Source organism: Ammospiza nelsoni, chromosome 8, assembly GCF_027579445.1.
Source record: "Ammospiza nelsoni isolate bAmmNel1 chromosome 8, bAmmNel1.pri, whole genome shotgun sequence".
Lineage (NCBI taxonomy): Eukaryota > Metazoa > Chordata > Aves > Passeriformes > Passerellidae > Ammospiza > Ammospiza nelsoni.
In genome coordinates, this window is record NC_080640.1 from 16,483,388 (window position 1) to 16,544,776 (window position 61,389).

At 40.5% G+C, this 61,389-nt stretch overlaps 1 protein-coding gene and 1 long non-coding RNA gene across 2 annotated transcripts; one reads left to right on the forward strand and one right to left on the reverse strand.

Moving 5' to 3' along the window:
- Positions 1-2,769: 2,769 nt before the first annotated feature.
- LOC132076456 (uncharacterized) lies at positions 2,770-28,482 on the reverse strand. Its single transcript, XR_009418923.1, has 4 exons — positions 28,397-28,482; positions 15,511-15,583; positions 14,535-14,586; positions 2,770-3,616 (listed from the first exon to the last, which is right to left on the reverse strand). It is a non-coding gene; the product is annotated as an uncharacterized LOC132076456 (long non-coding RNA).
- PPP1R3C (protein phosphatase 1 regulatory subunit 3C) lies at positions 19,939-24,069 on the forward strand. Its single transcript, XM_059477206.1, has 2 exons — positions 19,939-20,031; positions 21,552-24,069. Exon 2 carries the CDS (start codon positions 21,553-21,555, stop codon positions 22,495-22,497), a length of 945 nt encoding a protein of 314 aa, XP_059333189.1. The 5' UTR covers positions 19,939-20,031; position 21,552; the 3' UTR covers positions 22,498-24,069.
- Positions 28,483-61,389: the final 32,907 nt, after the last annotated feature.

Here is a 61,389-nt window from a genome sequence, read left to right on the forward strand (position 1 = left end):
CGGCCTGCAGGCACCACAGACTGAAAACAAGACCTGCAATGCTGCCATTTGTATCTTTTATCATCACCATTAGCATAACTTTGAAAATGATACAAGCTTTTGAGTACACAAACCCTTCTCTGCAGAAGCAGAAAAGCAGCAAATGCATTAACTTGACTGCTTTCATTTCAAAATTAAAGAAGGGACTTTGTATCTAGAAATCTGTGGAAGTGCAAATACCTGTGTAAACACAAACACACCCTGCTCCTCAGTCTTTTGAGTAATTTAAAATCCAGAACAATATTTTACTGTTCTGCTGGAGCATGATTATAAAGAGCATAGCCTGAAATAAATTCTACATTTTCTCCACATCACTGTACCCAAAAGGTACTATTATTCTAAATTATCTGCAGCCTGATTTCCTTTTCCAGCATATCTTTGTGATAGCTTGACTGTGAAACTATCGCAGGTCTTTATGAATGGAAACAATTTAAAAATTACTCTGTAAGAGCAGGATTCAAATAGCCTTGAATTCAGGAGGCAAAGACTCTCAGCATATTTTGGTACTGGTGTGTTAATAGCCTTCTCAGTGACTTTTGAGATTCACCATACATACCGCCTCTTTTATGTTATTTATATGTTTATTTTATGAGAAAATAATCTGTAAAATTCAACATTTTTCTTCCCTCTTCTGTACAATAGCATGGTTAGAAAATCATAACTGAAATATATGCCAAATCCCACTCAATACAGGTGGCAGGGACTTTTCTAGATGCAGCAGGGGGTTTGTAACCGACCTGTTACTAACCCAGCCTAAGAGGCTCAGCCATGAACAGCTCAGAAACATTTCACTGTTATTCCTTTTAGTGTAATTTGGGATATAACAATGGCCTCTGCCTTTGAAGTATATTTATTCTGGTGGCATAACCTCACGAAACAGAAACATGAAGTATTTTGGAAGTGTGCTCAGTTTGTTTAGGAACATGCTTGGTTGGTCACTAGAGGGCAGGAAAGGAAAGGAGATGAAAAGGAAGGAAAAAATAGAAAAAATGACGGGGAAAAAAGAAAAAGAAAAATAAATAGAGAAATATACAGAAAAAGAAAGGAAAAGAGGGATTGTTGGGCATGGAAAGACTAGAGCAGCCTTGCAGCCTTAAGAAGAAATTATTTAAGGAGATTAAGGTTTACTTATGGGGAGAGACACTGTTCATGCCAATCTACTAGGCAGTCCATCAGGTTTAGGATTTTTGCCTGTCAGCCCTTCATGTTATGAGTATTTTCCAGTTTTTTCTAATTGGTCCCCACAGTTCTTTGCCTTGCTCTTGGAAGCAAAGTAAAATGCTGGAATAAATAGAACATTTCAAGAGTTCAGAAATTTAGCTTATTCCAAAAGCAGAATGATTTAAAATTTATTCCATTTGAAGTATTTCCAGATGAGACTTGGGAAAAAAGCCCAAACCAGGGATAATTAATGTGTACATCAGGAAATAATAAAACATTCCTGTAAAGAAAAGAGTTTATTTTGGAGAGAAACAGAAGTGATCTGTTGTTTATTACTATATTCTTATAAGTATAAATAGAAACTTTCTCAGTGCAAGCTTCTTTTTCTAAATTAAAATATAGTTTATGAAATATAGGCTCACTGCAAAATCAAAGCAGTACAGGCTGTACATCAGTGAGTATGTGTAATACTGGATCTTTACAGAAACTTTCTCCCTTCGCCTTCTTATTTCATCCATCAAGTACTTTGGGCGTGTCTGTTAAACAAGCAGGAATTGGTTCTTTTTTTCTGCCAGTTACCCATGTGTAGTTAGTGGTGTTTTATATGCAACACCTATATTTAACCAGTGGTTGGGGGTAAAGTGTAATAATCATAAAATGTTGTTGTGGAATAACAAAGGAATTAAAAAGAAAAAAAAAAAAAAGAGGAGACATGGAGATGGTGAAATGTTGAGAGACTGAGCTTTTCAGAGAGGAGCAAGCACAAAGCCAAGTGGTCCCTCTAGGATATGGGGAGATACTATCAGTTGCTAACAAGCTGTAATAGGAGGCCATTTAGTTATCAAAATACTCTATCTGTGTATGCAGCAACCCAGATAATTGTTCAGCAGCTGCATGACCAGCTGTGGGGACAGCAGTTAGAGAAGATCCTTTTTAGTGCTAGGGAGAAGCTTGTGTTCTATAAGAGTTCATGGAAACTAGATTGCACAGAAAAAAGAAACCTTTGGTCCAGGATGCCCGTGATTTGTTTAAAATTGTTCCAGTCAAAAACTGCTGGACAGAAACATGTCTAGAGGGCTTAAATGGAGCTCTTGTTTGTTTTTCTGTAGTGCCTGGAACATTCTGGGGTGACAGAGAGCTTTTTTAAAAGCGTAGGCTCCTTGCGTGCAAAGCAGAACTACACAGGGTGCCAGCATGAGAACATGGCAGAGGCCTGGGAAGTTGTGATTTTTTTATTGGGAAGAAACCACAAGCAGCAGAGGAGCACTAGGGCCAAAGATCAACATTGACTGGGGATGCCAGCAAAACAGATTCATCTATACCTCAAATAGGGATAATAACATGAACATGCTGAAAGCAATTGAAGGCAAACCAGAATATCTGTCCAGCCATGAAATTCATTTTTTCTGGAGCCAGTCAAAAGAAAAAAAAATAGTGGGCTAATTAGGTTAAAATCTGTGTAGAACTGACTGAGACAGTAATAGGGAAAGAGCAATTCTCTTGAAAAATCATCCGAAGGGAGAATATTTAGAAGGAGCAACCAACAAGTAACAAGAGACTCTCCATGCATTTAAATGGCAATTCAAGTGACATTTTATTAACAAATTTTGGTACTTGTTTTCTGTCCCAATTAAAAGCAAAAAAAAAAATATAAAAGGCTCTGTGGAGGTTCAGACATCTTCACAATCTGCCCCAGGCCTTTAACAGAAGTGCCCAGGTCCTCCAATAAATTAACAAAGCAGGCAGATTTCTCAGTGTTTTACTCTTAATTGCCCTCTGAAGCACTGTTCCTCTTTCCACTGATGGCATAAGAAGCCTATACTTTTAATTTGGATACCTGAATTGGTTGCCTATAGTATGTAAATACCATCCAGAGCAGGCGGTGTGAAGGAAAGCAAAGAAGAAACTAAATGTAATGTTTTTTTAAGGAAGTAGTAGTGTACCACTCCAAATAGTTGCACATAGATTGTCAAGTTGTTATTTCAGGCCAGATCTTTGAGAGGCAATTTCTCAACAATTCGAATGATGGCTTCTTGGAACAGCTAGTTCCACAGTCCAGGGAAAAAATAGGAGAATGAACAAGATATTCTTGACTTCAGCCTAAGGAAAAGTTACTTAGTTTAAGAAGTTTTTACAGTTTCACCATGAAGTAATAATTGTCAAATCCAGTGAACTTCAGTATTTATAATGGAAGGCTCCTGCTGAAAAGTAGTCCATGGCAGTGATTCAGAAGAGGAGTTTTGATGAAAAGAAGGAATGTCATTACAGTGATATTGAAATCAGACATTAAACCATTAAAATCCTAAGACTTACTGTGAACAATACACGCAGATTTTTAACTTCGTGACAGAAAGTAGGAAACGTTCAAATGGTTGTTGGTGTCACACTCTAATGGTCAGTAATCTTCAGTAAAAGCCTATAAAAATGAATACAATTTTTTATTTTTAAAAGGAGGATTTTGAGAAGTGAACACAGTTATGTATATGTCCTACTAAGCATAAATTATCACAGAGCTAAACCAGCAGTACAGCTAGAAACTTCTCCTTTGGGAAGATTTTTCCCACACCTTAAAATTCATCGTAACCAGTAATGTCTCAGAAATGGTAGAGTATATTTTGTGAGGGATATTCTTTGAGGAAAAAAGTGCTCCATTAAGACAATTCTTATGTTCCTGCAAGCAAGGTTTAAAATCTTCATCCAAAGATATTTTTGTCTTTAACAGAAAAATGTCATAATACTCAGATATTTACCAGATAAAGATATTTGCCTTCCTACCTGAATGCAGACTAGACAGCCACTCTACAAATAAGGGGCTAATCCTCACTTAAGGGATGTATATTTCATTTATTTGTTCCCTGAGTCAGTTGAAGACAGAATCCCTTTATCAGATCTCTGAGATCAAAAAAAGCAGCAAAACTGCTGGTTACACCTTAAATTTATTGAAGGCTTGAGTCTAACAAAAGTTAGAAAAAATTGAGTAATCAGAAAGTTCTAAAATAACTATATACTTGAACAGTGTTGAAAGCAAATTAAATTGCAAAAATAAGTTAAAAGCCTTTAGCAAGAGAGAGAAAGTTTTAAGCACTTTATTTAGGCAGTTTATTCTAGGATTATTTCTGTAATCTACTTTTTAAAATCTCTAATTATTATAAGCAACTGAGATTTTTTCTATATAGTTTATATGAAGCCTTATAGCAGTAACTTATGTCTTTGTTTATCCATGGAAGATAATTTTTCCATTAAGTTTAGAAAATTACTAATTTTCTTCTTTTATCAAACATGCCTTGATTGTTGAAATGTTGCCTTATAGTGACTCTCAGGATCATGGGTACACAGTGATGTAATCTGACTGCCTCAAAATAGTAAATGGTGCTAAATTTCACCCGGGAATGTGATTATTTAGCAGAGCACTGTGTACTTGGCCAATACAGCCAATGCCTAATACCTGATAAATTCCTCTTTAAATGGCAATAATTTTAGTGTATAGGGTAATGCTATGTAATGAAGATTTTAGCTATCTGGGAAGTACATTTTAAAGTTTTCCTTTTTATATTTTAGAGTTACTGAATACATTTCTTTATAATTAAAAAGTAGGTAATTTTTACTTTGCATGATTACACAAATGCTAACTATTGCTGCTAAAAGGTGAAGTTACACAATATTTCATTTCAACAGCAAGGTTACTTAATATATCTTATGTTCTATCTCTCTGGAACGGTTCCAGGAACATGAATGGTCATCCTTCTCTCTTTCCTTTTCAATTCTTTGCCTCATCTGGTCAGGCCCTTTGGTCTTCAAGATGAGAAATACTTAACTGAGTCTCCTACCTCACTTCCCCAGAAAATACCCAATGGAAGCCTATTTTACTTCCAGATCTGTCTCACAACTTGAACAACTTCAAGACTGGAAACAGAACAGCTGAATGGAAGGTTAGACTGGTGTGGAGATCTTAAAACCTTAAAGACATTGAAAGTGTTATCTCTGCACACAATATGTGTGCACACAAATCAAGGTCCCACAGACATCTAACAGTGAAATAGCATTTTTCACATTGGGTTACCAACTGGTTTTCTTCAGAAAGAATTTTGCTGATGATCCTTTCTCTGCTGTCTGGACAGTTCATGGAGCAGAGCTACTGCTATATTCCTCAATACTGTCCTTGCATGGAAACTATTCAGTGTGGGCCAGAATAGCCCTTGTAATCTAGATGACAGGACCCAGATGTTCTTGTGACCTTCTTAGCTTGTAAACAGAAGTTCTCTGCAACAGATAAACATTGGATACAAGTTGGCCTAATTTGTATTTGATCTAAGATAAATGGTATTCCTGGAAAAAATATATGGAATGCATGCTAGTTACTGGGGATCCTAAATAGTAGGCAAACAAATTATCATTTGAGTCAGTTTGACACAACCAGCAAAGTCTGCTGTGCATTCAGAAGGGAGCAGAACACTGTAGAACTGATAAGTGCACATGCACAAATGGCTCAGGGGTTTTCTTCTCCATTCAGGACCTTACACTGTAACAGTATTTGATAATGCTATTAAGAATATCAGTTTCCCTTTTTATGGCTACATGGAGAGATCCAAAAGCAGTCTGTGCTATAGCAAAAATCTGAGAAGCCACAGCGCAGATTTACCACAACTACTGATACATGCCTGTGTTAATTTTGTTCAAGACAGAAAAACTACAGTAAGGAAACATCAGGAGGTATTGGAAATCCTCCAATTTAGCCAAAAGAGCTTTTAGCAAAACAAACTCGGAATAAAATAAAATTGTACTTTTCTGAGCAATTCTCACTTGGCATTTACTCAGGTAACAGAGAGAGAGGGAAGTTCTGAGAAGTTGGATTTACCTTATAGGGAGTGTAAAGTAGAAACTGTTTTTTGCATCTAACAGCACAGTAACACCATATTCTGAGGGAGAACTGGTCTGCTTTTAGCAGAGGTCTCACAGAGTCCTGTAGGTGTAGCCCACCTTGGCTAAGAACTGAATTAGTTTTTTTTTTTTCCCACATGGCCTAGTTCTGTCTAGCAAAATATTGGAATATTTGGCAAGTAGTCATATTGACTTACATAGAGAGCTTTGATAATTAAGCTGGTCAACTGCCAGTCCCTTTGGGATAGGAAAAGAATCTGAAAGCTTTGCCTCTGCACTGGCAGAAGAGTGGGAGAGAAAGAAATAAATCTACCATAGATTCCCTTAGCTAACATTCCCCAGCACCGTGTTATTTATTTCTGGACAGATTTATAATGTACTTTGATGCTGAGCTCATAACATTCTTAAAAGGAATATTTAATAAATCCCTGAAGAGAAGAACCAGAAATCAGAACATTATGCTTCAGTATAATAAGAAATGAAACAAGTATTCATGCTACTTTACATTGTTCAAAAAAGCTATGGGAAACCATAGTGGTTATATCTAAATGATGCATTAATGGCCACCCTGAGACCACTCTCTAAAGCAACATCCTTGTCCAGCAGCTGCTGACTTGGAAGCTTGGGTTAAGACATGCTGTGAGCTGGCCCTTCCACTGCACAGGGCCACGAAGGCTGCAGGCTGCAAGGGGCTTGAGAGGCAGCAGGATGGGTGGAGGATGGGCAGGGAGTGCAACGCTGCTGTGTGGAGTGTGCACCACTTTGCCCTTCTTGCAAAGCAGCATTTGTACAGTTACCTTGTCTTTTTTATGGAGGTAACTACCCAGTTGGGATGGTAGAAGAGTTCACTGTAGGTGTGATAAGAGTTAATTTAAAAATGAAAAAGGGGTGAAGTAAAAGCAGATGTTCTGCAAAGTGATACTAAACCACCTAAATAGTTCTGTTGGCAGAATGAAGTAGTCATAGCCTTGCTATTATTATTAGTCTGATCAGGAGGGATGAAATTCAAGCTATGTTCCCACACAGGCCAAGCTCACAGAGTTGCTCAAGATTGATATCTGTATGTATGGATAGAAGTCAGCTTGGCACAGCACTGAAGCTCCTCCTTTAGGAAAGCAGCCTTAGGAATCAGATTTAACCTTTAGTTACTGACTTACTTTGGAAATATACTTTTTCTTGACAAGGAAACAAGGAATCCAAGATTGTGTGTTTGTATTTTGAAATTGCCTGGTTACTGATTCTTTTTAATTTCTAAGTTACACTTTGTCCAAATACTTTGGACAGAAGATTTATTGGCAGTTTGGTTTTTTTTTTTACAGGCACACTGCCAGTGTCCTAGTTTAAACCCCTGCTTCTGCTCTAGCTGTTCCCAGCACAAATGTGAAGGCTTAGGTGACATTATACTCTTTGGACAGGAGTTCCAAATTCAAACTGTGACAAGGCTTAATATAGGCCTCTGTGGGGTTATAATTGGGAGGAATTGTATAAAGCAGCTGGGCATGTGGTTACTGTGAGTAATGGCAAAGTCTGATGGTCTTTTTAATTCTGATGCCAAGCACCCTGATAAATCTTAGAACATGGTGCCATTTGGAAACCCTGCCTTCTGTCCATTGTTTAGGGAAAAATAAGTTAAATGAAGAGAAACCACCATAAACATAATGTGAATTATGTGTCAAAAAGTTTCAAACCAGAAATTTAAAATCAGTAAAAGACCTTGATTTTTTAGGCCAAAATGGTATTTCTGTTATGCTAAAAACTGAATTAGAAACATGGCTAACAAATTAAATTATAATTCTGCACACAGGATATTTTGTACCCTGTTCTTTTGCAAAACACCACAGCACTTAAAATTACTAAATGGAACTATTTACATAAATGTTAACCAAGAACCCCAAACAATAAAAAAATTTCCATATTAAAAAGTCTAAGAATTTTTTGATATTTGGGAGGTGAGAGGGAAATATTTTCACCAGTGACTGACAATTATCTGCTCTTTGTGGCTTCTTCATAGGAAAAATTTTATTCCTTCTCTTGTAGGAAAAAGTATGTTTACAAAAAAAGCCCCAAACAGTAACAGCCTTTCCAGGGACAAGTCCCAGAGAAGATCTTCCATAGTTCCTTGGTACCTTGATTGGTGTTCACTTCACATTCTGTCTTTCAACTCAGGGATCTCTAAACAACTTCTTAACTAGCAAATTTTCTGTCAGCTATTGGAAGGTTTTAAGTTATCAAGTATTTAAGAAGGAAAAATATGAAAGAGATAGTGGAATTTGTTTTTCTGTTTGAAGCTCAGCTTGGACCAGTTTTGTTGTGCTGTGTACAAAAACAACTTCACATGGGCATGGACCCTCCAGGCTAAATTTGGAAGGAACTCAAAGCAGGCCACAGTGACCTGCAGGGATTTATTTGAATGTTCTTTCCCTTTGCTGTGTACCTTTTATTATCTTATGTCAGTCCTCCAAGTTTATCTATGTGAAACTAACACTCTCCTATTTTTAAATTGCTTCTGCATAAGGTGCAGAGCCTTTCCTTTAAGATAAATGGGAATAGTTGTGCATTTGTGCTACCAAATTGGCACGTGTTGGCAGCAGACCCACTGACACACTAACCTTGTTTTTGCACCTGTTGTGTTAGCATATGGTTAGACAAATTCACTGGTTCTGTGAGGGATCACTTGGAGCTCACAGGCTGTGCACCTTGGAAGCTGCCTCAGCTGCAACTGAGAACAAGACTGCTCTTAGCCATTTTTCAGGACAAAGGAGTTCATCTCAAGCCCTGCTCTGTCTTCAGCAAACACCTGACATGACCCTAAATTTCTTAGAAAGATTCACTGAATCAATTATTGACTGTCAATTGACCGACAATCAATTGTTTTCTGTCAGCTACAAGTGGGAGGAGGCAAGGATGAATCTGATCCCTGCCCCTTGAGTCCTCTGGGCAAGAATGACACACTGAGTCCCTGTTACATTCCCTCCAGTAACTTGCTTTGCCCCAGTCCAGGGATGAATTTTCCACTGAGGAGAGTTTGTTGTGCAGATATGTGAGCCCAGCCCCAGGACTGGCACACAGAGCTGATAGACACTCGTGACTAGCACAGCTCCTCTAACTGCAGGGATGAAAAAAAAGAGGTAGGAGGAAAAACTGGGTGTCAGGAAAACGTGCTTCTTAAAAGGTCACGTGTCATTTTAGCTGTCACCTTTTCTTAATTTTGTACTGCATCAATTGAGGCACAAGGTGAAGGAAACAGAGCAAAGGGAGGGCAGTGGCCAGCATCTCCTCTGAATTGGAGACCTTGTGCTTAGCACTGCTGAAAGACACTAAAAGATTTTGGTTTTTTTTTTTTTTTTTAAGTAACATGCAAGACTGATTTTCTGTCAGAGTAATGATGTTCAGATAAACTCAAATTTGCCTACAAAACACTTACCTGCAGTGAATATACAGAATTTATGAAGGCTTAAAATTTCCCTTCATATTTAGACAATGTATCTAAATTATTTTTGCTTGGGTCTTTCTTAGCACATATTGCTTTTAAATGATGACATTTGTGATAGAAGAAAAGGACTGTCATGAACTGGCAGCACTCCCTTCTGGGTCCCCTTTGAAGATAATGCATGACCCCATAAAAATAGGCCTCTGTCATAGCATCTACTTAGAGACACAAGAAAGCCTCTAGATACAGAGCCTCTAGGCCAATTTTTTTCCTGACACCCATTTTTTTTTCCATCATGACTTTCTGCTGCTCTCTGCCGCCTACTCCAAGTTAAACCAAATTTAGTAGGCAATTCCAGATATTCCTATTCAAAAGTGTCCCCTGGCAGGAAATCAGTGCCCTGTTTTTCAGATTAAAAAAGAGCAAGCAAGCTAAGCATTTTCTCAGGATGTATGCTTTTATCTCTCTCACCCACTATAAATCCATGCACACGCTTTTTGCATCAGCCATCCTATCATCAGTCCTCTGAGCCTGGCTACCAACAGCAAATTTAAGGTGGTTGAGTAGTCAATTATCTGCAGGAGTGAAGTCTCAGTGGGAAATTGAACTCATCTACTCAAAAGACTTAGAAAGGAAGAACAGTGGAATTAGATTTGGAAGGAATTAGATTTGATACTATATGTCAACAGTGGAGCCACAATACACGTTGGTAGTAGTTAAAATATCGTGTGACATAGCAGTACCTCAGAGTTCTATGCTACTTTGGCTAAGGTTGTTGGAGTGTCTGGTTTGTCTGTAAGTCATGTTTCCTTCCTGCTATAAATTCTTGCTCTAATTCAAATCTTTGACTATCTAACTCTTTTGATAAGGCATGGGAACATCATCGTTCCAGTGTTAAACTTACACCAGTATGAATCTGCAGGGAAAGAAGGTGTGCTCATCTGGTCTGCTGAACCACTCTTTCTCCCATAAACAGACAATATAGACAGATGAAATAAATGTTAGGCAACACTTCATAAAACTGTAAGCTTTTCATGGCATTTCTTTTCAGCATTGCAGCAGACTTGAGTTGGTTTTTGCCATTTGATCTGTTTATAGCATACTGAAGTACAGAAACCCACAGATTCAAAGGAACCCCATGCTCGTGTTAAATTTCTGCAAACTACTGTGGCTGTGGGAATGATGCACAGTGAAAGTGTAATTGTCCCCGAGCTTGGAACACACCCCACTGAATGTGTTTCTAAGCACCATATTGCCCCATCAAGAAAAGCCTGGCAGGAGTTTCAGGTGGGGGTTCCCACCCTTGTTATTAGCTGCATTGTAAGGGTTACACACTGTGTGCGGTAACATTGCTCAGGGAAAGATCTTCAGGAGTATAATTACTCTTTCAAATTCATATGGATAAAGAATAGAAATGATCCTGAGAACAGAGGACCTCAAAGACCCACGAAAGCAAGAGATTGTATCTCTATTGACTTCGCTGAGAAGGTATCATTAGCCAGAGAATCAGGGCAGGGACTTTTTATATTGACATGGTAGATGTTATTCATACTTCACACCAGTCTGATGTGCTTACACTGGAGTAGGTCTCATGCAGTTTCATTAGGAACAGCTGTTTTTTATCAACTTTGCATCCAACTTTCATAGTTTATACAGTTAAAATGAAATAGAGATGAATGTCTTCTTTTGATAAAAATGGTAGAAAGAACATTTTGCTAGCTTCAGCAAACTGATGTAAAAGTTAAAACCATAAATGTCAGAGCCCAGGAAGCTCCCTGTCTTGAACAGAATTACTTTTTCCTGCCAGAAGGATTAATTTGCCTTTATTTTTGTATATGGTTATCATATAAAACAGAGCACAAACATAAGCCTGGAATAAAAAGCTGTAGTGTACTATCAACTATATTACATGTTTTTAAAGTTCCATATGCTGTTTGAAAACATAGAGGACAAAACAAGTACTATATCACTTGCAAAACTTATAACAAGGGATGGTAGAAGTAGGATATACCAAAAGAGACATTAAATGTGACTGACTCTAAGGCTGATCTAAACCTTTTGATTTAGAACAAGATCAGTGACAGAAAGCATAGCCCATCTCCTTTGCACAGTATCTAGAAAGGTGATTTGACAATAGTCAAGAATACGTTTAGACTTGTGGAGCTTTAGGATGTAGTATGTGAATCAGCATTCTTGGTTTTTGGATGAACAGATAATGAATCATCACTTCTCTTGCTCTATCTGTATTTACACTGTGTTACATAAAAGGGCCGGGTATTCTGTTTTATTTTCTGGTATTATACCTGCAGGGCATGCCTAACCTGATTTTGAAACTAGCAGCCCTGATAATAGGGTTTAATTTCTAAAACAGAGACATTCCAATGACCAACACCCCATCCTGCTTTCAACATTGTTGTGCTATGACTAGCAGAGAAGTTTCTCCTTAATTCCTTCTTTGTGGGATATTCAAACGCAGACTGTATAAATTATGAATATGGTTATTTTCTTGAGAAGCCAAATGTGTAATATATGACAGCAGTAATAAAATCGATGCATAATTTCTGTGCTACCTGTTTATACAGAACTACAGTTTGTTTTCTTTCATGCTCACTGTCTTTATTACTGCCCTGAGAAAAAAAGGTACCAAGGGAGCAACTTCTTTTTCTTTTGGGGTAGAGAGAAATGAAAAAAGTTAGTAATTTAAATGGGATGGAAAAAGAGTTATTGTGTAAATATTTTACTTCCCTCCATTCCCCCACTTGCTCCCAAAGGACAGAACCACAACTTCCTCTCCCATAATAGCCAGTTGATATGGCCAGGCCCTGGCTTGGTGACAGCCAGCTCCTGTCCTATGAATAGGCTGAAAACTGCTTTGGCTGGACTCCATCTCTCTGAGCTTCTCCTGTTAGAGCTATGCATCTTTGCATGCATAAATATACTGCAGAGAAATATATGGGTGTATAAAAAAGGATCAAGTACTTCAGGATAGGTTGTCCTAACCTAGGAGAAGGACATGAATGCCATGCCACCAATGCCATGTGTTATTTTGTGTCCCATCTCCTTCTCCACGGAGGGATCCTTGATAGAAATCTTTGCCAAAGGCAAAGAGAAAGGTTGTCTTTGTTGAGCTTTGTTTTTTAAATGTTATGTTTCCAAGAAGCACTCTGGATATTTATTTGGATATTTATTTCTTTAAACATCAGAACTTCATTAAAAAGAAAAATTTCTAACTACCTCTGGGTTAAGACAAGCTTTTTGTTTTCACCTAGTCTGGGAATAAAACCAGAATTCCTTTTCCCCCAAGACACTCAGTGATTTCTCTTCAGATGGAAGCCCTCAATCCTCATACCCTTAAAGGGTACATTATGGCTAGGAAGTGCATGTCAGTGCCACCAAGGGGAGATCCATGCCTTTGCAGCAGAGTGAAGGGTAGATGAACTTAGGGCATGAGCTGTGTTTTGCTCAATGAACTAAGTCCATCCCAGTGCCAACGTGAATAAAAGAGCTAGCCAGGAAGGATGTAGGGGGGGTAAGTTTGTATTTGAGCATTAGGCTTGGACTAAGAGCAGTGGAAGGTCACCAGCATGGTTAGTGGCCTGGAATGTGCTGCAGAGGCTGAGAGTGAGGGAGCTGACTTTGCTTAGCTTGCAAAAGAAGAGCTAAGTTAGAGTGGGTCAGACTGCAGCCTCCCAGAACTGAGAGGAAATCAAGAGAAGATGGAGCCAGACTTTCCCTTGAGAAGCACAGCAAAAGGAAAAGAGGGAGCAGTCACATGTTGCAGAAAAGGAATTCCAGACAGATAAACAGAAAAAAATAATTGAGTTGTTAGCACTGGCATAGGTTGTCTAGAGAGGCTGCATCCTTGAAGTCATTAAAAGCTCAGCTGGAGGAGCAATCTGAGCAGACAGATCTAACTTTGAAGCTATTCCTGCTTTGAGGAGGAGACTGGATTATGTGACCTCAAAAGGCCTCGTGCAACCTCCACTATTCTTGTGATTGCAATTCTCCAGAGAAGCATGCAAGATTATTCTCACTGATTAAAGCCATTTTAAATCTTGCAAAACTTACTGTAAGCATTATTGCATATATGGAGTAGCACATTTTGACAGTAAACCATCTGTGTTCTGGGAAGCAGCATCTAAGAATAACCCAAAGAAACCAATTTATTGCAAATATGTTATTTAGGCCACAATCTTTCTATGCTCAGGACCATAACTAGTTCCCCTTCCACTGCAGGATGAAAGAGGACTGATGATGTTACAGCACTTGGATTGAAGAGCTTCATTCTTTCCAGCAAATCTAAAAATGAAGTGAATGTCTGCATGAAATTTGACCCCCATGAAACTGGGGAAATATACATTCATATACATATGTATGCTGCGCCCTAAGAGGCATAACTAGGTCAGATCCTGGGAAACTCAAATTTTTAGTCGGAAGTGGTTAGAAATTAAACTAAATCTAGAAGAGAAAAGATTCATTCATTCATCTCTTAGTATGCCATAGGGGAGTTTTTTCCCCGTGCAGAAAATCCAAGAAAAACTTGGCACAGAATTTCACTGTACTGATTTCCAAGCCCCATTCTTCCCTTGTGATACACAAGACAAGAAGGACCTTGTAAGAAAACTGTAAGAAAACCTAAAATAGAGAAATGTATCATGTCTCTTGGGTGGCAGAATGAGAGAAGGAGTGTTACTCAGACCCTTCAAGGGCTTCTAAACACTCTGTGTGAACATCTTGCAGCTCTCAGTTGGGCTGCTGTCAGATATAGCAATGATTATTCAGGATGAAGGTTTTAGTCAACATAAATTTTATGGGAATGGTAATCATATTGAATAATGACATGGCTCCTGCAAGTCTGCAGGGAATTGTACACATGTGCATAAAAAAAATCACATTTTTCCTTGAGAGATTGCAAAGAACCAGAACACTGCCCACATAGCTGATGGAAGCGTCTGCTGAACCAACATTTGCTTCTTCACACAACATTAAGCATAAACCAAATTGCACAAAGCAGCATTTCACTTACTGTTTTCTTTGGAAAAGACTATTCATCAGCAGAGGTAATTCTTTATTTGAGCCTAGGAGAAAAAAAGAGAGAATAGACACTGATTATCTATACACAGCAACATGATTTATATTTATAAAATGTTTGGCCACAGGTTATCAAGGTTCACCATCTTAGGTGTGTGGTTAAAAAAAAAAACATAAAAAATGGAGAAAAAGAATGTTGTGGTATTGAAATCCTGCATTTATTTTAGACATCTAGGACAGCTTGTGCATTCTCAAAAGTGAATCTGGTCTGCACTTATAAGCCAGATTTATACTCATGTATAAAATATACGTACATGTTTTGTTTTCTGCACTCTTGTAAGACGCTTCATGGAAAGTTCAGGTTATTCCATGAATGAATACCTACATTTATGCTCTTCCTTCTTTTGGTTTTCTTTCCTTTTTCACTCTACATCACAGCAATTAATAAATAATGTGGCATTGGCTTTATTTCATCTTATGACATACTAGCAAAGACTTCTAAAAGACTGCATTTTGCATAAAATCCGTTTAAGGAATTTTGCTGAAAATATCCTGAATTTTATATAATCACATGACATTAAACATTTGAGCAGCCTGAGACATGTTTTCTTGTTTTCATATGTCACTTTTTTTCAGAAAGCAATGCACTTCTCTGCCACTATACATTTTCAAAGTGATGACTCATCTACAATTGATTAATTTATCATTAATCAGCTTTAACAAGATTAGACATTTAAAATCAATTTCTAGTTTTTAATTCAGTCCAAAGTTTTCAGTTACAAGGAATTTAAATGTCTTTGAATTTAACCTTAGAGATTTCCAGGAGTGGCAAGAACTTGCACTATTGACTGATATAAAATGAGAGCTAGAACCCCTGTGAATGCCCAAAGAATTAGACCCATGTCCTGTTGCTGTAAGAAAACAAAAACCCCATCCATTTTTGCATGAACATTTGTCTGCACGTTGCTTACCCTGCTCTCTAGGGGATGTGGCAGTATTGCAGTGAGGCAGTGCAATATTTTTCCCAGACTTTCTCTGATTTGCCTATTAGGAAGTGATTACAAGGTAATTACTTACACTTTCTTACTTAAATTACAATTTACAGGTATTTCAGTGAGTGCTTCCCAACAGCTGTAGCATGTTGGATCTAATTGACACCATGCCCTCCCACCAATCATGAGAAATGGGCTAATAAAAATTCTAAAAATATAAAAAATTTGTTTCTTCCTTGTATGGACTGTACCAGTGCTGAAGAAATTCCTACAACAATAACAGAGTTTCCCAGGATTAGTTTCCTTGGTATATATTTGCAACCATTAGTAATTTTCAAAGTTCACCAAAGGATTCTGAGAAGCAAGTAAAGAATATAGCCTTCTATTAAGATTTAATAAAACTTCTGCCTACTGTATTTCATCAGATAAACCATTAAAAGTAATTTTAAATTTTCAAAGTCTTACAGGCTCAAGTAACTTGCTATGTATCTGAAAAATCACTATTTGCCTCATAGTCATATTCATAGAAAACTGAAACCCAACTTCATAGATAATACACTTTACAAAGATTGGTCTTAGTAGCAGAGAACAAATATTGAACAGAAGAGCTCAAAACAAGGGAAAAAAATGCTGCTGTTAAGCTTGTGTGACAGAATTGTCCCTATTACCACAGGTGTTCTTTAAAGTCATTAAAGCTCTGTCCCTTTCACAGGTGTTGTGTGATGCTGCAGGAACGTGCCAGCCAATAAGGTGGACATACTCTGTTTTCTAATGACACCAGTGTAGTGCCACTGGCCTAGCAATTTGTTTTAGCTTCAAGCCCAAAACCAAATCAAAACCTCCCCTGCTCAATTGCATACTGTAACTGCATTAAGCTAGCATTGCTCTCCCTTGCAAACAGCAGGGATTTCTCAAGAGGTACTATGCAAGTGAAATGGACTTATGTTTTTCTCTCTGGACTTTTTTACCTATAAATGCCGTCATGACTTTACTTCGCTCTGAGGAAATATTTGCCTATCTTTGCTTCAAAAGCCTTTAATTAAATGCTAATAGCTCCTCTACTCTTTCTATATCCTCCACTGCAATGTATTTCCTTTCTTCCCTCCCGAAGTTGTGGGGGAGGATAGCAAAGAAGCAGAGCGACCTGAAAGTAATAAAATCAGAGTAAACACAAAATCCTTGCTTAATTACTCAGTCTCAGAACAGAGGCTGAAAAAAAGCAATTCTTTCATTCTCATAAAATGACAAGAGCCAGCAAAGAGATTACCAGAGCAGCCCATTGCAGTGTGATAGCTGACAGGAAGGCACAATCACTCATTATCTGTTCCTAGAACTGCTGATTGAAAGGTCGTGGGTAGTTCAGGTGAGTTGAAGAATGGCAAGACCCGGAGGACCATCTGCATATAAAAGCATTCACTATGGAGCTAATACTATATATTTGTCTTTGAACAGAACAGCGTGAACCCAATTGCCATTTTGTCACTGAGCAACCTCAATGAACTCCTTGAAAGCGAGCCTGTGCCTTCCATTGCATCTGGACCATCTAGGCTGCAAAGTGTTTTTAAAAACATACATTTAATGTTTAGTGAAACTGTGGTAGCTATGATAAAATTGTGTTTTCGATAGCTAATATGTTGCAATTAACTTTTTAGATCTGATGTGCCACTTTTTCAGGAAAAGACAGAGAACTAGTCTGGGTGATCGATTTGGGTTTCCTTCTTACCGAAGTGGTTGAAGGTACAGCCCCCTGTGATGGGGCTTGATTTTATAATCAGCTGTGCTTTTTCCAGTTACATATTTCTGCCATTGTGCTCCTACAAATGTCAGAAAAGCTGATATGCCACAGAGTGCTGTCAAATGCACAGTAAGACAGTAGGTTTTTTCCTCCGGTGCTCCCATTTTAGCAGCACTATTTGAAATTGGTAAGACAGACAGATCTACATTTTAAAATGCCAAACCAAAGTATCTGGAAACCTGAGTCCTCTATAAAAAGCACAGCTAGGGAACCATCACTGACAGGACAAACTGGTGTGCTAACTCAGATAACCCTGTCAGTTTGCCTCAATGCAGGGACACCTCCCTGGGTGAGGAAAGAGTTACCCTGGCTCTGCACAATGCTCTCTGCTTGTATTGGCGACCAGGAACTGGGACACAAGTCCACGGCCATGAATGTGCTCCAGATTACCAATTAGGCACAAAGTTACCGTATCCAGTCTGTATTTACTGACTTGGGCAATGATCTGTCTGTGAAAGGCTCTGGATCTCACTACTGGCTTTTTGCTAAACATTATCACTTTAAACAATCTTTCAAGATGTTTTCCAAGTTGGGTAAAACAGGTATTTTACACAGCAAGAGCAAAATATTTTATAGCACCAACAGGGCAGTGAGCTACTACATAGCAACAGAAATATGTGTGGGAAAGCCTTGAGGCAACTCCTTTTTTACAGGAATCAAGCAGCTCTTATTTAGTGTCTGCAGATAGTGGGACAGAGCGGCCCCAGCTGCTGCACGTGATCCCTGATAACACAGCAGCCCAGCTAAGCTGTGTGTGGGGGAAGATCCATGGACAAAGATTCAAGTAGTACAGGCAAACAAACTCCAGGGTTATTTACTCATTTTTTATAATGGTAAATAGAAGAGATTTGGTAAGTGCCAGCCATGTGTCCAGTCCTCCCTTATACCCTTATGGGTATGTTTGGCCTGGCTTACTGCAGGTGGGGGGCTGGGGCTGAAAGTCTTTGTAGTTCCTCCAAAAGAAAAATACATTTGCTACTAGTAAGGCTACTAGCAAGGCTTCCAAAACACAGATGCTGTTTTCTATCACTTTCTGTAGACAAACAACGAGAAAATATCATCTGCCTTTGATAGGGAGCCAGCAGTCACCAAAAGATAAGAGAAGGGAAAGGAGAGGAAGAGCAATGTGAGCAGCAGAGATGCAAGTTGAGAAGTGGAGGACCAGGGAAGGTTGTCCTGAGTAAGTGGCTCCAGGGAACGGAGCAGGACCTTGCAAAGCCTTGTCTGCATTGCCAGTTACTGCTTCAGGCTTCGTCTGGGCAATGCTCAATGTCATGTACTGTCACGAAAGGCAGGAACTTCAGTCACCAAGGGGCAAAACTAAGAAACTGAAGTGTTACTGTCTTATGAATACTCTCATTATTTGTGCAGAGGCAGATACTGATCCATGTGCTATGCATCTGTCAGCAGAAGCCTCCAGCCTTTCCTGTTTCCTCCCTCTGCTTATATGTAGCTTGAATCCAAGGTGAAAGTGTCCTTATCATCATCTGGTATGCTCACACCCTATCTTCTAATAACTCCTCACACATAAGCAGTAGAGCTTTTAATTTCTTTTGCTCACAAATCAAGAACAGAAAAATCCTTTACTGTTTGTTCATCACTGTAAGCCCCCTTTGCTTCACGTAGAACATAGGACTTCCTGCTGCTTATACAGATGTATGTGTCTCATCTGCTGGTAAAAGCTGTGAACTCAGAAAAATCTCAGTTCACAGACTCCCTATCACATCTTGTAGGTTGACTGCAAGTCATCTACCACCCTTGGGAAAGGGCAGCTGGGCAGCAAAAAGGTGGCAGTGGAACTGTGGATCCACAGAAGACTCAGGGAGAAAGCAACCAGGACATGGTCTTTGAAGAGTAGTAACTCAGTGATGAACCTTCTTTAGTAGGATTACTCAGCCTGCAGAAGGTTGGCTGTCCACAGCCTCTGCATGGGCTTGTTTGCCACGGAGCCTCTGGGAGGCAGGACACCAGCAGCGCCACAGTATTGCTATGGCTAATGCTGCGGGGGCTGCCTTCCAGCGGTTTTTGTCTCTTTCCTTTGGAAAAAGGCAGTAGATAAAATGTGGGGCATGTCGCAAGGCCTGTCATCCTCAGATAGCACACAGATCACCAGGTGTGGGTGGTGAAAAGCTATCGGTGCCATTCACACTAAAAGTTCAAAAGTGCTTTTTCACTGACGACAAAGGCAGTTAAGATTCCAGGATGATGGATTTCTGGCCCTGGGAACATTACCTTACACCTCAGAGTCTCAGCTCCTTTCCAACGGAGCAGAGAAGTCTATAACTTAACTAAACTTAACACGGGTTTGGTTCCACGGGGCAAGGTCCTTGAGCAGCGCCCCGAGCAGCGCCGCCGGGCACGTGTTCGCCCCGCCGCAGGGTACAGAGGGTCCCGTCCGCTCCCCGTCCCCTGCACAGCCGCGTGCTGCACCAGCCCTGCCCGCCCTGCGTGCCCGCAGCTGCTGCCGCCCTTCCCGGAGCACGAGGGAGCGGGGGCAGCTGCGGGCACGGGCAGGGCACCGGGGGCGCGTCCGCCCGGCAGTTCCCGGGCACGCGGCAGCCCCGGCCGGCAGCGGCGGCCGCGCCCCCCTCACGGCCCGGCCGGGGCCGCCCCTTGGCCGCGGGCCGCGCCCGGCCCCATAAAGGCGACGGAGCGGCGGGCGCGGCCCCGAGCGGCGGTGGCGGCCCCAGCACTCAGCGCACCAGGTAAGCGCCGCCCGGCCCCGCTGCCCGCCCGGCTGTGCCGGCGGTGCCCGGGTCCCGCTGCGCTCCGCGGCTCCCGCCGGGCGCTGCCCCCGCTGCTGCCCGAGCGCCCGGCAGCGCCCGCTGCCCCTCCAGCACCCGGCAGCTGCTCCGGCGGCGGCGTGGGGTTTGCATGCTTGGCGCTTGTTTGCTATTTCCGTGGGCTTTTTTCCTTTTCTGTTCCCCCCCCCCCTTTTTTTTTTTTCTTTTTTTTTTTTCTTTTCCCTGACGCTGCAAAAGCTCGGGTCACCAAAGTTGCAGAGAGAGTATTTCTGAAGCCTTAGTTCTATTCCTAATAAAGCAAAGCAAAAGTTGATTAATTTGATTCGAGTACTTTCCTCCTACTGCTTATTATGGTAAATACTCCACAATTAAAAAAAGCAAGAAGAGACCAGTGCAGCTTCTGCTTTAGTTTTGGCAGGGCTCTGAAATACCAGTGAGAACCTTGGGAAGCAGAAAGCCATTTATTTAAGTGACAAAGCAAATGCCTTTCTGTGACTGAACAAAACTCTGCATTTCCTGCAAGGACTGCATCCATCTCAGCAGGGATGTTCTATTGTTGAAGCCCCTTTTTAGAAATATTCAAGCTATCTGGTATTGTATGGGCCATGGCCTTGCACAGTAATTTTGCTATCCATCATCTGTAACTCTTTACAAAAAAACCTGTAGTATTCTTATTGAATCCTTGCAGTAGACTTTCAGCATAGTCTTTAGGGATTATCAATAGTTGTTTTAAAGTAAATTCTTGAAGCCTAATGAGGTGAAAAAATAGTATGTCCTTCTCTTCTCCCACTTTTTCACCCTGCTTCACTCAGCAGTTGACATTAACAGTGCAAAGAGCTCTATTACTTAGACCTGGGTTCACAGCTCAAAAATATTTCTAAAGGTGCTTTAGTATTTTTAACAAGTTCCTAAAAAGATCAACTGACAGTTGTTCAGAGCCACAGAATGATGGTTCTGCATAAAGATATATAGAATCCCATCTGATGCTCTGATGGGATAGGCAACTTGCTTAATATAGTGCTGTCTGTGCTCAGAGATGAAGCAGCTGATCCGGCTTGTTGGAATTTTAGGACCTCACTTGAGGCCTCTAAGAGGGAAGTTCAAGTGGATGAGCTCTTCTACTCTAACTGGATCTGTTTTACTCGCTACTAGAAGGTTCTTTTCTGTATTTTCAAGAAAACATGTTCAATTAGCTTTCACTAAAATCTGTTTTTTCAGAGGTTTGGATAAAGAAAGGACAGTAGATTTGAATTGAAGAAGTTTAGAATGGCAAGAAATGACTGACTAGTTTCACCCTGGTTCTGTAGGTAGGACTGTCAATTTTGATTTAAAATTGTTTAAATTTTGTTTAAACAATTGTTTAAAACTGTGCAGAGATGAGGCCATGAATAATTAAGAGAATGATGAAGTAAACACCATTCTTGAGAAGCTTCTTATCTGATGTAATAAATGATGACATCCTGTGTTTCTTCTCCATTCAGAATGATACAGATCTTGGACCCGAGACCCTTGCCCAGCTCCAGCATGCCTGTGGATATGGCCGTGCGAATTTGCATAGCCCATTCTCCACCACTGAAGAGCTTTCTCAGCCCCCTTGACGACTGCCAAAGAAACAGCTTTGTGAACAGAATCAAACCTCTCAGGCCGTGCCTTCATGTGAAGTGTGACTCAGAAGCTCAGAAGAGCGACTGGAGCCCCTCGGCAGCCCGAGCCAAGAAGCGCGTTGTGTTTGCCGACTCCAAGGGGCTGTCCCTGACAGTGATCCACACCTTCTCCGAGTTCCAGGAGCCCCCCGTGTGGGATCTGCCGTTTGACCTCTTAGGCATTGAGGACATAACATCTGACCTAAAACTCCACGAGGAGAAAAACTTGATTCTGGGTTTCCCTCAGCCCTCAGCTGACTACCTGGACTTCAGGAACCGTCTGCAGACGAACCTGGTCTGCCTGGAGACCTGCACCCTGCAAGAGAAGGTCCTGTCAGGCACTGTGAAAGTAAAAAATGTCAGCTTTGAAAAAAAGGTTCAGGTTCGTATTACTTTCGACACGTGGAAGACCTACAAAGATGTTGAGTGTGTGTACATGAACAATGTTTACAGTGATTCTGAAAATGATACCTTCTCATTTGCCATTGATTTTCCTTCTGCCATTTCCCCTGAAGAGAAGATAGAGTTTTGCATTTCTTACCAAAGTGGAGAACATACCTTCTGGGACAATAACGAGGGGCAGAATTACAAAATTGTACACACAGAGTGGAAGCCTAATGGTGTTCAGATACCATCTGCCAAAGAAGGCTATGTAGATCTTCAGACTTCAAGGAGAGGACAAGAGAGAGAAGCTGATCAGCTGGGCAGTCCAAGGTTGTCCAGTGGCCTGTTTCCCCAGTGGCAGAGCTTGGGTCAGATTGAAAATTCATCACCATATTGGTGATCCAGACTGCTGGGGAAGAATCCTTCCATTTGGCAACAGAACAGTGCTAGATTTCTGGTTCACATGCTGCATGGTGAAGCCATGTGGCAGGTTTTGTTTGCTGTCCGAAAAAATCCAAGTTCATTAGACTGTGGGACTTGTTAAACCATATTATGCTCCTGAAGTTCTTAGCCAAACTTTATCCTTGGAAGAAAAGAAAACCAAGGTGCAACTCATGTGTATGTTGCATACCATAGGAGTAGCTTGCCTGTATCTCAAGTATATGCTGCTTTCTTCCTGCTGTCAGCTCTCCTGGGTCACTAGGGGAGAGACTTGCAAAGTGTATGGAAGGCAAGGGTGTCTCAGCAAGCTGTGGTAACTGTGTGAGTGTATGTGTGTGCACAGGGGTGGAAACAGAATGTCACAACTCCTTCTGCACCTATCAGGAGTGCAGTAGCTGCTGTCAGGAGGCTTGCTGTGACCCTCTATGTGCTTGCAGCAAAGGCAGGTAGGGGTGCATGGCAAAGATTTGTGGCTTCAATACATGTTAAGAAACTTGGAGAGGATAATGGACAAGTGGGAAAAGGGGAAGAGGTAGTATGTGCTACATAACTTGGAGATGTGCAATGTTCTGATTACTTCTTTCCAAAGCTGTTTTTCTAAATCTCAGAGAAAGATCTATGGGATAGAAAGAAGACTAAAGAAAATGATGCAAAGTGAATAGTAGAAGTGACCACTGCTTTAAGAAGTCTTCTCTGTCCTTACTGTCTTTGTGAAGCCTTGCATTTGATAACAAATGTAACCTTGACTTCACCATCTTACTTATTTAGCAGGCAAATGGTTGCCTTTCAATGTTAAAAAAAAAATGTGCCTTTGAAAAAATTTTAAAGCCACCCTAATATGATAAAAATAGGGTTAAGCAACAAAAGAAAGTGATTTTGAATTTCCTACTCTGTAGTATCATTAGGTGATTCCACTTATCACCAGATCTAATCTTACAGCATCTGATGGTTGAGTATCTTGCTCCTAATTGCAACTTCAGCCATGACTTTTCACAAGTAACATAGGCAAGGTCCTTCATATTGAAGACAGTGAATTAGCTGCACTTTATGAGAGCTAATGTCTTTAAAAGAGCAGGGTTGTTACTAGTTTTTTCTAGACTGAATATAGGCTTGCACATAGAAAACTGTTCTGGTTTACCTCATTTTTATAAGCTTGTTTTTAGAGTTTAGTAAACTAATATATATTTTGTATCTGTATGCTTATAATTTAGCTTTCTGAGCTGTCAGACTTTAAATGTTATCTGGGTTTCATGCAAGACTTGTGTGAGAAATTGTCCAGTACATGCTCAGCAGGTGTGAATGCTGGCACACTTTTTAGCTATACTGAAATGGTGTTAACATCAAAAAATAAATCACATTTTTGTCCACGGCTAAGAAGTATAATAGCCTGAGTGTGAAGCTACTTACAGTGCAGTGAGATGTTAAGTACTAAGGTGAAATAAGCCTCCTCCACTAATTGCACTTTTCCTTATGTAACCTTTGCTGTTATGTGTAAACTAGCCATTTTAAGAATAAATTTTATTTTGATACATCTGGTTCTCACTGTGTCAGCTCAATCTGTCTATTTTCTCAGTTTCTGTAAAACAAACTTAGCTGTGATACAAAGTACAACCAGTTTGTTCTGTGCCATGGGATCTGCTAAAGCTGGCTAGTATGGCATCTCAGATCAGAGACTGGCACTACCCTGAAAATGAAATCCAACCCCTTCACTACATGACAGTATTCACCTTGCAAGTTGTATCATTTTAAGAAACACTGTATCTCACTAAATTTGCCTGGAATATTTTGGTTTGACAGATTTAGTCAAGGATCTTGCTGTGCTGTGGGCAAGTCTGGCAGGAGCATGTCTTAATCTGAGGGCCAGACTTACCTGCTGAGCTAGACCATATGTGATGTGTGGATGGGTGAATCTACACAGCAGCACTTAATGTTTTCTGGCTTGGTTTCACCTGAACTTGGCTGGTTGTGCTGCCTCCTGCAGCTGTGCTGCTGTCTGGGGCAGTGGGGGTTATACCCAGGAATCCAGGGAGCTGCCATCAGTCCCAAAGGACTTGCTGTGAAATAAAGGGTCTGCTGTGGGCCAGCCATGCACTGCTGAGGCTGCAGCCTGGCCTCATGGGCACTGAGAATGCAGAAAAGGGTGGGGGTGGTTTCCAAGGCTCCTCATCCTCTGGGGTGTGGGCAGAGGGCACCCCTACTCCCCTCCATGGCCAGCTGCACAGAGGATTTCTTAGTATATCAGCTCACTGACAAGATGCAGTTTAGTTCTGTCTGCTGCACACAGTGTCAAGGGTTTCCAGCAGGAAATCTAGCTTTAATTGTGAAAAAGCAATTCCCAAAAGGCAGAAGACATGAAGCTAACAGCAAGTTGCTGACCTGAGGAATTAATTTAGTGCTTCTCCATGGCTGGACACAGAGCCCACCTACCAATCCCAAACTCAATTACTAAGTACACTGGGTCTTAGTGGGCAGGAGCTCTTACATACTGGACCACCAGGTCCCTGCTCTAGAAAAAAAAAAGTGAAGTAAAGAAATTAGTGGCTTGAAGGCTGCTCTGCCTCAATGTGAAATTTGGCTTCAACTACCACAAAGCTGCTGGTAAAGCAGAAGCCCTCTAGCATGAGGAAAAGAAGCATTTCTTACCCTCCAGCCAGGCTTTGAGACCAGCCAGCCCAACTGCCCTGCTCCTGACTGAGACATAAATCACTTAAAAATACCAGAAGACAGATTCCTTTGACCAAGCCTTGGCTTTAAGCCAGCTGCTTTGCAAAGATGCCTTGCAAGGCCCTAAGTGCCCAGCAGAGAGTCAATGTGGTGCTGCAGTGTTGCTCAGCAGCTTCAAAGCCCTCCCTCAGCTGAAAGGGCAAACGATTTCTCCTTTCTCCACTCCCTACCAAAGCAGCACAGTTTCACTCTTTCCTCTTTCAAAAAGGGCAAAGGATTTCTCCTTTCTCCACTCCCTACCAAAGCAACACAGTTTCACTCTTTCCTCTTTTAAAACAGCTCACGTTCAACACTAAAGCTCACATCCATCAGAAAGGTAACAGGCTCCTGGAGAAAAGTGTTAGCAACACTCAGGTATATTAACTGAGAAAAATACTAGTCTACAAATCTTTTTATCAAACACTCAAAAAAACATCACCATTGGAAAATTGTCTTAGCATCTTAGATGCTGCCCTTTCAGACATATCTGTTCCAAAACCTGAAGGTATAAAGCAGATGTTGTCCTTGGAAAAAAAAGCTTGTAACCTGTGGCATTGTCTCATTATCTTAGGAAGTCACTTTTTCAGCTGCACTGTAGGTCTGTATTTCCACCACTAATGTGACAGTAGTGAGTAACTGGATTCACTCCTATACCTTTGCAGTGTCTGACTTTCAGTTATAGTCTATGGATGGCACATTGCTTACAGACTTTATTTTTCAAACATGAGTGTTTTAAGTTGGATTCCTAATAGCTGTGCTCACTTTTGAGAAGCTAGATCTAATTTTGCCATGCAAAATTAAATTAAAATTTGCTGGCGTTTCATATTAACAAAGATCTATCACCCTGGAAGATCAGTGTCTGAACATTTCCTGAGAACATAATTAGAATTTTCATGGGCAATTACTGAATGTCTTTTTCTGTAGTTAAATATAGCTAAGCAAATCACCACAATGTATATGGTAAATCTGGTATATTAATGGTAATGTGGTAGATTTTACAGTGTTAAATATGCATAAAGCAATAACTCCCATCTCTCTCAGACACTTCTGAGATTTAAAATGAAATGTAATTAAGAATAAAATATTTCCATGAGGCTAAAATAAAGGAAAGCAAGAATGTGCTAAATCCTCTTGAGAGGTCTCTGCTCCTGTTTCAAGAACCACCTGTACTTCAGCCTGTTCTGGCTGGCATTCCCTTCACCTATTCTTACAGCCCTTCAGTGGTTGTGGCTTCCAATTATTCTTTCCTCATTTTAAGAGTCTCTTCAGGTCCGAGCCTGATTAAAATGAAGCTCTTAGCTTCTTGTTTCATTCTGCCTAGGCAAGAAGAAACACCTATTTCTTTCTTTTTACAATAGCCTGTAATGGCTTGAGAGCAAAGAACAGCTCTCTCCCCTCTCACCACGTCTCTAGGCTATGTAAAACTTCATTTCATTAAAATCAACATATAGACTTCCTATCCTTGTTTGGGAAGAACCTCTTACAGCTCTGAATTTTCCTTAAAGCAGAAATATCACTCTTGACCAGTCTGGCAAAAGCCTCATGGTGTGGTCCTCAACATCACCAGTACAAACTTAGCACAGCTCAGCACCCATTTTTCATTGCTCAACTGGCTTCATGCATGTCATTCAGAAAGGCCTGGGGAATGTACAGCACATTTCAGTGCTCCAGAGCTGTCTGTGAAGATCATGACAGCTGGGCAGATTGAGTCACTGATGCACCTCGCTGACCATTCATCCTAACAATGGCATTTCCTCCATTAAAACCATTAGTGTTTTTCCTGGTCCTCCTTCCTATATGGCAAGGGTCCCAGACAAAGAAATTGGTCTACAATTTACTATACTATAAAAAGAAATAAATGGGGAAAAATCAAATAAAATTATTTGCCTCAAATATATTATTGGGTAAAAACATCTGCTATCTCTTCATATTTCAGGTCATTGTGATATTTTATATGCTTCAATCCTTACTTTCAGGAACAACATTAAAGTGGCCATTGCTACAGACTTGGTGGCAATTAGAGTGTAAGGGCAATTCCCCTTGCTTGCAAAAATGGGAAAACAAAACAAAAACCTTCACACAGCACAACTCCTGACCTAAGCAGTCTCCTCATCCCTGAATCACACACAACAGTAGTTAACCATGAAGTCAAATCTGTGAAATTGTTATACCAAAAGCAACCATCTCAATATTTTTTTTCAAAAAATGTTCCTTACTGATAGCCCTTTGAGACAACAACATTTTAACAGATGAATTCAGAATATGCAGCAAGCATCATTACCTGAAATCAGCAGAAGGTCAGGGTGAGGGGTTTTTTGTTTGTGTTCTTTTGGTTTTGTTTGTTTGTATTTTTAAGTGCTTTTCTTCACAAAGCTTTGTGGTTTTCTCCTGCCTTCCCACTCACAATTCCCCTCCCCTTTTACTTGCCTGGAGCTAAATCAATATTGAACCAGGAGACACATGAATTCTCAAAACATCCAGCCTTACTCTGGCCTAAAAGTGAATGGAATTTATAGAGATATACAACAGAATTTCACATACAACAGAGTTTCACGAGATATAAGAACCCTCAAATACAAACCCATACCAACAAAGCAAAACCCCAAATCCTCAGTTCTTGTTCTTAGTTTAAAGCTAATTGCACACTACAGGTCTATCAGCTGAGGCACCAAGAATGTTATGGTACAGCACAGACATCTTTGACTTGGCTCAAAGCACCACAGCAAATTTACTGACCCCAGGAAAACAGACCTGTCCATAAACTCAGAGCTCAGCCACAACCATTAGCAGCCACCTCTCTTCTGCCCATCAGAAACTCAGGTCACACACTGATACAGCACAGAAACCCTCAGGGCCTGCAGACTTAAAGGTGATTTTTGTTCAGGTGACACAGTCATACGTCAAATATTGATATCCTTCCAACTCTTCACCTAACAAAGGCAAGTAATGGAAGACCTCCTAATATTTTCTGCTCCACTTTTTTGTTTTCTTGGAACAGTCACATTCTTCCACAGCCCAAACCAGCCCATGGTCTCTGTGTCTGTAACTATCACCTCAGCAGCTGCACCACCAGAAGCATTTCCCCTTGCTCTGCATTGGGAAATCAGGAAAAGTTAACTTCCAAACCACACTCCCCAGCCCTCGAGTTTCTTTACCTTGTTATCAGGCTGTAAAATCCTCCTTTTTCTTACTGCTGTAATCTTCTGAAAGACCATGGTTGTCTAAATTTCTGGAAAATACCACTTTCAGAGGTCTGTCATCATCTTTGTTCAAGAGGGCCACCAGGCAGGATTTAATCCCAGTGCAAAGGAACTGTCTGCTGGTGCAAAGGCAACCCCAGCAACTGAGATAGGTTGAGTTAGAATCAGTCATAGGTCCAAAGGACAGGAACTGAACCACTTCCAGTGGCAGGAGCTGGAAATGATGCTTTAGGGATAGCTGCTATTGCTGAAGGCAATTTCCTGCAAGCTTGATGTCATCCTGGGGGTGGTGGGTGAGTGATGCATTGGCAGCACCTGGGGAAATGGGCATAACAGGTGCTGCTTGTATGGCACACATGGTGGCTAATTTTCTAAATAACAGAATTACATTCCTCCTCCTCCAAATCAAACCTTTCTAATGCTCAAGAAAACAAAAAAGGGTGTTTCACAGGCCCCTGTCTCTGTCTCTCTCCTAAGCGTACTGGGACCAGCTGCCCAACTTTGTGCATTGAATCACGGTGAAGTCAAGTCACCAACAGAGAAGCAGCTGGGGCTGTGCTGAATGCAGTGCAGACCCTGCTGCAGTAACAGCTGTGGTACAGAGCATCTCTACTCAGCTGCAAGAGAGCAACCAGGCACTACATTACATGGTAAGACTCTGCTTCTCTATGGCAAAATCTATGAGCAGCTGAATACTGAAGAACTCAACTCTGATATTTATTTTAGCTAGTAATTAGAAAAAAATAGTAATTTTTATTTTGGTGAATGGCAAATGTCAATTATTGTATTATTATTCTCAAGATCAGTTACATAAATAACATTGCATTTTATTCTATACAGTGAAAAATATACTACCTCAAATATAAAACGTCATACAAATGCTACAGGTGTACATCCTGGGCATGTGCAAGTTAAGGTGCCATGTAGCTACTCATGCATTGTACTATGTACTCTTTATTTTGTTTTCACCCAGGAAAAGCAAATGCTACAGCCTCAAGCAGCTGATTGACATGGCAGAGAAGGTTGTGCTGGATTTCTCCCATCACGCTTCAGTCATTATTCAGAAAAAGGGAAAAAAAAGAGGGATGAAAAGTGTTTCTGAGATCACATCCTGCTAGCTGTTTATTAGAACTCCCATCTTTACTCCTACCTACATCCAGGAGAATGCCCAGGGCAGGGTCATGGTGGCTGTGAAGTCATTCACCCTGCAGTCTTTCTTCTCTCTTGTGGTAGTGTGGGAAGAGTTACTTTCTGTCCGCATGGCAGTGAGGAAGGATCACAGAATCAAAGAGAGGTGATTCTGTCACAGAATCAAAAAGAGAAGTCTGTGAAGTCATTTTATATAGTCAGTCACCTTTCCTGGACTAAAAGCTCCTTAGAGAAAGAAAATTTTACCCCTTAGGACCTACAGTTCAGGGGTGTGTACTAACGCCTTCTTCAGCCACTGGTGCACATATTGCTATGCCTTTACAAGGAATAATTAGGCAGAGACATATATTTGGAGTTAATTATCTTGTTAGGGCAGCAAGAGCAGAGTGAATTCCAAATGCAAAATAAATGGCCCCCCTTCCTTTCCATATGGATTATATTAGCCCCTCTGGTGTTTGCTTATTCCTCTTGGGAGCCTTTTCAAAGTCTTCTCAGCTCTGAGATTTAATGCCTGGCATTGCTGACGTGCAGAATTAAAAATGTAAAGTGCACTTGCTGCCTTCTGTTTTTAGATTAGCAATAGAGAAAATGGAACCTGACCTGCACATAAAGCCAGAAGGGCCCAAGGGACACAGCTGCAGTGTGAGCAGAGTAGGAGAACAAAACCCATTGCAGACAGCCTGGAGGGGCAGAAGTCCCTCTGGAGCTACAGGAGCAACTGGAGGAGAGGGAAGTTGTGGAGAAAAGCCCTATCAAATGTTCATTGCTGACATGGAGATCTGTTGAAGTGTTATTTCAGGAGACAAGAGAAGAGTGGTTTTGGCCAGGGAAAGGACTGCATCGCAGCTTTACTCATATCTGCAGTTAGTGATCAAGTGGTTTGAGGAAAGAGTAAAACCCCATGATTTTCACTGGATGTACAAAACTGAAAATCTTTAATTAAAAAAATAAAGAGAATAATAAAAGTGTTTTTTCTACTTTCAGTGGAACATTATTAACAGCTCTAGTGTTTGCTTTTTGAAGTGGCCTACAGATAGTTTCCAGACATCATTCTACCTATTTTCCAATTTGTCTTGTTTACGGAATATTTTTTAAACCCTGAAGGCATAACTATTAAATCAGTACTTACAAAATGTTTCTCATGACATTTTTGAAGGATTTTCTCAGAAAACAGGGTTACCACACCACCCTTGCATGACTAGAAACTAGAATAAATTCCTAGTATTTTAACTCTATTTTTATACTGTACTTTTGGTAAATAGAGCAGTGTCATTCACAGGTACATAACCTGAGACTTAGGTGCCACAAGGCTTATTTGCCACAGGTTTAAACTAATCTTGGGACAGTGGTGGGTTTTTTTAATCTATGGTTTCAATTTTTGTCAGAGCAATTTTCTGCCTTTCCTGGTCTGAGTCACAAGTTTGTGAGAACAGAAAGCAGCTCCTGAGGTAAATTTACATAAGGGTTTATTTGTGCGCCTTTCTAGAGACAAATCTGCACAGTGCTTTGGGATGTATTCTTTCTCAGCTGAAGTTCTGGCCCCCTGCAAATAACCTTTCATGTTACTATGAATTTGCTGGGTTTGTGACTACCCTGGTGAGGGAGAAGTGTCAGTAGGGCAGTTCCTCTGAAACTCATGCCAGTCCTGCTGGAAGTGACTTTGGCTGCTTATGTTCAAGCACCTTTTGTTCTCCAAAGGGCATTCCTTTTCAACATCATGAGCCCACATGATTTCTTGGACAGTTTGGATTTTCCTTCACATAATGGTGCAAATTAAGTGCCTCTGGCCTTCAGTAGAATTGGGATATGTGTGACTGCCTCTCAAAGAGGCAAGAAGCACAAAAGTGAAGAAGGACAGCTCGAGGACTTAAGTCCCTGGATGTTTTCCACCATCCGGCCGTAGCTCCTCGCTTCCCACGCCGGCTGCCAAGCTGAGCCCAGGCAGCTCCAGACACAGGGGGAAGGGGAAGGCTCAGCAGCTGAGGGCTGGGTTGCAGCTCAGTGCTTCTAGAGGAAAATATTCCTCTGCTCTAAGAAGATGCTGAAATAGTTGTACTGCCAGCATCTGCTTCCTCTTAGACACCTATTCTACTCCTACATTTGACAGATGGACCAGTGAAGGGGAGATGAGTGCTGAGAGCCTCCTGTTAATTTCACTGATTTGGAAACAAAACTGAGAAATACATGTATTTTTATCTCTCACTTCTTTCAAAGGCCTTCTACTCCTTCATTCAGCAAGGCTAGAGCTACAAATCAAACATGGATTTTGTTTAACAAGGAGTGGAGTAGAAGATGGAGGTGTGGCTGATCTAAACCATTTCACCTGTTTTCATGTTTCTGAAGGCCTGAATATTTAAAATACAATTAAAAAATATATTCTTGGTGCAAAGACTCCTTCTGAAGTAGAAGGAGCTATTTTTCAATATCCAGCTGAATTTCCAACTCTATTCTGAACATGCAGTAAACAGTTAAGATTTTTCTTGGATAGCTCTCAGTTCTGTAGGTCAGGTGACACAATAATTCTATTGTGCTTGCCCCTGTTCTTGGGCTTCCTGCAGTTTTTCCTGTCATACACCCTCTATTCCCAAACTTGCTGTGGATCTATTCTCACCTCCTGCCCTGCCTGAAATTCACTGTATGTGCTAGAGTGAGTCAGCAGTAATTACACTTCATCTGTAGGAAAGACAGTGGAAAAGGAGTTGGAGGTGATTCAGCAGAACACTTTATTGGCAATATCACTCCGGAAATCACCACACCTGAGTCCTCAGGTTGAGGGCTTCTCAGTCATAGATCATTGTGTAACAGACAGCCATCCTAAAGGCTTTCTGCAGCAGTCTGAAATTTGCTATCCCATTATACTTAGGCTGCCAATCGAAGCACCATGGTAGGGCAGGGACAGTGCCTAAGTGCTGTGAGCAATTTCCCATTTGTTCTCTGTGTCAAACATTCTCTCAAGTCTTACAAAACACAGCCCTGGAGCTGGAAGTCATTTGAGTCTGATGAGTCAGAGCTCACAGTATTATTCTGGCACAATGGAGGCACTAGCAATTAAACCTTATTCTCCAGTTGTTCTGCCCTTTTAATCACTGCCAGTTTCTGGCTTATTGGCTGCTTTGAAGGAGATGGAGGCAGACAGCTGATCAGGTATCACAGAGATGTGCCATACTGATGTCAGTCTAACTGCAGAGTTAAAATCTACCGTCTGATCAAAAATGACTGGATTTATATAATGAACCCACCATGGGATTATGTTACCACATTCATTAAAACAAGAGCAAAACAGCACTGCACACCAATATTATAAAGGGAACCAGCAGTTAATTGTGTGATTGGCTTAGTTAATTTTTATTATAAATACAGTAATTAGCTGTGTAAACCAAAGTAATTTCTTCCAAAATGTAACTATTTCTATTTTTTTTAACACTTTATGGCTGGGAATAGCTCGTTATGAGGCTGAGGGTGAACCCTCACTGGACTGGGCTGCACAGAGCAGGCTGTTCTGTGGGACGTGTAAGTTTGCATGTTCCTCTCCAGCCCTGCCAGCACTCTAACCCTGGGTGTGGTTCTTCCTTTCTGGTCTCCCCTTCCAACCAGAGCCTAGGAATTACATGATAATTTGTACAAGACAAATCAATAAAGAGTCAACACAAGAACAAGAAACTCCTAGTTTGTGGCTTAAGAAATGCAGTGCTTAGCATATTTTTCTTATAAGTATTTTGCAGCAATGACATGCTGTCCTTGCAGTGCTTTATAAGGCCAAGGCAAGATTATTTTTCCTTATCTCCTAAATATGTGTAATACCCTGAACAGCATTTGCAGATGCTAATAAAGACAGTGTATTTTATGGATGTTCTAATTTTACAAAACCATGTTTCATTATTTGTTTATTTAATATATTCTCCAAATATTCTCCTTAAGACTGGCAGTATTTTGAACACATATCAGAAGTGAAGCACTGGGTGTTTAATGTCAACAAAAGAGACTGTGTGAAGGCCAAGTAGGGAAAGATGTGAGTGGAATGAGAGTGCTGGGCCATGCAGGGGGGGTCACATTCAAGAGCAGATGTGAAAGCTGCTAAGCCTATTACTGAATCTTAAACGTGCAACAATTTTTCCTTAAATTCAGAACTAAGACTTCTCTTCCTAAGGGGAATAAAGGCATTTCAGGAATAATTCTGTAAAAGCCACAAGGTTATGGAAACTATTGAAGTTAGCCAATATGAAAGTCTTGCTCTTCTCAATAACTTACTTCACATTTTACTGAACTGTACTTCAAATATTTTCTCAATTCACTGCTGCCAAATGCTTTGATGCTTTTGGTTTTCCTCTTTTTCCTAAAAGCCTGAATTAAAACCTACCCATCTCCTTTCAAGATTCCCATTTCTGTCAAATAAAAGAAACAGAAAGATAGCAGAGAGAGACTAAGATTAATAAATAATCTTAGGGATGGGATAGCTCCATCATGATAGCTCCATCATTTCCTCCCTCTTTACAGGCACTGAACCACAAACGAGTCCTTCTGCAAGCACAGGGCTACCGAGTTTCTGCTCAGCACTTTTCCTTCCTGCAGGACTCTGACAGCTCTGCAGGCACCCAGTGCTGTAAGGAGCATCCACAGGCAGAGAGCCAGTCAATGCCCTCATCCCAGCTCAGTGCTGGCCCTTCACTGAGATCACACGGAATTCAGATGGCAATAATAATTCAGATGGCAAACCTGCCTCGTGGAGCACAGGCTCAGGGAGCTCCTGCATCCACTGGTGTCTAACACCCTCATTTTTAGACTGTCATCAGCTACCTCAACACCAGCACAGGACATCCAGTTTGATTCCATTTCAAATCTGAGAAAACTAATAAATATTTTCTAGAAGCATCTCCTGCTCATAAGTTAATGTTCCCTTTGGATCTAAGTGAAAATACTTGCAAACAGCATTTTCAGGGTATTGCAATATGTGTTACAGTAAAAAACCTTTCTTGCATGCAATAAAAAAAAGAATATATCTTAACTAACTTATTTTAGTCTACTGTTTAAAGTATTAGCCTGGCTTGCCCTGCCCTGTGAATACTTAAGTATTTTTAAATTGCCATTGGATAAAATGCACAAGCAATTCCTGAAGCTGTCCAGGGGAAATGTATTCCTTCCCTTATCCACAACAGGAGAAAAATGGTAGAATTACTTTCTCAAATTCATACAGTATTTGCCTTTTCCAGAAAAAAAAACAGGCCAAATTTCTTTACATGGTTTTGCAGAGTTCCTATACTGTTCTTAGCTGTGAAAAGTTACATTTTTTCCAAGTATATATAGATTGAGCATTTAACAATGGCTAGAAACAGTCAACACTGAAGAATGCATCTGAACTCTTGATAAATACCTTGTTTAAATGTAGTCAAGATACAAAATATTTTCCCTAATAGGAAATAAAACATAGCCATCAGTTCTAATTTCAGTGATGCTCAATTTCATCAATTCACTTTATCAGAGTACCATAAGGACATGACTACCACATTTCCAAGGAGATCCCACAACAGATCACATTTAAACAATGTTTCAGCTTCATTTTCAATGAACAGGATTTTCTTTTTAACTGAAAAATGAGACATGATCTGAAACATACATACCCTTACTCAAAGCTGTGGATTATTGAGGCCCTGTCTCCAGCTGATGCCTCTGTTATGGACCTCATATGAGAAAGTGTTTTATGCTCACCTCAAGCACAGCTTTGCCTACTTGTGGTTAAAGCTCTTCTTTTTAGAGAGCTGATGGCAAAGGTGAGCACACTCAGTATGTTCTTGTAGCTTAATTTACATATTTTTTATATCACGATTCTCTATCTAGGTTATCCCACCTCATCCTTTTTCTGAATAATTGAGCAGTGAGTACACAGCAGAATTGGGTAATGAAGAAGAAATATCTCAGGAAGAGACTGTACCCCCAGCAGCTTCCCAGGGACCTCCAGGGAGGCTGCAGGGAGCTCCAAGCGCACTAAGGCAGCTTTGCACCTTCTGCTTCTGGCCACAGGGTAAGAAGAGCTCAGCTCAGTGAGGAGCTGCTCTCACTCATCCTGGCTTTGAGCAGCAGGGTGGAATGCCCTAAGTTACAAGCTCTTGGTCCACAGAGCACTTTGGCCTGGTTACATTCCTGACTCTCCATCCTGTCCTCCAGACCTTTCCTGAGGTCAGTCTGACTCAGGGACTTAGATGTGGCCCTACAGGGGCGATGCAGACCGGCAGGCTCTTGGGCACCACAGCCACATAAGTCTTCACAAACAGAGGAGGAAAAGGAGGTGTGCATCTTCTGCCAGGCCATTTTATTGCACAGACTACTAAATCCCAAAAATATGCAGGGTCAGGTTGTGGGTTTAAAAGCATAGATATGAAAAGTATGAGAAGGAGCCACAATTTTAACTTACTGCAGAGTCAGAAGACAGATGTATTTATAGCCTTAAATCTCTGAAAAATGAAGAGTATGAGGCCTCTTGTCTGCTCTCTGGACTCCATGTGCTTTTGGGATCCAGCAGTCATATAATACCTCTCAGAACCTGGAACTAAGTGAACTTTAAAAAAAAATACAAGAGCAATTTAAGAGGTGAGGAGAAATGCCACAAGTGTCAGTGGAAGGCATCCTATCCTACCCCCAGCCCACCAGCCATGCTCAGTGGGAGGTTTTCCTTGCTGGAGCTGCCTTAAAAACACTTTGTCCTGGATGTGATTTCTGTGAGAAGTATTCCACATGTCCATGCCAGAGCTTGGCCCCAAGATGACATTCCTACTGTCAGAAGTACTCTTATGCTCAACACAATTTGATTTCAACCTGCAAACCACAGACAGTTTTAAACTAAAACAGGGTAGATTTAGACTAAATATAAGGAAGAAGTTTTTATGATGAGAGGGGTGAAACACTGGATCAGGTTCCATAGAGGGGGTGGTTGTCACTGTCCCCAGAAGTATTAAAGTGTAGACATGTTGTTAAAGGACATGGTTTAGTGGATGACTAGACAGTGTCATGGTTATGGTTGGACTCAATGACCTTAATGGCAATTTCCAACCTAAATTATTCTGATGACGACTCCTGAAATCCATTGTGGACAGTGAGTCCTGATTGCTCCTTATGCTTCCTTCCCCTTCTAAAAAATTCCCTTGCATATACCTCAGCTCAGTGCACACAAGTCCAAACTCTTCCTCCACTCCTCTGGATGCTACAAAACAAACAAACAAAAAAAGAATTTCAAAAACAGTGTTTCTTTTAATAAGGGAAAGAGTTCATATGAAGGCAATATGCTATGCTGCAATAAACTGATTCTCTCTACAGAAAATGAAGAAAGGACTAGTGAGACAGCAACATTCAATAAGTGCTTTTTTACAACCTTCTGCTAGCCTCATTGCTTCCTGAGAAACATCTTTCTGGGTAGTTCTCTGAAGAATTCATTATTCCACCCAGTGACTTCAATTTATTCCATATAAAGCAGTTTTATTTGGAAAAGTTGCAGTCAAAACCATATGATGCCATCACTGATTTATGTGCACAGCAGCAACAATGAGTAATAAAGTTAAAAAGCAATAAGAGAGGTCTAGCACATGGGCAAAACATAAAAATAAATGTTCTGCTAAAAATGCAGATTCAGCAAACCACCAAACCCAGCAGATTCTTGGGAGTTTGGTTTTATTTGGGTTAACTAAGTAAATTTGCTCAGAATGTTGTTACACTATCATAATATTAAGGCACAGAGCATAGCCAAGGACAAAGGAACATAATCTGATATCAGAGGATGAGGATATCAGAGAGAAAAGGCAGATCATACTGTAGCTCAGTTGCACTTTGCCCCCATCACATAAACTTATAAATCCTTCTAGAAGAGCTGCCCTTTCCCACAATCCATGCTACTAAAACTAGATGGAGCAGTGGTATTTGTGTACACAAAGCCCTCAGCCACTGTTCCCCACATCAAGCCTTCCCATTTTGTATGAAATTGCTTTTATTTCAGGAAACTAGGCTCAAACTCAGGGAAAAATGTACAATAATGCAAGTGTATAAAATACTGAACCATCTTAATGGGACAGGTACATTTGGCAAATAAATTCTCATTAACAAGATTTTGGATCAACTGGGTCCTGTTTCCTGCACCAGGATAGGAAATATTAGTTTAATAATATTTTTGTATTGGGGAATGTGGCTTCATTATCACTGGGGAATCCAGTGCCATTGCCAATAGTGGCTTGGGAGAAGATTCTGAAACTCAGCAACTCCCTTATTTCCCATATCCAAGAGCTTTGAACCTGCTCACAGATGGGTGACCCCTCCTTTTGATCAGAAAATGACAGTCACGGGCTTTACTCTGTGATAATGAAAGATGATTTTTAAGTGGTCAGCCCTGCTGCACAATCCATTGCAATCGGGAAATGAAATGGAAAGATTATGAGCAGCATGGTTTTCTTCTATACACAGCTTCTGTACAGAACTAACATTTAATTATAACTTTTTATGCTAAAAAGATCTGAAAGTAGCTTCCAACTGCAATTATAACCTGTGGATGGCAGAACATATTTCCAGAGATTATCATCTGTTCTGGGCAGATAATGAGATTTACACGGCCTGAGACCAAGATAGAAGTTTAGAAACACTTAGGAGAAATAATTTCTAGCATGATGATTTCTCAACAACTCTAACTCAATCCAGCTGTAAGGCGCATTTGCCCTGCCATCCTCCACTGCCTTTATGTTTCCTGCCTTCTGCTGGGCCTGTGGAATCAGACAGTGACAGGAGCAGAACACTGTGAAACACAGCTGCAAACCAGGCTCTTTCTCAGCTGCATTCAGCAGCCCAACAGTTCTAGTTACAGCAGTGCTTTTGAGCCATGTACAATCCCAGCAGTCCTTTGCATGCTGTAAATGAATAACCTGGTTTGTGCTGCAGCAGCAGCAGCTCAGGAGGGTGGGAGCTGCAGTGTGCTCACCCCAGCCTTGAGTGGTCCCTGGTGCCCAGAGCTTGCAGCCTGGAGCCCTGCACCCACCAAGGGACCCCCAGCCTCGGGCAGAAACCCTCTGCAGGACTGGGAGCAGGGCTGGAGGACCTGCCTGCTTGCTGCCAGCTATAAGCTCTGGGCCTGAGCAAACCTTCTAACGTGAAAACTCACAATGAATAGAGCGTCATAAAAAATATAGCATGAAACTCCTGTAAGTAGATTTAACCAGAAACAAAGGCTGAATACTGTATGAGGAAATTTTGGTCACAGGAGACTGTAGAGCACTTTTCTCAAATATGCATTTGTTGGCTATGGCTGTCTCAGTCTATCAGTTCAACATTTTCTAAATTAGGAGGGATTTATATAAACAGAGCATGGTCTCTAAGGTGCTGTTTATGGTCTGTCTGGTATAAATATTTATGATCATTCTAAAATTAGTGATTTTTCTAAAGTGTGCTTTTGTTTAATACAGCTCCTGACAGTCCCTCTGGTAATGATGCAGTTTCTTTTTTATAAGAAAAACAGAGGCAACAGAGAAACCCACTGAAAATATTGCTGCAAAGATACCTGATCAATGGGGGGTGTTCTCAGCTGTGAACTGCAGACTCTCTCCTGTCTGAGAAGAATTGCCTCCCACACACTTTTCCCCAGGGCATGCAATCGTTTTCCCACGTGCCATGCAAACCTACCCATGCCCCGCAGGAATATATATAGGAACAGGGGGCTGGGAGGAAGTGCTGGAGCTGCTGCCTCCTGCAATAGAACACGTGTGATCACACGGAGTGCATCTGCTTACTCAGATCTGGTGTCAGAATGATAATTCATGTCCTCTCTGCAGAAATAAAAATAAACTGGGTTCAGGCTGAGTTCAACAACCTAAGGTTGCATATTAGCAGTTACCAATCATCCTGGGAGGTGAGGCATTTTTCAAGTTCCCACTAAGAGGAAAGAAACCAGATAAAAGCCTGGTGCATGATGAGAGGCATGGTGCTCACAGTGACGTGACTCTTACTCATTGGTCGTGACTTCAGTGGGCTTTTGTGAGCCATGACTACAGCATCTTTTAGCAGGATTTCCTTGAGTCACTGGCCTGTCTATTACAGATCTATAGATCTGTGGAACCTGAGCAAGCTTATAGAATAGACTGTTCCTGTTCGTGTACTGCATTATGAATTGTAAAGTGCAACTGTGGGTAGGCTGTCAATTCATTTCTATCTTAATCTCTCTTTTGAATAACAAAGCTGTATTAAAAAATTGTAACTGTCTCATTGCCAGATCTTGCAAGTCTGCTCTTAGTATAGAATCACCAAATAAGAATAATAAATGACTGAAAATTATTGTGAACTTCCAAGCCCCTCACCAAATTCAGTCATCCAAACTTCTTTTTCTGCCTCTTTCCATTCTCACTATTCTCCCTTGTTACACAGCTAGGAACATGGATTTCAGAACAAGAGTTCAGCAAGTTTGCTATGGTCCTCCACTTGAGCCACTTCAGCAAATCTCAAATACAGAAAAAAAAAATGAATTAATTTATGACAATTTACCAGGAAGATGGAAAACTGGCAAACTGTAAAGAGGACAATCCACTGCTTTAATTCAATCTGCACAAGCTGACAAGATTTAATTGATGTACTTTTGCAAGGGCAATGAATTTGTCCAAACTCTGAGAAGCCAGGCAGTAGTCATTGAAAGGGAAAGAAATGGGTTTATAAAAGAATTTGAGGCCACAGGGAATAATTAACTGAACAGTGTATTATTGTTGATAAATACCTGATAGCTGTGGTGAGAAGGAAAGAAGAATGAGTCAGACTCTTCTCTTCAGCAACAGGACTGTGACAGGACCAGAGGCAATGAACAAAACCTGAAACATAGAAGAGAACACTTAAACATAAGAGAACACTTTTTCTCTGAGGTTTAGTGAAACACTGAAACAGGTTACCCAGAGAGATTATGGAGTATTCACCCTGGAAGATATTCAAAGCTGGCAGAGCCCTGAGCACCAGCCCTGGCTGGAGCTGCTCTGAGCAGAGGACTTGGACTTTACAGCTTCCAGAGGTCCCTGCCAACATCCACCTCTTGTGATTCCTCAGTACTTACACAGAGATCAGAAATATCAGAATAGAAAGACCAGAAACTTATCCATGGGACAAGATTCAAGAAATAGAAGCTGATATAAATGCCAGAAGTTAATTGCATAGCTTTGACCATTTGACTTGCTGGAGCAATTTGCTAAGGACTGTTGTGGACATTCCAACAATTCCAACTTTAAAATCAACTTAGATTTTATTCTAAATATAGTGATGGGACAAGGGGGAATGGCTTTAAACAGGAAGAGGGTCTTTTAGTTAATGGTTTATTCTATATAAAGTATATTCTTATACTTCATAAAACACATTCCTTAATGGGACCTATGTTCTAGTGAAATTAATTATCTTGGTGCATCTTTCAGGTCATGATTTTCATTACATTCTTTTGGCCTCAGAAAATGGAAAAAATGCAGAATATATTCTTTTGCATAGCATTGTCACCAGGTAGAAAAAACCTCCAGTGAGAAGACAAGTGGATATGCTTTTTGAACACCATAAATATACTTTTAAGGAAATAAAAACATACTTGAAAAAGAAAATATAGCAAAAGAAAGACCTATACAAGCAGTATTTCTTCCTGGGTTGCCCTGCAGGATTGGTCTTTGCAAGGAGAAAGTATTGGTGTATCTCTTAGGCTGAGGTTTTAAAAAGTTTTTAAGAAAAAATCTCCCAAAGTACAGCTGTAACCGTGATGCCCAACTTTGGTAATACTTGTAAATTTGTGGAAGATATGCCTACTTCCTTCTGACTAGAGAGGATGGTCAGGATGATGGGCACAGAACTGGAGCTCTTTGTATTCCAAGCTAGCTCAGAACATGGGAGCACGTGCACCTGAGCAGCACAATTTCTAGCTCACTGTGTCACTGGGACAGCTGCCAGTGCATGCAGTGTGTGGCACATGAACAGAGTGCCTGAAGAGCCTGCCTCAGTTCATTTATCTTTAGATAGCTCCCTGACTGGGTCTGTGCAGCCTCTTTGTCCAGCCATAGTGTGCTGCAAATGTTCAGGTTACAGCACCCATTTTGCTGCATGTTCAGCTTCTGTGAAAAGCAGAGAATCCTTCCCACCCTTCCCTTTGACTGTGGCAATTTTCAGAAGTGAAGGTGGTGCAGCTTGGCAGCATCTTCTGTGGGATGGCTGGGTAGTGACAGCCTGGGCTCCACACTGGCATGAGGCAGACCAAGAGAGAGCTGGGGGCTGTTTTTCACAGCCTTCTGTCAGGCAGCCAGACCAAATTCCTTCCGACACAAAGAGGGCATTTTTAAAATAACTAATGTTCAGACAGTGACAAGCTAGACAAAGTGAAGTGTTTCAGAAAATTGATGTTCAGGAAGGAAGATTGGGGATATCAGCGAAGGAGGATTCTCAGCTTTACATAGCCATATTAAATATGTGCTAAATCTTTTCAAAACAAAAAGAAGTAAAAGTAAGTTGGCTAAAACCACCAAGTATGTTTGACCTTTCTTTCCTATAAGCAAAACCTTAAGAGTTGAGCTGAGGCCTCCCTCATATAAAAAGAAGAGATTTTGCTCCCTCTAGTATGTTACTCCTTTCTAGATATGGGGAAGATGCCATTTGTAATCTATGTGATTCCAGCCTTTCACCCTAATCAAGAGACCTGCCCATGCTATGGGACTGCATGGCAGATCCACCTCCCCACAGAAAGCAAAGCTGTGCATTGCCAATGCCTTGGAGCACTGTGGGACAGACCTCTGAATCTGCAATAACCAGGGCTCAGAAATGCCCAAGGCATCTCACCAGCCTTCCCCTCTACCCTTCAAATCAATTTTGTTTAAAAGAAAACCCATGATATCACAGCCACACAAAGACAAGTACAAAGAATGTTTCTCACGGTTACAATTGCAGGGAGTCCCAGATCCCTCCCTCCCCAGCCCAGACTCCCCAGCCCCCAAGCAGAGTCCTTGGAGAGGCTGCAGCAGCCCTGGCGCAAGAGCGCAGAAAGGGCACAGCTCGTTCTCTCACGTGAGCAAATTTCTAAATACCCGCTGTGAGTAAATTAAATACCAATATTATTTGCTGGGACTGGTGCTTTGTTTAAGTGATTCATCCACAGAGTTCATTTTGTAAAAGAAGTGCAGATAAGCCCTGCCATTTCTTTTTTAATCTGAATCTGATGACGGGCAGAGTCTGTACCAGTTTCCTGGGCTGCTGAACAGTGGGTCACCTGCCCAGCTGAGAGTTAAAAAGTACCTCGCAACTTGTACAAAATGATTTTTGTTGGTTTTTGTTTTTAAAATTTTTCATTCCTTCAAGCAGAGAAGTGGAGATGAAAAATAATTGCTAACTTATAAGATTTACTGCTTTTTTTCAAAATGCACCAGCATCTTACAATCCAGTAAAGATGAAACCATTCAAATTTTGTACTAAAAAAGTTGCATTTAAGTCCTAGGGGAGATGAAATTTTTTGATCAGTCTTCATGTGTTTACTAATGTGCAGATGTCTAAAAATATGTATTTACCAATCATAGGTTACCCAAGTTTAACAGATCAGACAGAAACTGTAATGTCTGTTAAAATTTAACAGTCTTCTTCTAGCTTGTGTGTGGCTGCAGACTCTGAAGCCATGGCCAGAATCAAGTAGGAGTTCTCTGGGACTCACCTGATTTGAGCACAGTTAGAGAGTAACCTTTGAAGGACTGCCAATACAAATGATCCTTCCTGATAACATCTGCCTTGAGCATGATGAAATGGCTCTTGGATCAAATTTGCTAAAAAATTCTGTCCTCTGAGCACATTTCAAGTTAAAAAAACCCCACAAAAAAGATCAACAAAAATCCCATGGAATTTCAATGAAAAGTTTACTCTAATGATAGGTCTAGATTAGACCTAAAATGGGACTGCCAAAGCACTTTCCATGCTTTACTAAATAAAGATATTTACAATGATTCTAATAAATAAATGTCTGATGGGCTGATTTGGAGACTTCATGATGGGACAGAACAATCAACAGCAGAGTCTCTTCTCATTTAGTTTGCAGGTGCTGCTGAAATCAGACCTCTGCCTCGGCTTTCCTAGGATGAATTTAGAGCAAAGAAGGTTGTTTGCAAAAACAGTTAGTTTTGCATGCTGGAGCTTGGATGTAAAGGCACTGGTATTCTCATTCCCTTTTCTCCCTCCTTTCCCCAATACAGTAGTACCATTTCTTAGAATGCAGCTTATGCTCAAAGTGCCACAGAGCCCAGATCTGGACAACCACAGCTATGCAATAGAGAATTTTAGTTCACACAGCTTCCAAAGTCTCTTTTAGGTAGTACTTTGACAAATGAGAACTTGAATGTGCCCTGTACATACCTTGCTTTGCATCTGGGAAGGTGAAGGGAAACACTAGGTACACTTTTTGGTTCGTTATTCTTATTCTTTCTTCCAATATGCAGATTTAAGAAGCTTTTACTGAGCTTCTAGCATTTGTCTGGAAGCTCAGTAAAACCATTTATGTCCAATTGTGGCAGGATTCCCTAGACTTCTGAAGGCTGATCCCCCTGCTTCAGAAAAAGGAGCAAGGTCAGGCACTTGGCAGTTCTCCTGTGTGCCCTGCGTGCTTCCTCCCCATCCCCATCCTGACCTACTTTGGATAACCCTGCGGCACGTCACCATTGCCTTGGCCTTGTTTTTTCAAAAACACCACCTCAGACTGTCCTTCAAAAAATGACCCCCCCTGACAGTTTCTCTTTAATGCCAGTATTTTAAGAGGTTACTTTTTGCCACTGTGAATGTCAGTATTCACCCCATCTATACTTTGACACAGATCTATCCTGCTATCCTATTAGAAAAGTATTATCACATTTAAATCCAATTATCATTAATTCAAAAGACAGTCAGCAGTGAAAGCTCTTCTATGGTTTTAGAGGCTGGAAATAAGTGTCACTGGTTCAACTTTATGTTTATTTTTTTTTATAATTAGGTGCTGACTCAATTCCCAGGACTGAGAGCATGAACTCCTCTAGCTCAGACACAGGGTCCCTAGGCATCACCAAAATGTTACAGGGATCTCTGAAGCCCTGCAGCAAATTTCAGACTCTGGTAGAGATGCCATGGAGCAAACTTCCAGCAGAATGAAGAACCTCTGCATCCAGTAAAATTAACAGCTACCACCAAATTGTGTTAACACATACATAGTTCTTCAATTCCCCCTGCCTGGTTCAAAAGCACATGTAAACTTGGATTTTAGGATATGACACTCAAAAAGCTGATGTAGGCATGTAAGTAGGTGATAATAAAGCTATAAGCCTTTGTTGAGACCTCTGCAACAGAAAGCAGAGATGACTTGTCTGGTTATGAGAGAAATAAAACTCCTGACAAAATCCTGTGCCATGTATGAACTGCATTAAATAGTTCTGAAATGTGAAAACCTTCTTTTTCTTAATGCATTTTAGAACACATTCTCCCACTAATATCTTCCATAAACACACAGAACAACTCTGCTGCAGCACAATAAACCATTTCTTGGCTCTGTGCTTTTTGTATTTCAACACCCTTTCCTGGATTCTGCTCTCAGCTAAAAGAGATGGGTTTTTTCTGCATTTAGCAAACAAAGATGCAAGTACTCTGAAGTTTAATTAACTAAATTCATGCCACGAACTAGAGATCTTCTCCTCCTCTCCTGCCTCCCCAAGCAAGCTTTTCAACTGGCCTCTAAGCAAGTGTTAAAACTTCTTTAAAAGTAATACAGTAAAAAATTTAAATCAAAGTGGCTTTCACTCTCTCTTCATCCCTACTAGCTATTACATATGGAAATACCCTGGGACTAATTTTCTGACAGGCAGTCCTATTGTCATTTCAGTCCCTTAAGAAAATTTTAAGGTTTTTTTCAGTCTAAGGACAGTAAAGAAAACCCCAGAAACAGATTTTGTTTAGGAAAAATATTTGTATGCTGCTTAAAACATTCATAGCAAGTGTAGGAAAATATACAATCCTCCCAGCTGATATATTAAAATTATTTTGCTATGAGCCAGGAGGTAAGGTGCTAGAGTTTTCCAGAGACCTGATATGTGGAGCAGTAGATTCACTTTCTGGATAGAGAAAACACAAACTGCCCTGCAAACAGCTGGAGTGCTGCCTGGTGCTGCAGACAACCTCGCTCACGTGATGCAGCCCCACAGCTCTCCTCCACTGACACTGGAACCAAAACCAACGCTGGGTAGTTACACTAAATAAAACCACACTAAATAAAACTTTTCCATTATGTTTAAGCGATGACCATTTATATCCCAGAGCCACACAGCTGTGATATGAACTCAGACACAGAGAGGATCCACACCCCCACAAACACACACTTAGAGTGACACTGCTCTAGTTCTGGCACTACTAAACCCTCCTGGGAATTCTGTGACTACAGAGAGGGAATTTCATGGTGTCAGTGTTCCTAGGAGCTGAGCTGGGGTCACAAAAAGTGGTGTGCCAAAAAAGTGCAGACCTGACCACACCTCACCAGGTGAAGGGCTGCCGTGGTAAGGAAGTGGTGGCAGGCAAAAGGCAACTTGGTAAAAAGGAACAAGAACAGCACTCTATCACCCTGGCATATTGCTTGCAACAGAAGTTGAGGCTGGCTGCAAGTTTGTGGTATTATTATGCTGTCTCTCACAGACTCAGGACCCTATTTGCCCTCTGCATGAAGAAACAAAACAGTCCTGAGATTATGTTGGTTGTAGCAAAAACAACTATCATATATAGAGACATGAGCTGCAGTTTCTTACTCTGCCAATGCCATGCTAATAGTCCTGGAGACTATTGTCCTGGGGAAAACTTTCTTTGGAAATATGAACACCCTTCTGCTTAAATATGGTGAAGATTTTGGTAAATAATGATTCCATGCATAAATGGAGTCTGATGTTTTAAAAATACTTTTAAAGAAGATGAATATGGATCAGTCTTGGGGGAAGGTGATCAAGAACATATTTCTTGTGAGGGAAAGTGGGCTGCTCTAATACTTATCAGCATAATTCTTAATTGATGCTATCAGCCTTCAACAACTGACTAGAAGTCGTGGGTTCAGCACCCCTCAATCATAAAAGCATCAGTGCCACACTCTTTCAAGAAATTGCAAAGGATGCCCAGAAACACAAAGTTTGTTTCTTAGGTTGTGATGACGTTATTGGGAGTAGGCTGAACTAGATGCAGAGAAACATGAAACAACCATATAAAGGCAAGGAAAGTCTGTTGTAATCACTGGCTGAGTTAAATCTGTATTTGTAAGAATCATGTCAACTCAGCCAACAGAAGCTGGCAGCTACGTGTGTGCAGCTAGTTTTTCCAAAGGAAGGCCAAAGCAAAACTAGAGTGTTTGTTCTGGCACCAAGACAGTCTCACCCCAGCTGAAATCTCAGCTATGTTTGTTCTAAGTTAAGCATTATCTTAATTCTACTCTATTCCTTTCAGATACACAGACATTCTTGAAAAAAATAATAATCTCCATCCAGAAGTAACATTTTTGGGGAAGGTAAGTTCTGGTGAGGTCACCTGACCAGTCAGCAAGCAAAAAGGCAGCCACAGTCTGCTGTCCTTCAGTATCAGGAGCTTTTATAAGACACTGCACTGCTCTCACTTTTTTATATGGAAAAACCGAAGCATAGGGAGATCATCTGGTGTACTCTAGGGTAAATAACTACCAATATTGTTGCACCCTTATTTGAGAAAATTGACAACATACCATAATTCCCAGGTAAAGGCTATTGGTTTTCAAACCACAGCAGTAACAAAGCACGCCAATGTTTGCAAATAATCATGTCACACACAAACTATGCAGCTCAGGGAATGAGTTGGCTGTACTAAATCCAAAAAGCAAAATAATCACACTCACCTTATCAGAGAGAGGTCTGTGGCTTCCTCCAGTTATGCAGGCATTGTCTGGAGGAGTTGTCTGGGACCTGCAATGAGAAGGGAAGAGCATCACTGGAGCCTTGGAAAGAGCTGCGGAGAGTGAGTGGAACATTGCTGTGGTTGGGCTGAGCTCCTGGGAAAGGGACAGAGCTAAAGGGACCCCCGAGCTCCACTGAAGCTGGGTGGGTGCTGCTGTGTGCAGGCTGCAGGCGGTGGTGGAGGTGACACCTGGGACACCTGTGGCCCCAGGAGCTGTGGCTGTGCTCACCAGGCAAACAGGGGCTGGGCAGGCCTGTGGGACGCTGGTGACTCTGCCTAAACCCTGGTGAGCATCAGCTGGGGTCACACCAGGAACAGCCCCAGGCCTGACCATGACTGCTCCTGCAGAGATAGTGTGGAGCCAGCAAGCTCTGCCCAGAGCCAGGCTCCATGGCCAATGTGCCTTGTCTGCTCCCCATGCCCAGCTGCACCTGGGTGCCAGCTTCTGCCTGCCCTGGATCACACAAAAGCTCTGATACAGAGCCAGGTGCCCTGCACAGAAGCCCTTTCTAGATCTCTGGAGATTCAGGCCAGTTCCTTCATCACAAAACCCCCTTCATTTTCCATCAAATCACTTGCACTTACTCTCCAAGGTGTACGACTGTCTGTAAGAAGAAAAAAAGAATAGCAAAAATATCAAAAGAAACCTAAAAATTGTAATTATGTCATGGAAAAATCTCACAGAATATAAAAATGAAGTCTGAATTTTATAGAAAGAGTCCCACAGAAATTATAATGGGAAGTCTAAAGAATTTTATCAAAAATTATTACTTGTTCTTTTCATCTAAACCTGTATTCAGACTAGAGATTTCTGCAGCAAGCCTCAAAAGTCCACTTATAAAGCAATACATTATAATTTGGACCTTACATAATGATTTCCAGAGGAATCATTCCTTCTGCAAATCAGCAATTTCATATTTGAATGAGAGCTCACCTTGAACATTGATTATTGTTGCTCTAACTGAACAGTTTTACAAAACATTCTTTTGGTACCTTGCAAATGCACTTCAGTGAAGTGCAAGATAGGAAAGATAATCAACTTTGGATCTTTATATGGCTGCCCATTAAAGACACCTGCAATGGGAATGAACATTATCATCTAAGTTCCCACAAACATATTTATGCCTCATAGCAGGAAATGAGTTACATTCAGAGCTAGATTTGTATCTTTATTCATAAAATGCCAGCTGTGATGAAAGTATTAGGGACATTAGTAACCAACTGCCAGTCCCAATATACCAGTGGATGTAACAGCCTACTATTCCTGGGTGGAAATTTAATGGCCTGCTAAGTTGACATAACCATGTAGAGTGTCTAGCTGCTGGAAAGAAGGACTTTGGTACCTCAGTGGTTCACAAGAGACTCATCTCCCAGAGAAGGCAGACACCCAAAATGTATCAGAGCCTGAATTTAAAATATTATATAATTTTGTAAATTGTATTATCCCGTTTTATCATGCATGTATCAGCTTTGAATTTAATCTCGGCATTAGCTGACTATTCCCCAAAGATACACCTTGCCAAGAAGATGTACTTTCATTACCTTCCTATTTGATTTTTATAATACTAATCCTGAGGCAAGCTTGAAAAAGCAGAACAGTGATTAAATCCCCATCTGGTTTTGCAGAAAATTTGTGGAGGTTGGAAAAGGGCTTAGGAAAGGATAATTTACAACAGATACATAGCTTTCAGATCAGATTTAGCAACACGACCAGCCTTAGGGAAACGGGACAGGCCTTGCTACTGAAATCCTTGCAGATTTATTGCTGTATTCATGACCTTACAACTGGCATGAGATACTGCCTCTTGCCATCAGCTGCTCAAGATGCTGATGCTCTGCCTCAGCAGCAAACTGGCACCAGAGGGGTGAGCAGGCTCCTATGACATGCTGTGGCTCATGTGGCAGATGAACCATTCCCACCTGGTAGTTTTGGTGGGGCTTTTTGTTTGTTTGTTTTTTGTTTTCTTTTTTTGTTTGTTTGTTTGGCTTTGTTTTGTTTCCTGGCACCAGATAGATGAGTTGGCTTTTGAAATCTTCTGCATCCTGTGATCACTCGCTGTCTTACTGATCTGGTAACAACACAGGGCTTGGGAATGCATGGGGGTAGACAGGGGTACTTTACCTTGCCTGCCATTTCCCTTTTCATCTGCCTGCTGATGTTCAGAAGTCTGACTAGAGCAGAAGGAAGTGTGTGAGGAGTGGGCTCAGCCAAATACACTTTGCTCATGGAGGCTCAGAGGCAGCTGCTGTCACAGACAAGGCCTAGTGCAAACCTAAATTCACAAAATCAGGAATTTTAGGTAAAAAGAACATAAACTCTAGTTTCTTTTGCTTCATTCCCCATCCCTCTGCAAGCTGCTTGTGCTCACCTTTAAGAGAAGTGTCTGCAATGAGACATGACAGTGAGAGTATTGGACAGATGCTCAAGAATAGTTTGAAATGGTGTTTTTGCTTGCCTGAAGCATGCCTGTGATTGCCAAGTCATGCTAACACACTACTACTAACAAGAGCCTTGTTACTGAGAGGACAGGTTGATAGCCTTGGCACAAGAAGCTGTTCCCTCAGCTGCAAATCCAGTCCAGCTCACAAACAGGCTTTGGCTTCATCCTGGAGAAGCAATGTTGGGTTCCTCCCCTGTGGACTGTTACCAGAAGACTTGAAAGAGCATAAACAAGGGAAATTATCGCCTCAAAATCAGCAATTTCACCCTTGAAGAAGAGAGAGCTCACCTTTAACAAAGCTAAATTAAATAAAGGTAAATTAAACTATAGTTCCATTTGAACAGTTTTGTGACACTAGGACTGGGACTGAAGGCAGAGCCCTTTGCCAGGAGAAAGCTCCTGCTGATGAACCAGACCACTGGTGGGGCCAGAGCCCACAAACTCAGCTTTAGAGAGCAAATGCCAGACACCAGGTTACTCTGAGTAGTCTGATGTCCACAATGCACAAATCTCAGCATTAAGTGAAAGCTCTACTGCGCTTCAAGAATGCATTATTATATTTAAAAGGTAGAGGTAATTAGGTGGTGAATTGGAATTAGATAAATTTTTTAACAATGGTTAAAAAATTTATAACACAAGACTGTGTATGTCCCTGCAGAGGAAATACTTTCAGGGTTTTTAAGAACAGATTTTTTTTTTTTTTTTTTTTTTTTACATTCTAAAATCTAAAGTGTCAGCACTCTTTTGGGCAAACACTCCATCACACCGAAGTGAGGATTTATGTGGAGATAAAGCCTTAGGGGCAGATTCCTGCCTAGTGTGAACTCGAACCTTTAGGATGGAGGATGGCTCTGCTTGTTTGAATAGATGTCTTTCTGCAAATACTGAGTCACAGCTCTTGGTGCTGACAATATACATGACTCCAGCAAGCTCTCCACATGAACTCTGTGCCAACCTATCAACAGCATTTCTTGCCTCGGACTGACTCAAAGTTCCTCAACAACTTTAGAGGACAACTGGCTAACACCTCATCTCCTATTGAAACAGAGGGAAAAACAGCAACAGATCAAGTGAGTAGGGGACAAACACCCAACTATTTCAGAATAAATTATAAAAAACAGTTAGACTGGAAGAGTAGTCTTTTTTGTTGTTGTCTTAGAAGTATTTCCAAAATGTGACTGCGATGAAGTTAAAGGTGATGAGTTATACAAACCCATGTTGAGACACCAACACAAACACCTACCTGCAGAAACTGCAAAGGTTAAACATTCTGGACAACGATTTACTTTATTCATTCACCCTCACTATTCCAAACTAAACATTCAAAAATGGTCAACAGTTTTGCAAGAGAGTGTTTGTAAGGAAGGCACTGCCTGCAGATCAGTGCCAGGTCTGTACCCCCTGCAGCAGCCACATCCTCAGGGCAACTGCACCCAGTGATGCAGAGTCCTGGAAGGGAATCGATGGTCAAATTCATCTCAGGCACAATTTCATCTAGACCAGAGGAGCTATACTGGAATGTGAGTAGGCACAGTTAAGCCCAAACACAGAATCTGAGCAGCTAATTTATGGTACTATTAATTCTCAAATGAACAGGATGCATGTAAAAATGTTTAAATGTATGCTGCATAAATACCCATGGGAAACAGACACAAAAGTGCTCATGCTGTTTTTCTCTTTTCTTCATAGTCTATTCAGAACCACAGTGTTCCTGCAGCTGATTATGGTCACTCCCACAGATTGGAGAATTATAAGCCCATTTCAATCTACTTTCCTCATCTTGACAAAAATCAGTTCACTAAAGAATGAGAGGTTCCTTGAGAAATAGGCATAATATTCGGTGCAACAGTACTTCAAGGCAGAGGGGAAAACCTACAGGAATGCTATTTACCTGAAACACCACCTCCTCAATTACAGCTGAAAGTATTTGTGTTTCAAGGATTTATAAGAGGTAACTTAATGATAAGGCAATTTAGGAATATACAGAGGGGATAACAGCTTTCTGTGGTTTTGGTGTGCTCTGTGCTTTATATAAACATTTGCAAAATATCCAAGTTTGATAAAGGGGAGAAGTATTAGAAAATAAAGATTGAAATATGCCTTTTCATTGTGCAGATTGCAATGCTATGCACAAAGTTATGATTTCCATAAATAAGGAAAGAATCATGAAGTTGTTAAGTTTGGGGAACATATTTTGTAAACCACTGAGTATATAAATAGTTGTATTAAAGTCTTTGCCAATCAAGTTGTCAAACTGAAATTCCTACAGTCAAAACTTGAGTTCTGTAATGACAGCATTTTTACAAGTTGGCAAGTATGGGATTCATCCAAAGCTTTCTGAAATCACTGAACATTTTCATGGGCTTGAATAAGTACTTTAACAGGATATGCTTCATAATGCAAATGGCACAGCATTCTCAACACCTATCTCTGCAGAACTGCTCAAAACTTTATAATAAAAATAGATTATTTTCAGCTTAAAATGTTTCAACATATTAAAAATTCAAAGTCTTATTGAGGCTCCAAATGCATATTTTTCAAGATAGTATTTTTCAAAGCTTTCTGTATTTCAATTTACCCAGATGAAAAAGGCCCCAGTTAATGAGTGGAACAGAGAAACAAAAGTCATTAAATCCAGGTTGGGTTCAAATCTGAACATGATTTTGTGCAAAACAGTCAAAACAGCTCAGTGATGGAGTTACAAAGTGCCATAGGCGTGCTCTCCTCCAGAACTTGAAATTCAAAGATTTTCCTACTAACAAAATCTGCAAAAAACAATTAAACTTGTTTTTTTAATTATCTGCAACTCAATGGAGAGTTTTGCAGAAGAAATGGCCTAGAAAGCAGTAATACATTTTCACTGACTGGTATGGCTCTTGCAAATACCCACTAAAAAATCATACATAAAAATCCCCCCCATATGTTATAGAAGTGGAAATTTTAGGATGCCTTAAATCTTGCTTGTTCACACAGAATTACTATGCAGTGTGGGATGTGGACTTGCATATTAAAAAGTAACAGTAAGAACTGGTGATAAGGCCTCTTCCTCTCACACAAGAAAGCAAATTGGCATGAGGAAATAAATCCCACACCTGATGTGAAGGGTGAATGAGTGTGGGATGCAGAGGTTCCCTGCCTGCTCCACTTAGTGGCTATTGAGCTCCCAGCCCGACCCAACACCAGAGCTCCCCAGAGAGAAGGCAGTTACTCCAGAGAAAAGAATCCTTTCAGTGCTTCAGAATGCAGCTTGGTCAGAGGTTTATGAAGGCTTGAAGGCTAAATGCAGCCCAGAGACTGTAGTGCTGATATAAGGATAAAAACACGCAATTTTCAGAGTTTGATAATAAAAAAAGAAGTTAGTTCTATGTAATAACTGGATAATTTTCCAGCATGGCTTTCACAGTATTCTCTGTATTTTCAGCCAATAAAGTATTCCTGGCTTGTTATTTTTGCACATTGCTCAGGAAAATTGCACACTGAGATACAAAGAAGAATGGTAATTTAGTTTTTAGACTTACCAGACTTCTCAGAATACTTGCCCCTTTTGTCCATGGGTCACATCTGGCTTTTGAGTAGGAGGGAGGGTTTCAGGCATGACTGCTGAGCATGATAATATTTGGTTCAGCTAACAAATCATAAGATTTACAGGAAACAAAGATTATTATCAAATCATGCAATCATAGAATGGCTTTGGTTGAAAAGGACCTTAAAAATCATCTTGTTCAAAACTCCTTGACATGGGCAGGGACACCTTCCACTAGACCAGCTTACTCATAGCCCCATTTAGCCCAGTCTTGGACACTTCCAGGGATGATGAGCCCACAACTTCTCTGGGCATCATATTCCAGTGTCTCACCACCTTCACAGTGAAGAATTTCTCCCCAATATATAATCTAACCTTCCCTCCCACAGCTTAAGGCCAATTCCTCTTGTCCTACCACCTCAAACCTTTGTCAAAGGTGCCTCTCCAGCTGTCCTGTAGCCCCTCAGCCTGTCTTCATAGGAAAGGTGCTCCAGACTTGAGATCAACTTAGTGGCCCTTCTCTGGACTCGCTCCAACAAGTCAAAGTCCTTCTTGTGTTGGGACCCTCACACCTGGACAAAGTACGGGTGGGGTCCCAAGATAAATCAAAACAAAAATGAAGTGGGGGCTATTTTATTTTCCTGAAGTGAGGAAGTAGAAGGCCACGATTCCCACTGAAGTAGAAATGAAGCTTTTATTCCACTTGGAGATGTTTAACAAGAGCAACTGCAGAAGTTAAAAGCTCATGCAGCACTCATGATGGTGGGAGAGCCCTGTTCTCTCTGTGAGTGACTCAGTATGCTCACCTGGAGGAGGAGAGGACCAGCCTCCTTCTGCTGATTCAAACCACAGATTTAGGAACTCAAGGGTTACCAACAACAAAAATTCAACTCCTGCCTTCAGAATGCCAATTCCTCCACTCACTGGTAAATGCTCTGACCACCTGAGTGTTGAATGAGACAGATGGAAAAGCATGACACTTTCCTCACTTTGTAAATCAAATATTTCTCCCCACAAAGCTCATCAGTTGAAATCAGCCATTAAATTTTATCAGCAATCGTGGATCAAATGAAAACCTCCAGTAGGGTCTGAATGCACAAGAGATAATTACAACAGGTTTGAATAGCTGCAAATATGCCTGTAGCTGTACTTTATGGATGCTCTATTTATAAAATGTAATTTCTGATGTACACTGTGTATATATCTGTATTTATCTTACTGCAAAAATCAGACATCTTTACTAGAAAACTAAGTCATTGCTGAAAAAAGCACTTACACTACTGGCTAGATGTAATTGGGAAGGTCAGGAGCAGTTAGAAAGTAGAACATTGCCCTAGAGTTACCTCGGTGTTTTATTTCAGCCAAAGCCAGCCTGTGCCCTGCTTATGGGCAGTCTGGGAACCCCACCAATAAATCCACTGAAACAAAATCCAAAAAGCTCCCCTTACATACCTAAAAATGACAAATCTATTTCGTTATATCTAAGTTGCCAACATGTGGTTTGATATTGTCTGTGATTCTGCCTAGGCTTAAATAATGAGGGAGATGGGAAAGGCTGTTACCCAGTTTTACAAGTTATAATGGACATATAATACCCACCATGTTAAGGTAATATGAGAGTACTTTATTTAACTGCTTTGGACTGGTAATATTCAATAATTGTGACAAAACTCTGATCTTAACAATAAATTTCTCCAATCTTTTTATATCACTGCTTTTAGGTTTGATAAGCTATCTGAAAATTTCTTTGCTATTACCACTAAAAAGCTCTAAGATGGTGGTTGGTGCAGATTTTTTGCCTTTTAATCTGCAATAACTGAGACAAATGAAGCAATGATGTCAATGCTGCACATTTTCAAAATTGTGCTTGATTTAAAAAAGTGAAGAAAAGTCACCAACCAATTGGTTGATAACTTGATAGTAGTACCTGATCCATCCAAAACACAAGCATCTCCTGCTTCCTGGTTTTCTCTGACCCTCGACTTGAAAAGAAATTGGGGTTCAAATTGAGTGAAGTAATAACAGTGATACCTGTATGCACCTAATTAGGGAAGAATGCCAATGGCAGAAATTGAGCACTCCAGGGTTTTGCATTTAGGGTATTTTACAGGACAGCTCTGTGGTCACATACTGCAAAGCACGAGCAAATGAAACCTAAAAAAGGCAGATAGATGGTGGGGTTTTTTTAATAATTATTTTCTTCAAAATAAATGGCTAGTATTTGATCTACTAATCCTATCAATTTAGTAACAAGCATACATTTCAAATTTATTTGCTCACCTCCACTTATCAATTTCTAGCAAAACCTGTTTGAAAAAGATTGAGAAATCATCAATGGAATACAGAGCCAAGATATCCAGTGAGCTTCAGCTGTGACCTAGCCTTTCTTGACTGAGTGACACAAACAAGTGGCAATGACTTCAAAGTGAAAAACTGGGAAGCATTCAGAGCTGAAGGGAAGGGCTGAAGCTGGCTTGCTGCACTGCCAAACCCTGCTGCAGCCTCTCTGCTGGCTCAGCAAACAAGGTCTCCCACCAGCATTGATCAGGCTGGCTTAAAAATGGGTCCCTCTAGACAGACTTGAGGCAGATACTGATAAACTCTTCAGCTTTCTACATATTGATGAAAAGGCTGGGATGTCATATGGTCCAAGACAAGCCTTGGCTTCTTTCTGACCTCCTAAGTGGGGCTCATTTGCTCAATTCTGACATCCAAAGCAGGAGAAACCCACTACTAATAGAAATTAGGTAAGCATGGGCTATGACAAGGTCAGTAGAGAAAAGAGCAAACATGCCCAAGGTAATTCAAATAATAAGCTAGTGGCAACAAAAATGAAGAGCAGATTGAGTTATAATGACCGATCTGAAGCTTGTAGAATTATCCCTGAGGGATTTTTGTTCCAGGATATCTTCACTATGTAGCGTCTGTCTAGCTCCTCAAAAATGAGAGAACAGCACAGCAATTCTCTCCACTTCCCTCTGCCACCACCTTGAACCCACTATTTTTAATCTGCCTTTCTTTTTGTTTTTAAGAGACAGAGACACATTTACAAGTTGCACCCTATAGACAAAAGTCATTATCCTTTTGCAGCAGCTTTATCTATGTGTTCTTCCTCAATATTAGAATCATTTTGATTTATGAAGATGTGCTGCAAAGAGAGGATTGACATCACATTTAGCTAGGATAAGGACAGACAAGCTGAATAACTCGTAAGTTCAAGTGACAATTCTGTTCTAAAATGCCTGTTAAATTCCCCTAAGTTACCCAGTGTTTTGAGAAAATACAAAATAAAATCCAATACCTAGTGAAGAAAAAAACAAAACCCTAGAAAAAATGTTCACAAATAGCCAGTGGGATGATTTTCTAATCTAGGAAAATTCAAAGTGAAAGCCTCTATTTCTTTATCATTCTACAATTACATATCTACTGTATTATGAATGACAGCAGATCTTGAACATGGTGAAAGGCAGCAGAACTATACAAAGAATGCAGATTGTTGCTATAAGCAATGACAGGAGAAATTAATCAAGGATTGGTTGTGCTGCATGAAAGTAGCAATTTCATCTTCCCAATACACCTACAAGTATGAAAATTCTAACTGAATGTATGATTAAGCATAGCAGCTGTGCTTATGTCACATAGAATTAATAAGCCCTATTAATAAAGCCAGCAACAAAAAAATTGAGAAGAAATTCAAGGGGAAAAGATGAAGTGAGACTACCTTTGCATCATAAAATAGAAAAGCCTTGATGTGTGAAGGTGCCCTGAAGAGGGAAGAGAAACACAGAAAGGTCAATTTTTCTTTTGAACAATGATGTGAAAAATGATGCAAGCAATTACACTTTCAGATCCCAGCTGAAGTGTACCCATTGCCAACAGTTACAGGTGAAAGCCACCTGTAACAGCTACCACATGAGGATGTAAGCAAAGAGATAAAAAAATTCCAGTTCATGTAAAAACTTGAATTCACCAGAAGACAACCAAAACCAAGATCCACATCTCCCATGTTTTTGTTACATGCCTACAGCAGTTGACACAAAAACAACCAGGGAATGAGGAACAGAAGACACACCTGTTGATGTTGCCTCAACACCTTTGATTATAAGATGGTGTTTGATGTTTAAAATCTGGTATAGGAAAATAAAACAGTTTCTAAACTAATTTCATTGAGATTTTAGTTCTGAACCTGAGAGTTTTTGGCCAACATTATAGACTGCTGAAGAAACTGACTTCCCTTTTTGAAATGAAGAATGAATGGGTATTTAATTGTCAGTATAAGAAATAAATTAAAGCACCCATGCAAACACCCTGATTTGAAACCCATCACCAGTAGAAACTGGGCCAGCATGCTCTGGGAGACGATCAATAGAAGAAAGCAAACATCCCCGTGGTAATTCAAACACAGCTTGGCTGTAACACCCCAGGAGATTTCAGCCCCTATCTGGCAAATAACAAAGCAATTAACTTTTAACAAAAACCAATTATTAACTTGGAATTCTTTTCACATATTTGCTGTACCTTCCAGTAGCATGAGCTACTGGAAAGAGAGTTTTCACCTTCCAGAATGTGCCATTTGATGTAACAGCTTAATGCATTTCAACCAATGTGCAGAAATATGATATTGAATAGATTCTGGATCCTAAAGCAAAACCACCCAAACCAAAATGCAGTGAGCTTGTTGATATGCAACAGGAACAAATGTCTGTTATCACTTCAAAACTTTCAGTTTGAATGAATACTGACTGCCTTCAATGTTTGGGAAAGCTTTTCTTTCACAACAAAAATTGCCAGATATGTTGAAATTTCAAAAGAAAAATGATGAACACTTCATTAATATCAGTACAATCGGACAATGCAATAAGCAATACAGAGAGGCACATGTAGGAAAATGCGTACTTTATTCAAATTTTAGCTTTATCTAACACAGTTATTGAATTAAAGAAAATATTTTCAGCTCTTAAGAGCTCTAAGATATTCTACCCTAGAAAAATTTAGCCTCATCAGCTAAGGAAATAAAATTAGATTTCTCTAACTAAAAAGCAATTCCATCAAAATGCTAAGGAAGTAAATTTCTTCTATTCTGCTATTGTGCTCATCTCTGTTTTACACAGGCCACATTTATCTGCTATGGTTAAATAAATTTTTCTATTAATAAAGGAAAAAGAATTAATATGCATTTAATATACAAAAAATGTCTTGTCATAGTGTTCAAGTATCCGAGCAAGATACTTTCCATCTTGGAATCCAGAAAGAGCTGGGAAAAGATCCCTCTTTAGAGCAGTTGAGCAAGATGACAAAATCAAGTTGCCTTCTCTGCTCAGTCTGGCACATTACCACTAATTGAGGCCAACTATTAAAAGCCCCAGGCAGTATAAAGTCTTTGGAGACCAAGATTGTGAGGTTCATAAATTCACCAGAAGACAACCAAAACCAAGATCCACATGTTTGAGCTTAAACCCCATGGCTTTCAAAAGTGACTGTGCTCTACCTACTATATATCCAGCTGGATTGATTTTTCCAGAGGACAAAACACAGTTCTTGACTTTCACAGTACTGCTACTGACACAAAACAAATAGCAAAAGAAATTCATGTTCTAGCTCTCTGCTAGAGCAGAGATTGAATGTACACTGAGTAAACTCAGCCCTTGACAAGATGTTTGAATTACATAATGTAGCTACAAATAGTCCTGTTCTGGTAATGCCAGTGGAGGCTGGATTGTTATTATCCATAGTATGGCAACAGCCAGAGATCCTGGTGAGAAGATAACTAACAACTCTCTGAGAACAGATTCATCTCTCCTGGTTAATAGAAATCATGCTATAGAGTTAAAGCAGCAAATAAACAAGAAGCTCTTAAATTAAACCTGAACATCATGTATCTACAGAATCGAGAATGACTATCATGGGAAGAAAGTACTGCATCAAAAAGTAAAAGTCTCACTCACTACAAGTACCAAATCATTAAATTGATGCCAAAAAGAAAAATAGTAAATGAAGCCTTGCTGTAGTAGAACACAAAACACACAAGACATTCATTGATATATCCTTTCATTATGCATATAGGTATTACTTAACTCTATTATTAACTCTAGTACTGCAGAAGAGTCCAGAACTGAACTTACTCTGCCCAACTTATCTGAACCTCTCCCACCTTTCCAGAGTTTAATGAGCAACTGCTTCACCAGATCATCAGAAAAAAAATCTCTCCATCTTCCTTGATCTGTTGTGTTTTACATAAAGGCACTGGGGTTCAAAGAATTCAGTAAAAATTTAATTAACAATTTGAAAGGTGCAGATCACTGGGGGCCATTTTTGCTCATTAATTTAACAACAAAACCTACTTCACTATTAATTAGAACATTTCTAACACAAGAGAAACAGCTGTGGCAGTCCAGGCCACCTCATTATTTTCTTATACACATGAATTTTTAAAAGTACAAGGAACTCCAACAACACATTGCCCACTACAGACCCTCAAAAAACCCAACCAATCGACCAAAAAAACCCCAACAAAACCCAAAAAACCAAACCAACCAAACAACAACAACAAAACCAACAAACCCCCCCCCCCCAAAAAACAACAACAAAAAGCAAACCAAAAATCCCTCAAAACTCCCAAAACCCAAACCAAAACTCCAAAAAAATTCTCCCAAAAAAGACTCAAAAATTACTTGACCCAAACAAATTCATTGGAAGAAAACCAGGGGCTCTAGAAGAAAAAAAAAAAAATATTATTATCTCACGGTCAGGACATGAAACCAGAGGCTTTGAGTGACCTTTCAGATATTTTCGTTTTTTCAAGAAGGAGCTCTGAAGCTATGAAGATTAACAATGGGTAGGACATTTGCTTCTGGAGCAACTCAACCAGTACCAACACCAACTGCTACTAGAGAGAAGGAATCTCACCACTTTTGGCCAAAAAATTGAAAGGAAATACAGCATTTCAATTTTAAGCCGCAGTGCCAGCCTTCTGATCCCTACCTGAAACAAGATAAGGCAAGCCAGGTGTTCTAAGCTCTTTCCAAATATCAGTCTTGAGGCTATTGGCTGGTCAGAGAGCAGGTATAACCAATCTCCTGTCTGAGGTTTTGGCAGAGTCTTTTATTGGTCCCAAACCACATTAGGAACTCCTAATGAAAAGAGATGACACTTTGAAAACCCAGCACTAGACACAAGAATCTGCTTCTCCTTTCTCCATATTTGTTTGCTATAAGTCAATTTATATTTCTTGACTTTGCAAATTTGCTATTAATTGTGACATAAATTTTTAAGACACTATTTTTTTCTTCATTATGTGCATTTATAATATCTATTGTTAGCTAAGAGGAAAGTCTGACCTCTAATTAAATTGTTTCAATCTTCATCTTTGCTGCCATCTGTAGGTAACTTGAGTGGTACAAAGGTAACAGTTCTGTGACCAGGACCTGTGTCCGTGAGAAAGCACCACGTTCTTGTTACCTGTCCATCCTGACTTGTGTTCAAATTAGGCAGAAAAACATACAACAGCTTGTGGCTTTGCACCTCCAAGTCGTCTTGCAACTGAGGTAGTTAAAAAAAAAGGAAAATTAAGTTAGAATCACAGAATGATAGAATGCTTTGGGTAGTAAGGGGCCTTAGAGATGACATAGTTCCAACCCTCCCAGCCATTCACCAGATCAGGTTCCTCAGGGCTCCATTCAGCCTGGCCTTGAATACTTCCAGAGATGGGGCATCTGCAGCTTCTCTGGACAACCTGTTCTAGCGCCTCACCATCCTCTGAATAAAGAACTTCTTTCTAACATCTCATCTAAACCTGCCCTCTTTCAGTTTAAAACCATTTCTCCTTGTCCTGCTGCTATCTCCCCATATAAAAAGTCCCTCTCCCTCCTTTTTGTGAGCCCCCTTCAGGTACTGGAAGGCTGCAACTGCATGTCCCC

What these genes read in the sequence shown, in the direction of transcription:
- PPP1R3C (XM_059477206.1), top strand. Translation starts at nt 21,553, where the DNA reads ATGATACAGATCTTGGACCCGAGACCCTTGCCCAGCTCCAGCATGCCT.